The sequence below is a fragment of the Dermacentor variabilis genome, chromosome 3 (assembly GCF_050947875.1).
Source record: "Dermacentor variabilis isolate Ectoservices chromosome 3, ASM5094787v1, whole genome shotgun sequence".
In the NCBI taxonomy this organism is placed as follows: domain Eukaryota; kingdom Metazoa; phylum Arthropoda; class Arachnida; order Ixodida; family Ixodidae; genus Dermacentor; species Dermacentor variabilis.
The window spans coordinates 143,818,080-143,890,168 of record NC_134570.1 but is presented as its reverse complement, the minus strand read 5'-3'; the positions used below and the strand labels follow the sequence as shown (position 1 = coordinate 143,890,168).

The 72,089-nt window shown below is 45.3% G+C and overlaps 1 protein-coding gene and 1 long non-coding RNA gene across 2 annotated transcripts; one reads left to right on the top strand and one right to left on the bottom strand.

Moving 5' to 3' along the window:
• Positions 1-12,111: 12,111 nt before the first annotated feature.
• LOC142574235 (uncharacterized) lies at positions 12,112-19,299 on the bottom strand. Its single transcript, XR_012826464.1, has 3 exons — positions 19,201-19,299; positions 14,561-14,635; positions 12,112-12,937 (listed from the first exon to the last, which is right to left on the bottom strand). It is a non-coding gene; the product is annotated as an uncharacterized LOC142574235 (long non-coding RNA).
• A 15,574-nt stretch (positions 19,300-34,873) lies between these two features.
• Positions 34,874-47,559, top strand: LOC142574234 (glutathione S-transferase 1-like). Its single transcript, XM_075683374.1, has 5 exons — positions 34,874-35,018; positions 35,739-35,797; positions 36,951-37,092; positions 38,993-39,169; positions 47,384-47,559. Exons 1-5 carry the CDS (start codon positions 34,878-34,880, stop codon positions 47,519-47,521), a joined length of 657 nt encoding a protein of 218 aa, XP_075539489.1. The 5' UTR covers positions 34,874-34,877; the 3' UTR covers positions 47,522-47,559.
• Positions 47,560-72,089: the final 24,530 nt, after the last annotated feature.

Below are 72,089 nucleotides of genomic sequence, written 5' to 3'. Positions count from 1 at the left end.
CTCAATGCTATCGTCAGGATCTGTTGCGCTTGTCACACGGGGGTTCGTGGTCCGGACACCTAGGAGTTAAGAAAACTAAGGACCGTCTCTTGCAAGAGTACTATTGGCCAGGGTGTTTTCGGGACGCAGACCATTTCGTGAGGACATGTGACACTTGGCAGCGGGTGGGCAAACCAGGGGACAAATCGAGGGCGCCGTTGAAATTGGTACCTATCATTACGGAGCCTTTTAGACGGCTCGTTATTGATACTGTGGGACCTCTGCCGGTAACAGCCACGGGGTACAGACACATTTTGTCTGTGATCTGCCCAGCGACAAAGTTCCCTGAAGCAGTGCCGCTTAAAGAACTCAGCTCAGTTGAGATAGTTAATGCACTACTGTCCATATTTGCGCGAGTTGGTTTCCCTGCGGAAATCCAATCAGATCAGGGCACAGTGTTTACTAGCGCTTTGACGACAACTTTTCTCGAAAGGTGTGGGGTAAAGCTGCTACACAGCTCAGTGTACCACCCACAGTCGAATTCCGTTGAGAAGCTCCACTCCGTCATGAAGCGCGTGTTGAGAGCCTTGTGTTTTGAACATCAAACTGACTGGGAGCTGTGTCTGCCTGGGGTGATGTTTGCGTTAAGAACCGCGCCGCATGCAGCTACGGGGTTTTCGCCAGCTGAACTGGTGTACGGTCGCTCGCTTCGATCTCCGCTTCGCATGCTTCGAGAATCGTGGGAAGGTAGGGGCGACGACCCAGTCGTGGTGGAGTACGTGCTTAAGCTCCTCGAACGCTTAAGAAGGGCACAGGAGTTGTCAGGTGAAGCAATGGCAAAGGCCCAGCAGAGGGCCAAGGTTTATTATGATCGGACCGCCAGGGCCCGTCGTTTTGAGGTGGGCGATGAGGTCATGATATTGCGCACATCGCTAAACAACAAACTAGACGTGCAGTGGGAGGGCCCAGCGCGAATTGTTCAGAAACTGTCGGACGTTAACTACGTGGTAAGTCTGCCAGGAAAGCGGAAAGCACAGCAAGTTTACCACTGTAATCTGCTCAAACCTTATAGACAAAGGGAAGCAGTGGTGTGCATGATGGTAAACGTTCCTGAAGAGCTTCCGGTCGAGCTTCCGGGACTAGGCTCAGTGACGAACAGGGAAGACACCGGTCAAGTCATTAGTGACCTTATCAGTAATGCACCGCTGTCGCCCGAGCAGAAAACCGAACTACACCAGCTATTACAAGAGTTTCAAGGTCTGTTCTCTGAGAGGCCTGGTAGGACTTCTGTACTTACTCATGATATAGAACTTACCTCCACAGAGCCAGTACGATCCAAGGCGTATCGGGTGTCACCCCGCCAGAGCGATATTATGGAGGCTGAGGTAAAGAAAATGCTACAGCTCGGTGTTATTGAGGCAGGTGAGAGTGATTATACCTCCCCTTTGATTTTAGTTGAGGTACCGGGCAAGGAACCTCGTCCTTGCGTCGACTACCGCAGGCTTAATTCCATCACTAAGGATCAAATTTATCCGATCCCTAACATCGAGGAGCGCCTTGAGAAAGTTAGTAGCGCTCAGTTTATTTCCACCCTAGATCTTGTCAGGGGTTATTGGCAGGTTCCACTTACAGAAGAGGCTAGTAGGTATGCGGCGTTCATTTCACCAATGGGAACATTCCGTCCTAAAGTGTTGAGTTTTGGTTTGAAGAACGCGCCATACTGTTTTTCAAGTCTCATGGATAAAGTGTTGCGGGGACAGCAAGAATTCGCTTTACCGTATCTAGACGACGTAGCGATATTCTCCGCATCCTGGTCTGAGCATATGGCACACTTGCGGGCAGTGCTAACCCGCCTGCGCGAAGCGGGCTTGACAGTCAAGGCTCCTAAGTGCCAGTTAGCACAGGCCGAGGTTGTCTACCTCGGTCACGTGATTGGTCAGGGTCGTCGCCGCCCCTCTGAAATAAAAGTGGCCGCTGTGCGAGACTTTCCGCAACCGCGCACCAAGACCGATATTCGGTCGTTCTTGGGTGTCGCCGGCTACTATCAGAGGTACATCCCTAGGTACTCTGATATCGCGGCTCCCCTGACGGATGCTCTAAGAAAAACAGAGCCTCAAACAGTCGTCTGGGACGAGACAAAGGAAAGAGCTTTTAGCGCCCTAAAGAGTGCCCTAACAAACCAGCCTGTGCTACGATCGCCAGACTATACAAAAGGGTTCATTGTTCAGTGCGATGCTAGTGAGCGAGGCATGGGCGTTGTACTGTGCCAACGGGAAAATGGAGAAGTAGAACACCCCGTCCTGTATGCTAGTCGTAAGCTGACCAGTCGTGAGCAGGCGTATAGCGCCACCGAGAAAGAGTGTGCGTGTCTCGTGTGGGCCGTTCAGAAATTGTCATGCTATCTAGCCGGCTCGAGGTTTATCATTGAGACGGATCACTGCCCTCTCCAATGGCTGCAGACCATCTCTCCCAAAAATGGCCGCCTCCTGCGCTGGAGCCTCGCTTTACAACAATATTCCTTTGAGGTGCGTTACAAAAAGGGGAGTCTCAACGGTAACGCCGATGGCTTAAGTCGAAGCCCCTAACGTAGGAATCAGCCTCAAAATTGTTTGTTACTGATGTTTTTCTTCCTGAGGCAGGATTTTTTTTAACATATTGCTTTTGTTTAGTGTTTCAAAGTGATGATATGCTTTCTAGTGCAATTTTCCAATTTGTGGACGCGTTCTGAGTGATGCTAGACTACTGTAAGGAACTAGGCAGTGGTATAAAAAGGGGAAAGAGCCTGGCAGGGCTTAGTGAGGGTTGTGCCGTGCTTGCTGACTGAGCGGTTGAGTTTCAGCGTAGTTCTAACGCTTGCCGGGAACGAGAACAAAAATGTGAACTCTCCCGAAGTCACTTTGCAGTGTCCCGTGCGAACCTGAACGAGAGAACGAGGCCTTCTGTGCGCTGCGCTCAAGAAACGTCGAGGGACGCCCGACTTCGGTTATGTGCATCATCGAGCGACATCCCTCCGGACAGCGGATGCAGTCCCCTGTCCATCGGGATCTCCTTCCCCCGGCGGGGCGGTCTGTTGCGTTTCGCCTGCGACACGTGGTTTTGCCGGCGCGACTGCGGCGGGGCGGCAGACATTTTGGCCCGATCGTCGTCGCCGCAACGCTCCCCGCCAGGTGTTTCCAGGCGCGACTGCGGCGATGCGACCGCAAAGGATCACCCTCGCATTCCAGTCATTGTGCCTGAACCAGGCGAAGCGAAAGCAGGGATCATCCTCTCATTACAGTCATTGTGCCCGACCGGCAGCGCTACAACAGGGTGCTACGAGATCGTGCTCGACATGGTGCTACGGCATCGCTACGACAGGGTGCTACGAGATCGTGCTCGACATGGTGCTACGGCAGCGCTACGACAGTGTGCGTCACCATTAGCCCATTGTACATTCACGTGCTCGTCTTTTGAGGGGTTCCTTCTTGCCCTCAACTGCGAGAGTATAAAAACAGCTGCCCCCGGACGCCAAAAGGAGGGCTCCGATTTCTTCTGTTGAGTAAAGTGCTCTCCCGTCTCTCTACTTCGGTCAAACCTGACCGCCGACTCTTTGCAATGTTAAAATAAACAAGTTGTTTTGTTGTTACCATTCGACTCATGCTTTGCCGGGACCTTCGGATGCTTCCAGTTGTACCCCAGGCCGCCAGGCCAACGCTACCCTTGGGGCTTGCGACCCAGGTACATCCACGGGCGTCAGCGCCGAGTTCCCAACAGATCGTACCAGCAGTCCGATCCAAACAGTACATGTCCTCTTCTGGGGGCACATTGATGAAGACCTGAAATATAAAATTTCAGGTGTTTTGATGCAATCCCTGCAAATTTCTCGCCAGGAAAAAGGTAATGTGAAAATTACAATAGCGAAGCTACCAGCGCAGCTGAAGGGAATAAATTCTTAAAAACACAGATGCTTGGGCAGTCAAAGCAGGTAAAAAGATATTAAACACGAAGAAAGCGGCTTAAAGAAGAGTGGTAGGACAGGTGACAGTAGTGAAGTTATCAATGCCAGGCTTGAGTTGGCGCAGATGGCTACGCAACTAAGTTGCCTTTTTTTTTACCTTTCCGCATAATGTGGCGTGTGCCTCAACATGCCATCCACAATGTCAAAAAGTGGCCACTTCGTGTGGACCTTCCCGGCCTCTCCTCCGGCGCCACTTTTCCGGGCCCCCTCCGGCGCCGACACAATTTTGAGCCACCGATCTTTAACGTTTTTAAATTTTGCGGCTGCTTGCGGTCCTGCAAAAATGCCACTGTTTATCACCAAGAAAGGTTGCAAAATGAAAAGATGAGCAACTTGTTTGAGTGCTCAGGCGGCGCTGTACGAAACGCGCAGCCTGATACGACATGCGAACCGCTCAGGCAAAATCACCATGCCCGCAGGCAACCGAGATTCCATCTCATTTGTTCCGCAGCACACCGCTAGAGCACTCTAAACAAGTGTGCTCACCCCCGCACATTCCTGCCGACGTGAACATTCAGCGGAAGCTCAGATAGAGAATGAAAACAACTCACCAGTCAGATCGAATTTTTTGCCGATGATCGCCCACCGGTTCATTTTGGCATCCTTGTCTTTATAATCCGGATGAGTGTTATCATATAGAAAGGGGAACAAGCGAACAGTCTCTAGAAATTGCTCCATCATGTTCTGCCGGTTCAAATTCATTTTCACCGTGGATGCACACGAGCACGTGGATGCACATAACGCAGTCGCGGCTGGCTCGGTCGTCGATCGTGGTTCCGCCGCCGCCGCTGGAAGTAACTTCGGCAGTAGCCAAGAGATGGCGTTAGGAGAAAGCCCGGACGTCTCTCATTGGTTCGCGGCACGCGGCAAGCCGCCGGAAATGGCTCCTCGACCCATCCTCTGCGCGGCAGAAAAAAAAGCTTCCGCGGCAGGTTTCGCGGCACGCGGCGCGCCGCCGGCGGCGTGCCGCGCGCGTTTTGACGCTAGTGTGTCCGTACCTTTAAGCTTCGCCTTCAAGAGTTCAACGCGATAGCGTTATCGCACCTCGTTCGCACCGCCCACTCATTCTCTCGGCATGCTCTTGAGTCACATAAAAACGAAACGTGTGCCTGAGCAAGCGGAACGAATCAAAGAAGTCGGTGTCTTGGAGAGAGAAACGATCTACGCGAGCCAAACGTCGTGCTCGGCACGGACAGCCGGGCCACGAAGCACCATGAAGGCAGACGCGATCATGGGGCTGACGCCTCGATGGGATCGTCCTCTATCTCGCTTGGGAGCACCACGCATAGACATGGCTTCTCACCAGCAGCACGGCACACATCGCAGGGGACGCTTTCCCACCAGACGCGCTACGGCGCAGCGATCACGTTGGAGGCGTCCCCCATCGGACGCTGCACATTGGAATCGTGCTGTGAGCGGAAAGAGGAGCCGCGTCGCCTAAAGACGAGGGTTCGAGTGACGCACAGTGGAAGCTGGAAGGGGAGAGAGCGAGAAAACTTATTAAACACAAGGGTATTGGGGCATCCTCGCACCAGTCTCCGCACGGCCCCAATGCGTTCAAACGAGACGAAGGGGAGAAGCGGGCGAGTGGCGCGCCAGCTATCGGGGCAGCGCCGTACATTGCGCGGAGGCGGTCTTCTGTTTTTACCACAAGATGGCACTGCGTGTGCGCCAAGTGCAGAAGAAATGTAGGGGAAACGTACTTCGCTAGTTGTTTAAGTGCGACTTCTGTAATTTACATTCTCATAATTACCGATATACGCCTCAGTATAACTTTCACGGCATGTTTCTGATGTAACACCGCATTCACTAGAGGCGCTTTTGTCGCGCTTTGAACCATCGAACTCATGGCTAAGAGCTAGCATCTCCGTCTCACGCTCCGGAGACCCTTGTTCCATTCGCACCTAGCCTATCTTGCAAGCTGTTTTTATTTATGAATTGCCTTCTGGAATTTTTCACTCGCGGCCAACGCCGCCGACACGCACGCTGACGACATCGGCTTGTCTGCGACACGAGCTTCTAAACGCTGTCGCGTTAAAATTCTTGGCAAGAACAAATACACTTAGAGTAACAACATCTGTACATACTCATCACCACCACTTGAGGCCGTAATAGCGGGTGGCTCACTGGCTAAAATAAAAGGAAGACGTGCGGCCTAACCCTTGTCTCACAACATCAAACTCAAGCCAACTTAAACAGCGGAAGCAAGTAGAGAATTACATTACTAGAATAAGCGGGAAACCCTTTCTCCAACCTCGATGTTGATATTTCAGAGACCGAGTTATGCGTGGCACTCCATATTCTCCACACGACATCATCGCCAGGTCCATATAGAGTGACCAACAAAATTATCCGCAACCTCGACTGGAAATGAGTTGGGGCATTACTCAATACATGAATGAGTGCTCGAGATCAGGCCACATACCTGCAGAGTGGATACACGCAAAGTGTACTTCATTTCGAAAGCGGGCAAGAGAGCGGGCAAGAACCTCCGAGCCATCCCCCTGACCTTATGCTTGGGTAAGCCAATAGAGCGCGCTATGTTCTATTGCCTACAATATTACGCGGAAAAGCACACTCTTCTTCCACCCATGATGCTGGGCTTGAGAGTACACCTCGCTAACTAGGATGCCCTCTCCCACCTGGACCACTATCACATCAAACTAGAAAGGGGCAAGAACACCAAAGGTATATTGGGACTGGACCTTCACGTAGGCTTTGACAACGTGAAGCACACATCCATTCTCGGTAGTTTAGCCGCACTACAACCAGGAGAGCGCACAATATTTATATCTATGCATTTATACCTCTGCATCGGTGGCTGCCTTACTTTCCCAGCCGGTAGAACTCGGCGACCGCGACACCACTCAGGGAGCCGTTCGCTCATCGTTTCTTTTCAACCTCGCAATCAGGCCACTACTCCCCAAGCTGGACGCAATCCCGGCCCAGCGCCACGCACTTAATGCGGACGATATCCCGCTATGGGTAACCACCGGGTCGGACGGGCAAACTGAGGAGACCCTCTAGACGGTCGCGGGCGTTGTCGTCGAACATGTGGGTGACGCAAGCCCTGAGCGCTTACAAACCAAGTCTGAACTGATGGTCCTCAGAACTCCCGACCAATGGGGAATAAAATCTCCACAACACAGTATCCACGTGCTCGTGAACGGCAAGCCAATACCCCAAGTGTAGCCCATTGGGATACTTGGCTTTATCGTGCAGCAAAATCACCCCAGCAATATCACGCTAGACCACCTTGCCACATTGCTAAATCAAACGGCTCGCTTGATGCATGGGGAAAGCACACGCAAGCTAGGCATGAAGGAGAAGGAATTACTCCACATCATTCAAGCCTTTGTCGTGCTGCGCTTCACGTACGCTGTGCCGTATCTAGAACTCCACCAATCTGAACGGGACAGCCTAGACTGCTTGCTACGCAAGGCTTTCACGGCGACCTTGCGACATTCCCCTAATACTTCAACAGAACGCCTCCTCAGTTAAGGGCTACACAACACCTTGTAGGAACTCCTCGAAGTGCAACGCTCCGCTCAAATATACCGGCTTCAAAGAAGCAGGACAGGCCGCTGGATCTTGGACCGCATTAAGCACAGAGCTTCCCTAACGCACTGGACGCTGGCACCATGCCCCTTGAAAGCAGGAGTAAATTTCTCATCAAGTCAGTGCCAAAGAGCATGTTGGCAGGCATCACGATGGAAGAAAAAAGCGATAGCACGGACTCTCCCCAAAACTGACGGGTCTAACTCGGAAGCGGTTTACGTAGATGCCGCCAAATACTCAACCAACAACTACGCAATCAGAATGGTCTCTCTTCCGAACAACCGGGACTACAAATTTCATTTACTCAAAGCATGCTCACTGAGAGCCCCCAATATAATTATTGCCGAGGAGGCCACCGTCAGACTTCCTGCAGCGGCAGGTTTCAGCACAATTATGAGCGACTCCAAGGCCGCCATCAACAATTTCACTCGTGGTATCGTACCTTCTACAAACCTACGACTACTTCACCCCTTCCCTCTTCTCGTTCTCGGTTTTCCCTTCAGTGGGGTAGTAAGGAGAACAATGACGACGAGGAGGTTTTCACTTGACCCATCGAACTTGCAGGGGCCCAGCACACGCGGGCAGCCCGGGGAACAAGGCCGCCCACCAACATACTCAAGGATTCGTCTACCGAGTGGCGGGACATGTCCATGACCCGGAGGATTCAAATAGGAAACCTTTGACCTTATACAATGATATCACCACCTACTATAGAATCTCGGGACGATCAAGATCACCAATTCACCGCAAACTGTCCAAGCGTCAAGAGGGAAAACACGGCGAAGGCGGGAGATGGAAATTCAAGACGCTAAGCAAAACGTGAACAAGGTGAAAGCAGGAGCCAACGTTTCGACAACTGGACTTGTCTTCTTCAAGGAAAGTCCACTTGTCTGAACGTTATCTCCTCCTTTCACCTTGTTCCGGTTTCCCTCCTCGCCAAGTTTCAAGAGATCAGTTGTCGACGACTCCAGACGCATTCCTTTCCTTGACCACAGATCCTATCATACATATACCAGGAGCTAATGGACCCCCACTGCAACTATGTGGAGAGATCGCCACTCTTAATCACATTATATTGCACTACCGGAAGAGCCTTCTCCCCACTCTCTCACGGCCGCTGCCTCATCCCGGCTATGGAATAACATCCTCGCCACTATAAGCCTGGAGAATCAGCTCCGGGCCGTGGATAGAGCCGAGGAGGTGGGTGGCAGTCATGATCTCACAGACTACATCACACCCTGGACAACATTTATCGAATAAAGTTGTACCTAGCTTCCGCGAAATTGATGATCCTCTTGATTGTCTGTACGGCTTTTGAAACTGTTGATATATTTTAGCAGTTTAAGGTTAGGCCTTTGGGTCGTGTAATGACCTAGGCACATTCGAACGTATGATGAAGTCTGCTTCATGGGTGCAGGTGGTATGCATGCTTGTGTTACTTGGACGGCGTAATCATGTTTTCTCCTCCGTTTGATACACAATTTAACCGCCTCTCAGCCATTCTTGCCGTTTTCCGCCGTGCCGGGCTTCAGGTGGATTCATCGAAGGGCCGTTTTGGCCGTCATCACATTACGATCATTGGCCATATTGTGGACGCTGCCAGCACACAACCTGTTCAACAGAAAATTATAGCCATGAGACTTCCCTTTGCCCAAGTCTGCCTAAGGTGTTCGCAGTGTTGTGGGAGCTCGGCTCTTCATTTGTTGGTTTCTGAAGAATATTGCAGTGATTGTGAGACCACTTTCAAATCTTCTGTAACAGGACGCGCTTTTTCCCTGTGGCTCTGCACAAGCCGCGCCTTTCTCCGAGTTAACCACACTCGTCATAGTGCCTCTCGTTTTGGCGCACTTCGACCCATCAGCCGAAGTCAAAGTCCAAACTGAGGCAAGCTTTTACGGAATAGGCGCTCTGTTGGACCAAAGTAAACGTGCAGCGAACTGTGTCATCGCTTATGCCAGCAGGCTGCTGTCCGCATTGGAGCGAACTTACTTATTTACAGAGCGTGAGTGCCTTGCTCTTGCATGAACAGATGCAAAGTTCTGCCCTTATCTATTCGGCTGGCCAATCGCACTAATTTCCGGCCACCACGCCCTCTGTTGGCTCGCCTGTTTGAAAGATAGAACAGGCAGACTCGCTCGATGGGCACTGCGCCTACAGGAATACACCTACACGGTCGTATACACAACAGGGAGCCTATTATGCGGATTGTTTGTCCCGCTACCCTGTGGCCGACTGAGACTCTTCATGCAATAAATCCATTGACTTCGTCTTTTCCGTAAGCCATTTACCCAACATCACCTAGAAATAGCGTTGGGATGACTCCTTTAAAAAAAAACACTCAAGTGCCAGGAATCCTTCCCAGCGACGCCTCTATGCGCATGTTCACCCTGAAAGGCGCTGCCTTATATCGGGATGGCGTCTACACTGACTGTCGTAATCTTTTCATAGTTATACTGTAGCACCTGCGCTGCACAATTCCGCAGTGTGGTGTTAAATTAGCGCATATGCGAGCTCTTCCAACGGCGAACGAAACCGTCTATGTTTCCAGCTGTGTGCCTCCAGCCCATCGACGTCCCACCTGAGCCCCTCTGCCGTGTCGGCTTGGACCTTCACGGACCCTTTTCTATATCTGCTTCGCGAAACAAGTTGGTTGCCGCTCGCTACCTATTATGCAACGCGCTCTACAGGGGCACGAGCGCAGGCGGCTAGTTGTGCTACAGACGTGGCGGACATTCTCTTCCGTGACGTAAGTTTAAAAGTGAAATTTTCCTTTGTGAGCGCCGCCAGATTTCGTGACCATGGATGCGGCTTGGCTGCTTTTTTACCGAAGAATGACAACCAATCACAGCAGAGCACGCGCAGCGCATCTTGTGTGGTTTCTTGCGCCACCACTAGATGGTGCTCGCACCCACGCATGCGCCGCTGCATGGTTAAGAGAAAGTAAACGCTTCTAGCATATAGAATAGGCTTCCATCGCGCTACGTACGTATGCGCGTGCTGTTTCTGGTGTCATGATTTGTTAAGGCGTCCATCGTTCTCCCTAGTAGTCAGTGACTCCATTTAAGGAAAGGCGCGGTGTAGTTCGTGTGCGCCCGCATATGTAGGTGTGAGTTGTGCGTGTAAGCATGTTTTTACTCTAGACACTCACGTGCAGCTTTGTTGTAATATTATTCAAACATGATGGATATTCTGCACTCTTACTACACGGTGTCCCACGTGAATTGCACACCGAACAAAGCCGCACTTTTCTATCTCATATCAACAATGAGATCTTGCTCGGCTGCTCAACGCAGCAAAAGCTCTCCACGTGATATCCCCAGAAGACCTAGCGTACCGAGTGCTTGATCGGACCTTACTGGACACGCTTTCAAAGTACATGTCAGATGACCACCGTGATTGGGAACTTCCACGGCAACACGGGAAATCAGCATATAATTCCTCGCACAACGACACTGCTGGATACTCTCCACTTTACCTTTTGTTCGGACGTGAACCAGCTTTACCGTTCGACACAGTTCTCCCTACCCCTGCAACTTCGACTTGTGAATATGCACGCAGCGCCATTCCGAGGCGCATTCGTGACCAGAGAAAACACAACGAACATTATGCTCCGTATGCCGTCGTGGTACTTTGGTCCCACTTGTGGGATCAAAGTATACTTGTGGGGCATATAGATTGGCACTTACCGTGTCCTTCGACCAGTGACTGGCGTCACTTATGAGACTGTGACTGCCAGCCCCACTACATCTTCTGTTCCGTTGTCCAGTGACGTCGTGCACGTTTTAAGACTCAAGCATTACTACCCTTCCTCTTCTGTGGACCTTTATTGTCGCCACGCTGGCGTTTTTGCCGACGAGGTTCATGCCACTGCTACTTGAAGATGGCAATGTCTACCTTTGGATTTAGTATGACGTACGCATCAGCGGCCTCCCTGATCTGATGACGACGAAGTGTCTTGTTTATTGTTGGCTGTCTTCCGTGCTGTTCAGTGCTTACTGTCCTTGTAATTACATGTTATGAATTGCTTCCCTACTTGCTACCACGTAACAATAATACGTCTGGGCTACATTACGACCCTGTGCATTGGACGAGTTTGAAGCGGACGTACAAAACGAACACGAATTTAGGCCATATTGAAAGAAAAGCGGTGGTATAGGGTAGCTGGGTAGCTTTTGCAACACATTAAAGCAAGTCAGGGAATTTCGAGTGGTGGCAAATGTATTCGTGGAATACAGAGGTTAGTATTTTCTGGCGAGACTAAGAAACTTACAGGCGTAAAATTGTTTTAGGTGACAAAGATGTGAACAACGCTTCATTATTCGTTAGACGTACGTTGCCGTAATATGTTAAATGTGCTAAACTCCGTGTACGTTATATCAGTTTAGGGTTAGAATGACAGCACGGCTGAGGCAAGCAAGATGAAGACAGAAAGAAGCACTGTCATTTGTGCGTCGACGTTCTACGTTGTTTCAGATGAGCTGCACTATTACAAGTGGTCATTGTACTATCGATATAATCATTTCTTTCTTACTTGCCTTGTACATACAAAAACAAAATGAATCACATTGAGCAAGAAAAAACATGTGTAGAGTTTTTTATTTGCAGAGAAGTGCACTGACTTTACCGTTCTTGTTCAGCTGCCATCAACGCCTGTTCGTTTTCTTCACTTGCTTTAGTATCACCAACCTCACGTAGTGAGGTTGCGTCCTCATGTTCAGATTGTCCATCTTGGTTATTTCCATCGCTGCTCATGCATTGAAACAGTGGAGGGCATCTTAGACCACTTAGAGAGGCCGGACTGCGGTCATAGGTACTCCTAAAAAAACGGTGGCGGCGATCTCATAAAATTTGGTTGCTCATTTCCGCGACGCCCACCGTTCTGGGCGCGACTTGGGCTTCCAATTCCAGGTATGACATTTTGGTTCCGGCCCCCATCTCTTTCGGAATGGGGTGGTGGCGGCCAAGAGAAACGGGTTTCACTTTGAGGTATGTTTTGGCTGATGTTCAAAGGAAATAGGGGTGGCAGACTTCGCATTCCTGGCCAGCTTTGACTGCCACCCACATTACCAGGCACAGCTGGCCACTGCGGAGGGGGTTGCCGGCCTCCTTGTTGGCTGTCGCTGTTATTCTGGAAAAGCGGAAAGGACGGAAAGCCCGCCATCGCTTGGACTAGTTGGGTGTTATCGGCGAAGTTGGGCGGAAACGGAAGGGATGGGATCCCTCCGGGCATTCCCGTTTCCCTACCCGTGGCATTGAATGAGGGAAATGGCGGCTGTTGTCTCTCAAACCCTGGCAGCCCACCTGGGGCATTACCAAAGTTGGGCGGCAGCGTTGGCAATTCTCTTCCCAAACCAGGTTGTTGCTGCAGGCTCAAGTAAACACCATTGCGGTTTCTTGGGAGTGCTGCAATTAATAAAGAAAGAATATTAGCGATATCAAACAAAATTTCACTTAATGTTAGTTAAGAGCTAATCTGCGCCACGTCGCATTGCATTACACGAGGCATATTCAGCCTTCTTGTTCTTTTAATAAACGTAAAACCGGTGATGCACAACCAAATCACATGGAACATTGAGAATTTAGGCGCATTCAAGTCGACTTGTGTGTTCACTGCTTTATATAGCAAAATGTTCTTCATCGAGAAATATGGGAGCATATAAAAATGAATGACAAGCTGGATTTTGAAATGCGAGTCGTGTGTTTATGTTATGCTTGTGTTTTGACTACATATTTCCAGTGTGACAGCAGACGTCTTGCTCTTGGCAGCGGCGATGACGAGACACACAATATAAAGAACCGAAAACGTCCGGGGCGTAGCCAAAATGCACGCAATAAGTGATGTGTGCCACTGTTGTAATTTAGTTTCATTTATTGCGACGCTAAAGCAAATTTTACATTTTTTTACGTACACACAAAACATAGACGTACCTGCAACCCCCTTGTGTGGGTTGTAATCTTATAATCAGCTTGCGTTTCGGGGAATAGCAGATAAGGACAACCAGCTGAGAATTTATTTCTTGCCTTGGACGCAGCAATAAATGCCGATCGTGACAATGGTGGCAATGATATTTCCTAATCAGAGTAGGCGCTCCAGGTCTCCTAATTAGCCTCGAGTTCACTCGGCCTCAATACCCTGGCTTAGCTACTTAGGCTCGCCAAAAGAAGGAAGCGTGTCGAGAAGGCTCGCGTGTGCACAAAATCTTGCACCAAAATTTTCACAAGGGTATCGTTTATTACATTAAATTGCACGAGGTATTCTACTGTCAGCGTGGATTCTGCGTGCAGAGAATGCACGTAGTTGAAAATATTTCGTAGTTGTAGCTCGAATGCTGGCTCATTTTCCAGTATCCGTGCACCGAGGCTCGTCTCTTTTTTTCGAGGTAAATTCCCATGCACAGGTGGATTCTTTGACAAGTCTCTTTGAAATGTCACAGTGTTGTGGACACAAAACTGGTTCGTTTGATCATCGTGCTGTATTTAATCATGGCTTTAGGATCTGTGGTTTGTTTACAGAAGCATCTTATGATTCAGTCAAAAATAACGTCTTTTAATTCGGTTTATTAGGTAGCTAGTGCAGAATTATTACCCGTTCAAATATTATCTTCACTTGGAGATCGTGCTTGATCTTTCTTTATACCATTGCTTCGACAACCTTCTCATGAAGATTACTTAAGATGTACTTAAAAGCCAAGACTACCAACATTAGTACTCGGCTAATACAGATTGTATTGAAAAATTTTCGATCGCCAGCATCTCACAGCTTTCTCAGAATGAACGTAATTTTGGGTTAGAGAATACGAGCATTCTTTTGGTCCGAAAGAAAATATATAGTTATGCTACTAGAAATCTGCAGTTTTCAAATAAAAAGCGATTTTAATTCCTGGTATATACGTTGCTGAAATGCTTGTTTGAAATATCGCGGGCACCTTAAAAATATTTTTTCAGAGTTACTTTGCTTGACTGTAAATTATATTGCTTGTATGTCAGCGAATACCATATATCAGTTATAATAACGTAGAACCTTACCTGTCACGATCGCTGCGGAAGAAACCAACACGAAAACAACGACTGCGTTCATTGTGCCGAGGTCTTGCTATTTTCCTGCACATAAAAAAAGTAAAAAATATCAACATGAGATTCACAGCCACAACTTCAATCGTATAGTTTATGCGTTCTCGCCAAACAGAAAAAAAAGTAACGCCTGCGAAACGGCAGCTTTGCGGTAACGGCTTATTGGTTCTTGAAACTATCAAACCAATAGAAAGTCTAACGAATGCCGAGCCCGAAACCTGGGCCTCTAGTGCGTCACGTTTTCCAGTACTTAGTTCCCCTAGCATTTGCCATATTATGCAATAAAACAGTTTTGCCTTCTATACATTGGGCAAACATATTTGAAACCCGTGATAATATTGAAAGCCTCTTTGGTAAATTCAATACGAAAAAGGCAGTAGCTCTCCTCTACTGAGTCTCCGACGACCTAGTGACCAAAGCGGCCCTACAGCATGTTACTCAAGCTCAGTAGGGTGAAAACCAGTTCACAATATTTGATAAACTGCAGGTAAATGAAGGTATCGATATATATTAGAAATATTACGATCCTCTGCTCACAACTGCTGGACGCCAAAATGAGCATCTTTCGAGAGATACAGGTTATTCGTAGGATGCGTAAGAGGTATTCGCAGCAACACGACTCCATTCAAGAGAGATATAGGAGTGTAACCACATGAGTTGTCGGTATGCCCTAGATTTTTGAACATTGTCCTTCGTCAATATGTTGAATTTTACCGCAATAAACATCATTAGCCAAGTGACAACATTTTCAAACAGCTAAGTATCAAAATAATGGCCGATTTTAATAAGTTTCAGGTAGTAACGTCGACAGGGTATTTTTTTTTCTAATAGGATACGATTAGTCCTGACTGAGCTGCTGATCTATATTATAAATCGGCATCATTTGCTGTAGAGAAAAACGCTGCTATATGGTTTTGATTATGATTATGCGTTTCGAAAAACGTACCATCTGGACGCTTCTAGTGAAAGCTTGTCGAAACTAGGTCGAATTTCGGAAATATATATTTCTTAAGTGCTACCCGTTCAGTTACACTGATATGTTGCTACGAAGTTCAACAGATTGTCGAAGGCACAATGCCGAAAATTTCTGGATGTGTGTGCTCAAAATACATCTGCGTATTGTGCGAATAAGTAAATAACTGTCAAAATATTCCTGAATAAAAACTTCCTTTATATCAATGAGTAAAAAGCTACCATAAAGCGACACTTCTTTGCTCATTTCTATTTTACTCTTTGTACTATTCTTGCTGATAGAATACTGGGCCTATATGCTTTGGACAACGCTCTCGAATTGTGTTCTCTCAATACAAGCTTTCCACAAGACAGTTGAACGTTCTATTCAGTATTGTATAGGTCGTGTTTAATAAGCAGGTGTTCGTTATTAAATGGCGTATTGTTTATGGATTGCTGAGTGATTTGGTTAGACCTGCCTCATCGGAGCGTTAATGCGTTGTGTTCTCGGAAAAACAGATAAAAGGAAACAAAGTTGTTTTCCCATACTTGGAATTCGTACCTTATAGTAAGCGCGACTACGCTTAAAGCAACACTACATAGAAAGCTTATTCAAAGCTTGGTAGTAGATTACAGACCTAGAACGCCAAAACACGCATTCGTACCTTGACTAAAGGCTTATAAAAAAAGAAATTAGGGCAGTACCTATCTCAACATGACTGTCGACGTTAAGCGCTTAACACTGAAATTGTATTGACACGCCCCATTGCCAGCGCCGAAACGTGCATGATGCCGGGCATTTCTCGCGAGCTACCTGATAGTGATCTTAATAATTGTCATCCCCTTTAAGAAGGGGTGGTGACAAATCGCCAGCTACTCTATTGGGGTTAATCAGGCATGCTATTCATACTTTTCATTGTGGCATGTTTGTATACATTTCCAGAAGCTTTCTCTTCGTCAAAGTTTATCTTGTACCTCTACCTATGTCTCTAACGGATTCAGTCGTATCAACCTCTTAGCTGCTTTTCTTTCACTAATAGTGGAATAGTGCGCCGGCCCGCATTGGTGGAGAACAGAGATCAACCGACCACATACAATTAAATCACGCAGCCCTTTTATCTCGACAGGAGAGAGTTTCCCCTTCACCTCCAGAAGTTAAATAGAGCACAGGCATTGACCCTCAGATTATTGCAAACAGGCTCGTTTCTCAGCCCGGCTTTATTCCACAAGCTTTATCCAGACACTCATGCCAGTAGATCTTGCAGGCACTGCAATGACTTTGCTAGCCTAGACCATATGCTCTGGCGTTGCCCCTCGTTGCGAGGCAAGGAACAAATCAATGAGGACAAGTGGCTCTCGCTATCAAGAGCCCCGATGCTGGAGCGCAACTATGGGCTCTCCAGAGGGCCAACGCTGCGGCGGTCGGGTATGGCCTGACTGCCCCAACGTGGGAGCAGCCCGCAGCGCGCTGAGTTGCATACCTCACGACTTTCATTAAAGTTTTGCATCCATCCATCCATAGAGGACTGTAATGCTCACCAGCTGATATTTCCATTCACTTTAGATCCAAGTGCTTCATGAATGTGTATGTAACCTACAGGTCTCAGTGTGTGAACGAGTTCGCATACCTTTAGGACGTAATGAGTGGTCACCGGATTTTGGATGAAGCCTTGTTGCGAAGCCATGACTCACCTTGCTGCGAGTATTTGCTCCCGTACCTCTTTGTCCGTAAGCAACCAGCTCAATTCTAGATATCAAGGCACTCACTGCGTTTTTGTTATCGTGCAGATTTTTCCTTCTAATTTCTTTTTCACTATTATATATATATATATCCTCTGCCTTTCTTGTTCATTATTTGTATCCAGTTCGCTATCTTTGTCTCTCACTTCCCTTTTGATGACTTCTCGTTTTCTATTTACACTTTCAATTCCCTTGTACTTGGTTGTGAACTTTCGTTATCTTTTTCTCCATTCTGTGTCCACGCTTTTCAAATGCATTTACTTGTGCGCTTTAGACGCCGATGCATTCTGATCCATGTTCCTGAGTCCTTCTTCAAAGCTAATTTTGCTATGCGCTTCTCTGACTTCTTAAGAAGCACAATCGATCTCATTCTGTACTGCTTCATTTGGGGTTTTACCGTGGTCTTCCAATTCCAAACGGTCTACCGATATTTGGGTTACTTCCTGACCAGACAAGATATCAGAGTTTACGCGTCTAGTCACATCTGGGAATGTTAGATGAGGCACAATTACATTTTTCCACATTCCAGACACCACCTCATAATTACTGTGGCCCTAAAGGGCTCTGTTTCATTATTGCTGCATTGGACTTCCCCTTTATTTTCATATTGGGTTGGTGGATGCCTAAGTAAGCCTACCCCCTTCGTTTATGTATACGCCGAGGTATTTATATTGCTTAACTATGAGTAGCATTGCTGTTGAATTGACACCAAGTAAGAACTCGTCCCTCCATTAAAGATTACCTCTCGATTTCTCTGTGCTAAATTTAAGGCCTACATTAGTGTCGGCGTTGCCACACATATTTACAAGTTTGTTTACATGTCTTGCATAGTTGATAGTAGCAAAGTGCAGTCCGCGTGCATTCATCAGGGAAACTTATGTTGCACTTTTTGTCAATTGCGCATGTAGCATAAGTCAAACCCTATTTCACTGTTTTCCATTCGTCTTTCTATGCCCTTACTACAAAGCGTGAACAACAATAGAAAAGTGGACATGCTTGCTTCAGTCGTTGTTGAATTTCCACTACTTCATTACATTCTCCACCTTTCTATAAAATTGGTAGCCACTTGTGTTGATATAGCTACAGCAGTAGCTCTTCGAAATCATGATATATGCATTCATGTGAGAATATCGAATTCACTGACGATTACGATACTCCGTAATGCGAAATTTCAGTGCAGCTGTATAAGTGTTTTCATTTCGCGATGTATTGGCTGGCGCGGACAATCTGCGTCGTGCGACACGTTGCCAACGGGGCGACGTGTGACGCGACTGCCTCGCTAATCGGGAGATCGCAAACGGGAGCGTGTGGGTGACACGTGGATGCGATTCACAGCAGCCATCGCAGACAGACCTCGACTCATAAAGCGCCCTGTTTTCTATATGGTATCGATGGCGTCATCGGTGAACAGACGACACGCGCTACCCCGGCGCCATCTGCTTGTGATCGTCGCCGCAGAGCCCGTCTTCCATTGGACTACGCTTTTCTTCTCAAGCTTTCGCCGTACCCTCTTCCTCCGATTTCCTCCTCGCGCTCTCCCCCTCCTCATCCGCGCTCTACGCTCAGTATTTCATCATTCGCCGTGCTTCGCTGTGCACGTGCCCAAGTGTTGGAGAGAATCTGGCACATCTTTTATGAGTATTTTACGCCAAAAGAGACATTTTGCTAACTTACCCAATGACTAAATAACTATTCAATATGTACTTGAGCACACACGACAGCCTCAAAAGAAACTGCTCCTTTAGGAATGGAGTCCAAGAAGCCAAGCATGGCGCCTGCGCCGAACGAGCGCATAATGGCTTAATGGCGAGCGCATAATGAACGAGCGCGTGTATGGCTTGAGGTCCACGGAATGAGATTTTCGAACCTTCTTGGCATATGAAAAGCAATGCGAAGACACTTACTCCTCTCAGGTAGCTCCACTCTCTGAACTCGCAGAAATTTTCAGGCCGTCGTAGCTCATCGCTGGGTCCATACACTAGTGCTCCTGGGTGTGCGCTTATATGCGCTTTTACCTTTGTCTCTCTGTTAGGTCCAATGTCAGAGCTGTCATAACCCGGAAGGACGAAGGAGGGCTGAGCACTCAAAAATAGAAAACATTTTGGCTCTTGTCAACACAAAGTCAACAACGTGGCAGAGAACAACACCCCACAGTGGAGCGGTTCATTTTCATTTTCCGGTCTTTGTTAGCCGCCAGTAAGATGGTAAACAAAGTATACTTTTTGTTCTAGTGGGAAAAAGAGTTGCTCGAATATTATATCACAATTTGTCGTATATCTAGTATTCTCTTGACCCTTTTTTAATATTCGATTTACTCCTTGCGTTCACGGCACAAACAATAAAACATATAAATGCACTCTTATGCTTCGTCGCAACGGCATACGAGCAATATCACTGAGTAAAGCGCCAAAGTAACGTTCGTAGTAACCTTATCTTGAACTGTAACAGACGCAATTCGGGTCATGGCCGTGCGGAAACTCAGAAGAGCTTATTTCGCATGAGATTATATAGACTGCAAGTAAGTCACGTAATTGTGACGTGACGTCATTAATACACAAAAAGTAAAATAGCCTCAATTTGCCGCGTTATCGCAGAGTGAAAAAGCGGCTCATAGAAACGTAGGACCACCACGCATTGCGTAACTTCTAGATTGCTATCGGTGGTGGTATCCAGTCGGAGGATAATACTGAGGAAACATTAATTTTTTTTCACAAAAGTGTCACACTATAGTAAGAACAGGGCGTTTCCGAAAATTCGTGAGGAAATTAGCAATGGAAGTCTGACATCATGCGGAGGTTCTGCAAAATCGCCGATAATTTTCCTAAGTACGATTTATTCCTTTCTGCCGTGTATCCAACAATGTTTTCAGTCACTGTTCCCAACCAGCCTAATGAAAGCAGCAAACGTGGGCTAAGCTATTCCATTCTGTAAATCAGGTAGTAACACTCGCCACTGTAGTACCGCCTCATTGTCATCACGTCTATACGTTGCAAAATCATGGAATATCATATTCGCACATACAATAAATTTCACTGTCACTAACTTCTTTCGCCACCCATCAAAGCACAGGCTCCGCAAAGGACTGTCCTTTAAAATACAGTTAACGGTCGTACTTCACAACTTGCGCTGAAATGTTGATGTTAATACGCAGACCAACGTAACTTTCCTTAGAATTCCTGTAGCATCTGACAAAACTTGTCATGAGTGCGTACTACTTCTTGCCTAAAATTAGCACCCTGCAGTTTCATCATGGACTGAGTATTTCTTACTAATCAAATTCTCTGCCTGCCTTTTATGTAAACTTTGTTTCTCTCTCTCAATCTCTGTCTCTCCTAAGGCCACTCCAAAAAGTTGTGAAGAACTATTGCATGGTCCACCCACCGTAAGGTTAAGACATGCCAGTAATACCGAGTATACATTTGTATAAAAAGAGAACTAAATGTTTATTTGTGAAATAGGGGGAGAGAGAGGGCGATAAAACTTGTCTTCGGCTTCAGGTAAGCGGCTTCCTCATTCCAAAAAACCGTAGGCTCTCGCTGCAGGGTTGCAGCGAGAGCTGCAGTCCCCCAGCTTTAGCTGGTCATTGGCACCTGGGTGAGACAATCTGGCCTCCCACAGTTCTTCCTTTTCCTCTTGTGTCTCTTCTTCTTCAGCTATTTGATCTCCTGTGTTCGGTTGTTGTGGGGAACCCTCGGGTATCGAGCACTCCAGCACCATGTGTCTCAGGGTGCTGTCGCATTGGCGTTGCAGATGTCATATGCAATAGGATGTCGTTAACATAGGAGTTTTTTTTGCTTAGACTTTTAAAGTGACGATGTATTTTTTGTTGAATTTCAGGTGAGGCAGTGGGAACATTCGTAGTTTGGCTGTATGGTCTTTTATAACGGTAGTGTATTTCTTCAGGATGTCTTTCGGCCTCATCGAATTTCTGGTCTCCTGACGCTCACGCGGGCCGCGGCGTCGACCGCTTGTTTCCCGCCGGGGCAGGCTGTCCTGAGGGCCAGACGACTTTGGTCTCTGCAAGCTTTCCTCTTCTTCGCTTTGAGGCCTCGGTAGGGACGCTCAGGGCTTACTTCTAGATATTTAATTTTTTTTTCGTAATTGCGAGGCGCCACTTGCGACTCCGATATATAAACGTACATTTTTGTGCTATTAAATAAACGAAGTCAGCTCTTAGCCTACGTGTAGTAGCTTCTCCTTCTTAATCAATCTTTTTAGTCTGTTCTACCAACATTTAGCCAACGAACTAGCTCGACATGATTCACGATGTCATTCACAAGCGGCGGGAGGGCGGCAGGGAGGAAAGAATTGTTGTGGATGCACCACTGTTTCCTCCAATTTATATTAACTGTGAAGACAGCCGAAAAAAAAATGTCCAAAGTGAGGACCATTCAAGCCACCTCTGACATTGTTTACAAATGTTTCATCTGTGAAAAGCACGCTAGCGTGAAATTTAATAAAAATTAAAAGCAAATACAAGAACAATAGTCCCTCCACTCACGCCAAACTTGTTTTTCTGGTGGCAGAAAAAGTTCGGGGTCAAAGTTTTCCGTGACGCACCAGTTCCTTCTTTTACAATCCGTTTCGTTAGAAGACACAAGCAACAATGATGACATGGCACTGCAGCAATATTTTGACAGGCGTTTGAAAACACAGCTTTCCGAGTGCGAATCGCCATTTTTGGTTTACTGTGCAGCCTGCTCTCACGAGGAGCATCGCTGCGGTATCGGCAGTCCGTGCTCAGACAGGCCGCCGCCACTCAGACAGACCTCATACGACAGTTGTAAAATGGAATTGTCGCTGAGTTTTCGCTTAATCGAAATGTATTTTCTCCTACATTCGAATTACAATCCAAAGCTACCATCTCTGCAGCTTGGCATCTTCGAAAAGAGGGTACTGCATTGCACAATTTATCGCAGCAAAAGATGATAACGAATTACAGCATAGGTTGTCTAAATGGCATGCCTTTTATCATCATCATCATCATCATCACCATCACCCTGGTTACGCCCACTGCAGGGCAAAGGCTTCTCCCATACTTCAACTACCCCGGTCACGTACTAATTGTGGCCATCTCGTCCCTGCAAACTTCTTAATCTCATCTGCCCACCTAACTTTCTACTGCCCCCTGCTACGCTTCCCTTCTCTTGGAATCCAGTCCGTAACCCTTAATGACCATCAGTTATCTTCCCTCCTCGCTACATGTCCTGCCCATGCGCATTTCTTTTTCATCATTTCAACTAAGATGTCCTTAACTCGCGTTTGGTCCCTCACCCCAATCTGCTCTTTTTTTATCCCTTAACGTTACAACCATCATTCTTCTTTCCATAGCTCGTTGCGTCGTCCTCAATTTAAGTGGAACCCTTTTCGTAAGCCTCCAACATTCTGCCCCGTAGGTGAGTACTAGTAAGACTAGTACTAGTATTATAAACCTTTCTCTTGAGGGATAATGGCAAACTGCTATTCATGATCTGAGAATGCCTGCCAAAGGAACCCCAGTCCATTCTTATTCTTCTGCTTATTTCCGTCTCACGATCCGGATCCGCGGTCACTACCTGCCCTAAGTAGAGGTATTCTTTTACCAATTCCAGTGCCTCGCTACCTATTGTAAAGTGCTGTTCTCTTCCGAGACTGTTAAACATTGCTTTAGTTTTCTGCAGATTAATTTTAGACCCCCTCTTCTGCTTTGCCTCTCCAAATCAATGAGCATAAATTACATTTGGTCCCCTGAGTTACTAAGCAAGGCAATATCATCAGCGAATGGCAAGTAACTAAAGTATTCTCCATCAACCCTTATTCGCAATGCTTCCCGTTTCAGGTGCTTTTTATAAACAGCATCAAGTTAAAAAAAATCTGGCCAGAAAACACGCAGATAACGCTATGTGCCTATGCAGGCGAGCTTTCGTTTTCGTATAAGTAGCTCGTCAATGGCGACGCTGCCGCCAAAAGCAAAACGCTTAGCAAAATTTTCATAAGGCAATGGTTTTTTTGCTTTCTTCTTGGAGCAAGTAAAATAAAGCTACAGACAACCAGGTGTGATATATTACACAATGACCTTTTTATACACAGATACACTGTCATACAGATACACTGTTAACACCATCTCCTTTTTGACATAATTTTTCCATACCGAAGGGTATATGACGCTGGTAATCTCAATGTGCTCATAAAGAATTGGATGCGATAAGTATCCTAAGAGTACTTCACCGCTATAGGAGGGTACCGGCACTGGGGCAAATTGGTAAGCGCTTCTTATAAAACCTCAAAGCAGGCACTATACGAGGATTAATAATTTTTGTAACGCCTAGTCAGGCGAGAGCTTTTAACATTTATCTGTGCATCCCTTTACTCATGCAGCCCTCTCTCCTGCTGACTATATCTTATTATTGACTGGTTCAACAGGTTATATTTATGAACACCATGAAACCACGCATGTAAGTTCTTTCGGCGCTTGTAGTCGCACTAACAACTTAACTGTAAAAGAAATAAAATATCTCTAATGTGAATATGCCGGTGTGCATTAAGTTATCCACATTAATTTTGCTTCATCTTGTGCCACATATCACTTCTCTTTCTTTTTGGTAGTTCGCCACCTGTTTACAGTATAAACCATGTCATATTCTTTTCTTTTGTTGGCAAGTGCGTCATTATCGTCCCGATGAAAGAAGGCATTGTCTCCAGAAAGGAATCCTCTTCAAAAATAACTAGTACTACAGCCATCGTCTGCAATTGATGTCCACAAGTGCTGCGCCTACCCAATATATTGTGTCAACTACATGGCGCCCATGTCATAGTGAGACTATGTTTTATTTATTTTGTCTTGCTTTTACATCCACATTCCAGGGCCCTCGATGTGTTCTCTTTTTCCCACAATGTGCAGAGTGGAAACAGCCATATCGTTTGCCACAAAGCCCGCAATGTTTGCTCCAACTCTGCGGTGACGCAGGTCTGGTGTACGGCTTTGAAACGTAATTTTGGTTAAAAAGCATCTCATGAGCCACTGAGAGAAATAGCGGGCGTATATAGCAGCGAAACGGCACCTCCATTCCCATTGGCTGCGACACCGCGTCAGGTGTGCGTCTCCAAGGAGCACAGCGTGCGGAGCACTAGCCGCACTGAGCCCCCATCGCAGATCGCTTTCATGATTGGGACCCGTACTTCTCTCTTCAACGCTAACTCAGCGTAGAGAGCACAGAGCACAAGGAGGCTGTCAGCAGTCGGCGAGCTGTGTTGCCATCGCAGATCGCTTTCAAGGTATAGCCCTTGCGCTCGCGACAGGCGCAGCCGCTGTCGGAGTGTGGCTGCTTACGGTTCATAAGGGTTCGACACCGACGGATACGCCGCTAAAGAGCGACAACGGCTTATAATGGTGGGAACGTTGTCAGCGCACCTGGCGCCGCCATCTGCAGTAGTTTGCTTATGCCGTCAATTCACCTTATTCCGCCGTCGGCAACAGTTCGTCTCACTGTAGCGCTGTGGTTTGTACCGGTTGGATCAAATTTCGTAACATTTATAATGACACCAAGCTGCGTGGAGATGCTCAAGTGGCTCGATGCTTAGGCATACTCACTCTCAGAGGTGTTTCTTGCAAAATTTTGTGTTTGTTTATTAATAGAGGTTTTAAAATGATGTGCCCATTCTCCGCGGGTAGCAGCAATTGATTGTCGTCAATAGAGGTGGATTTCGTTGAAACGCAATACTAGGATGGTCTAGGAGTTGACTCTGTAAACAGTGACTTCAACTTACCTTTATTCACAGTGGACCAATGTTACGCTTACATGCTCGAATAAATAGCACAACGGGAAGCACTTCGGCGTACTCAGCCAACAGTACTAGTGATATCATTAACGCCTTACTCTAGTCACTGAATGCCGAAGCCAGACATAAGGGACGAAGCAAGATAAAAGAACGTGTCCTTGCTGACAGTATTTGTTCTTCCTCAACCTCAACCTCAACAAGATCGCCCATGACGCAGCGTGCGCGATTAGCGACCGCACCGTCCCCGGGAAACCTCATCTCGCCGAGCTAGAGGACAATAGGAACGCGCTGATCACGTACACCGAAATTACAAAACACCTCTACCTGGGGCACCGCATCTTTCCGCCACCACACCCCAAACTTAAGAGGCCGCAGGAGCCAGCACTAAGCTTACTACAGATGCACATATACCCAAACCGCACCAAATTACACGTTTTCTATTCCGACGCGTACCCCAGCGAGAAGTGCCCCTCGTACGGAGACACGGCGACACTCGCACACATGCTCTGTGAGTGTAGAAGCGCTCTTCCTGACTCTACGTGGTACAAGTGGGATTAGTCCCTCGGAAGCTCATTACTCGCCGACCAGCAGGCCCGCCAAGTGGCCGCTAAGTATCCCTGTCGGTCCCTTCGTGAGAGATGCCCGCTACGCGCTAAGCCCGCGCCTGCACGACCATAATAAAGTTTTCCAGTACAGTTGTAAAATTCCGCGCTCGTTCGACATCAGACCATATTACGTGAAAACCTGCACTCTCTGGGCATACCTATTAACATCCATTTTAGAAAATGTCCTTGAGCTGGATTGCATTTGAATATCTCAAGCTTAATAATCGACATCATTTGCGAGCCTCTACGCAACAGCAACGAACTTACATACAAAGGCGTTGCCTTGTGATCCAGTCTATGCGTGCATGTTACAGCCCTTCTGACACACCACAAACAAAGTAGTATGTTACAAATGATGGCATACGAGGTTTTCTGGTGAAAGAGCCTAGTGTGTTACAGCATTCCAATAGTAAGAAGAAAAAGGCATGCTTTATTTCTGTCGTTACTTCCTGACGCAAATTTCTGCCTAGAATTCTTTATTACTGCTTTAGCGACTGGGTCAAGACGAATGAGCGCGCAATATTTTGAGCGCTCGTTCGGACATGAGCGCGTATCGGTAAGGTAGGGCTCCGTTCTTTATTTATGGGAAAGCATCAAAAGGCCCAATGAGCAAATAAAGCCGGTATTTGTAGCCTCGAAACGGTATCTAAATTCCCACTGGCTTCTACGCCAAGTCACGTACGCGCCTCGAGGGAGCAGAACAGGCGAAAACATACACCTGAAGGCGCGCTAGCGTTCCACATGTGCCCTACGCGGAGAGGCGATCACTGCGACGCCACTTCACCCTCGTGTCGGAAGGCTGTGTTTCAGCGAGTTCTTTGTCCGCTCGAGCTCTTGCCTGCGTTGTAACATCGCCTAAGTAACCGGAACAAAAACATTATTCTTTAAAAACAGAATATATTCGAAAGTAAAACGTTGGCGGTAGTGAGTTTCAATCCTACGACCCCGCGCTCAGAAGCCGAGTGTCTTACCCACTGGGCTAAACCAGCGACTGTGATAGTATATGGTACGCGGGAGTGCGAAGCCTAAACGCATGAAGAGAGTGCGCCGTGCGGTGGCGAAGAGGACCATCATCATCATCATCGACACCGATTTGGGAGCGTCGGCAGTGGCGCCTCAAAAAGCGCGGCGCGAGGGAGTGTGGCCCGTGGCCCCGTGGCGTGAGCAGTGCGCGACGTTCGGCGTTCGACGGCAAAGAGCTTCTTCGCTGGGCGTCTCGCCCATAGGAGCTATCGCCGCCCGCGTCACTACGCCGCACCCGAGTCAACGCTGTCGCCCGCTGAGAGGTTACCTCGCCCCGCTCTTCTGCTGGGCAACTGGTCCAGGAAGGCTCGTGGTCCTGAACCAGGGCGATCGAGCGTTCGAGTGAGCGGCCACAGGGCTACCCCGCCAGCTGTGGACGCGACCCGGTGACTGCGGCCGTGGGCTCCCGAGCGCATACCGCGCCGGAGGGAAACCGGGCACGCGGAGGCTCCCGTCTATCGACTGTTGAGCAAAGTCACCTGAGCCCCGCGAGGCGGTCCGACCCGGCTGTCCGACCCGGCTGTCCGACCCGGCCGTCCGACGCGACTGTCCGACCCGACCGGCCGACACTGCTGACCAACCCCGCTGGCCGACATCGGTTTCACGAGGTCTCAGACACGGCAACACAAGCTTCCGCCGGAACTCTATGCCAATCATAACCCACCGATCCATAGATATAGTGCATGTCATCTATGAGGCATTTTGGGGAACTGTCACATGTGTGTGTCGTTATCTGTGTTGTGTGCGTGAACACAAGCCTGATGTGTGTTTGTGCTTCCGCCTGCTGCTTCTCGCGTTTTCTGGAGTGATCCGTCCCCAATAACATCACAGCGACTCCAAGATAGCCGGCCTGTGCACACTGCTTTATTACTTCATGGTACTTGGAACTGAATTTCCATGGAAAAGCTCGTCGTGATGAAAGTGATGATCATCTCTGATGGCTCATCCCGGCTGACTTGGGTGCGTCCCGTTAGGTTCTGTGTCAGTCGGGCAAGGTAGCATGGCGCCGCAAATGGAAGTGCACCGGCCTTGTGCTATCTAGGAGGCGCTATCCAAATGACTTACTGCACTCGCTCGCCCACGGAGAGTTCATAGCTTCAAGAACCGTTCAGCGGCGTTGAAATAGACATTATTGCTTTCGCACTGACAACTCATAAGAAGTGCTTAGGTGCCCTCCCATATTTCGCTTTATCGATGGGATAGTTATCAATGCATGCGCCTATACGCCTTGGAAAATCCCTCTGGAAAATTATATGCGGCGTCATTTGGCGCTTTGTATTGATAAGCAGTAAAATATGTTGCATATGACATTATGTTTGGGTTGCATATTCTTCTGCCAAATAAATGTTCAAGACATCTAGAGGTGGGCACCGTCTTGAATCGTCGAAATTTCAACTCACTGGTCAAGTTCGTCCCGTATTTGAGCATGTATCGCAACAAATTAGGTTCCTTATTAATAGTGTGTGCTCCCTCGCATTACAAAATTGCAGCAGTATTCGCATCGCTCGAGTAATGCGAAGAAATGGGACTATCTTGCTACTCAATCCGCGACACTATTAAGAATACGTTTGCATCATTTTGGAAATGATGCAACAAATTAATAACAGTCCCAGTAAGGATACAAACAATATACACGTGATAATGTGTAGTATTATTAAAAAAACTCTAATTCTCTGCACATATATCAATATCATTAGGTATTATCGCTTCCTGACCGTTTCTTCGTTCTTTCGCTTTCGTTTTGTTATGAGCCTTATCTTGAACAGTCAACACCATCTCCGCTGACTGAAAGAAATTCCCAAATACTCCAAATACCTACATTTCTCAAAGATTTATTTCTCAAGTAAGTCATTTTAAAATAATTTTGCATGTATTGCCCGTTTTTATTTCTTTCTCGCAAAACAGATATTCTTGTGCCAAACAATTCATGAAGATTCCATCCACTGCGGTGTCGGTATAATCGAAGCTGTGGTGACGCGGCAAGACAAAACAGCCCAATTCGATGGAAGATACGCAGTGTACTTTGGTGACGAAAGCATCCCGCCACGGTCAGCTCAAGCGGTGGAATAAAGTCGCGCAGAGCAACCAGCGACCATAGCATCTGAACTTTCAGAGGCCATAGGGTTTCGGCTGATGGAGCCTGCGTCTCATGGTGCTATTGCCGTTGGCAGAGAAAATGTTATAGAGGCACTTAAGTTAAGACTTCTTACGTGCATTGAGTGAGAAGGCAGTCTCTCTCTTCCATGCTATACTTTTCACTAGGTCATGTGCTCGATTTGGACCAAGTAAATTTTTAGGATGGGCCACCCAAATTTTGGGGGTGAGTCAAGTTAATTTTGGGAGTGGACTAGGTCAGTTTTTAACGTGGTTTAAGTCCACTTTCGAAGTTGGCGAAGTCAATTTTGGGGTGGGCCAGGTTGGTTTTGGACAAGGGTCACCTGAATTTTCGAATTTTTTGGATGCGCGCTAGAGCGTCGGACGGACTCCGTGGCTGTTGACCGTGGGATTTCGCGGTGCGAGCAGCAGCAGGTCCACCGTCACCAACATGACGTCATGAATTCATCACGTGGGTATTGGTACCATCGGATGCTAACACAGGATGGACACCGAATTTTTGGTTGCATGGGGCATATAATGCTTTTGCATCAATAAGCATGCGGATGATAGAGGAGATACTCCTACAACCATGAGAATTAAACGAAATCTCTTTCATCAGGGAACTGTGTGCTTTAAGGCTTGTATTGGTAGCAGTGACAATATTTTGGAGTAATTTGTTAGTATTATTGTGTTAGCTTTCTCGCTCTGTAGTTACATTGATTCGATGTCAAACGCATTACCGTCGACAGTCATGTTGGATGGATTCTGGCGAATTTTTTATAATCTACCAGTTCCGCAGAGCACATACACGGCCATGGACACATGTGTAACACTAAGACAGATGGCTAAACACATCAGATGAATTGTTACAAGTGTTGTTTTGTTTCGAGCCATATGTCACGGCGACGACACCGACAACGCTACCAGCAGCAACTGTGGTCAGCAATGTCGGAGAGTGTTTCCCAAAAGCCGTAAGCGTTAAAATCAGCCAGCTTCCCGCATGCACGTTTGAGAAAACACCATCAACCTCTATGAAGGTCGTATGTTCTTGGTATAGAGCATAGATCTATGTTGGCGTAGCGTTAAAAATAAAAGAAATTCCTCCAAGGAGGAGGAGGAGGAGAAGCATATTCTAAAAAAAAGAAAGGAAAGGACAAGCCGGTGTCTTTCTGCTTGTGCGGGAGGCGCCCTTAGTCCAGGGCTCCTGCGGCTCTTGCTGTCTCACGGGCCCGCCGCACCAGTTGCTGCTGGTTACGAGGGTCCGAACTAGTCAGCACGGAGTTCCACTGCTCGGGTGTAGGGTTGCGTATTTGCGTGGCTACCTTCACGTTAGGGCACGCCAATGTGTGCTGTGATATAGGGATGCGTAATCATTACAAAGGGGACATTTGTGTGAATATAGTGTTGGGTGTATTGCATGTAGTATGCTTAAACGGGGGTATGTATTGGTTTGTAGTTGTCGCCTTGTTACGGCGTCTTGACGTGAGATGGTCTTGCGTGTAGGTGGGTACTGTCGTCTGTTCAATCTGTGGTGTTGTAGTATGGCGTTGTATTGTAAAGGTATGGGCTCCATGGATGCGGCCGTATCCCTCTCTTGTGGCGCCCGGGAACCATGAGCTCGGGCTACAGCGTGAGCACGCTGATTTCTACGGAGGCACTCGTGTCCTGGAGTACACACTATTTCAACGTCCGGGAATTGGGAGGCTTTTTTGAAGAGTCGGTGGGCGATTGAAGACACTCTGCCTCTCGCGTAGCTACGGCAAGCTGCCAGGGAGTCATTAATAATTGTGCCGCACTCGTTGGTCAAACTAGAGGTTATCGCCAAGGCGATGGCTGTCTCCTCCGCTACGAGGGCGCAGGCAGTGCGGACCGTCATCAAGGCCACCTCTTGAACGTTGCAGTCGACAACGCTGGCCGTCATGCCTGCTTTTTGGGAGTACTGCGCGGCACCTGTGTATAGTGTGGTGGGGAGAGTGCCATATTTTGTCTGTAGAGTTCTTTGTTCTATTTAACAACAATGCAGACGAGTTACAACAAATGATTAGAGACCTTAACAGAGAGAGTCTAAGAGTGGGGTAGAATATTAATACGCAGAAGATGAAGATAATGATGAATAGCCGGGCAAAGGAACAAGAGATCAGGATCGCCAGTCGGCAACTAAAGACTGCGAATGGCAACACTGGATTTTGTCAACCAAGGGAACAGGCTCGCTTCAGGAAGAGATACTTTACAATGGATCACATCCATGTCATCAATCAGGTTATCACAACATCTGCAGAGTGCTACTGCAATGTGTACGTGCACCTAGGTCAATTAATCACAGGGATCCCTGATCATGAGAAGGAAATTCACAGAAGAATAAAAATAGGTTGGATCGCATACGGCAGAAATTGCAAGCTCCTGACTGGAAGCTTACCATTATTACTGAAAAGTAAGGTGTGCAATCAGCGCATTTTGCCAGGGCTGACATATGGGGCAGAGTCTTGAGAGCCAGTTAAGGACCGCGCAAAGAGCGATCGAACGGAGATTGCTAGGCATAACGTTAAGAGAGAGAAAGAGAGCGGTTTGGATCAGAAAGCGAACGGGTACAGGCGATATTCTAATTGACATCAAGAGGGAAAAAATGTACCTGGGCAGGTCATGGAATGCGCCGGTTAGATAACCGTTGGACCATTAGGGTTACAGAATGGGTACCAAGAGAAGGAAAACGCAATCGAGGACGACAAAACACTAGGTGGAGCAATGAAATTAGGAAATTCGCGGGTGCTTGTTGGAATGGGTTGGCGCAGGACAGGGGTAATTGGAGATCGCAGAGAGAGGCCTTCGTCCTGCAGAGGACATAAAACAGACTGATGATGATGATGATGATAATGATGATGATGATGATGATGATGATGATGATGATGGAGTTGTTGGGCCCCCCCGAAAAAAAATCCTGGGTACGTGCCTGAAAGCAAGCCCAGCATGTACAAGGCGCACAAACTGTCAAACGCTGCCCCGGCGCCACTGTTTATTATTGGTGGAAGCGAGCGCGATCTGGTGGTGCTGCAGGAATCTTAGCAGCGCCCGCGAGCAGCAGGAACATAGCAGCAGTAGCAGCACACAGAAATTTGGGAGAAAAGGCAACGCAACCTTCGTGAATACTCAAACATGCTCTCAATTGCTTATATGATTGCCTGAATTCCTCCTATTTTTTTTTTTCAGATAACTTTTTAGCCTCTCGGGGATCGGCAGTTTCTGTGTCCGTACTTGAGCAGAAATTATCATCAATAGCAATGGCTCACACATTTCTAAGCAAGCTAAAATGCAATGGCTCATGCCCTCGTATTGCAGAGGCTACAACAGCTCGGCAATGTTAATAGGGTGTACACTCATTGGAATCACGCATACAACGTAGAGAACATGGTACGATTCAGTAAAAAGCAAGCTCAAAACAATCATAGATCATCAACAGCAATGGATTATAACCTCTAAGCAAGCGAAAACATTGGAGGATGCTTAAGCTTCGATTGCCTTCAAAAGTGGAACGCGATAGCGTTATGGCACCTTGTTCGCACCGCCTGCTCATTCGCTCGGCATGCTCTTGAGTCACACAAAGACATAGTTTTCATATACAACACTTCTAAGTCCACAGCACTTTTTTTCTAATTATTTGTTCCAGGAGCACCACGCAGACGCATGACTCCTCGCCAGCAGCACGGCACACATCGCAGGAGACGCTTTCCCACCAGACGCGCTACGGCGCAGCGATCACGTCAGAGGCGTCCCCATCAAACGCTGCACCTAGGAAGCGTGCTGTGAGCGGAAAGAGGGGCCGCGTCGCCTAAACACGAGGGTTCGTGTGACGCACGCTCGAAGTTGGAAGGGAAGAGAGCGAGAAAACTTATTAAATGCAAGGGTATTGGGGCAACGTCGCACCGCTCCCCGCACGGTCCCAATGCGCTGAAACGAGACGAAGGGGAGAAGCGGGCGAGTGGCGCGCCGCCTGTCAGGGCAGCACCATGCATTGCGAGGAGGGAGTCTTCTGTGTTTTCCGCAAGATGGCTCTGCGTGGGCGCCAAGCGCAGAAGAAATGTAGTGGAAACGTACTTCGCTACTCGTTTAACTGCGACTTCTGTAATATGCGTGCTCATAATTACCGAAATACACCGCAGTATAACTTTCTACGGGATGTTTCTTAGGCAACACCGCATTCACTAGAGGCGCTTTTGTCCCGTTTGAACCATCGAACTCATGGCGCAGTTGTAGCGTCTCTGTTTCACACTCCTGAGACCCTGGTTCTATTCTCAACCAGCCGATCTTGCAAGTTGTTTTTATTTATGAATTGCCTTCCGGGAGTTTTCGCTTACGGCCAACCCCGCTGACGCCGGCTTTTCTGCGACACAATCTCCTTAACGCTGTCGCGTCAAAATACAATCGCTCCTACCCCTGTGAGGGAGAGGCTACTAGCGCTCATCAAAGTGAAGCAAACAGTTTATACATTCATCGAAATCACCCATACAACACTCGGCACAGCCTACAGTTCAATAAAGAACAAGCTAAAATAAGCACCACAAGCATCATTTAAGCACTGCATACCCCTCTTTGCAGCTGTAGTGGTGGTTTTCTAACAGCTTTGCTGGACATCAACTTGGGCAAGGCCGGAATGGCGAGTCAATTTTCTTTGGAAATGCGTATAAATATCTTTTGCCACGTATACCTCATAAAGCAAACTTTTTACAGAAGAAGCTCCGTCCCTGCATGTAGTCTTTGAATAGGCTCGCGATATTTTAAGCGATTTTCTGAAGACAGATTCAATGCATGTTTTTTTTTCATTTGAATCGGGACTGCTGAACCACAGGGTCATCATATTCTGGTCCAGCGTAGCGTGTGATAGATTAAAAAAGATATATCGTGCTTGCCGCCTGTTCTATGAGTAATCTTTTCTTGAAATAATTACTGAATAATGTTCATGTCATGCCTAGATATTATAATAGTAAGCCAGCCATAGGCACCCACAAGACACATCAGGGGTCAAAATAATATAGCTTCTTGTATATGAAGATCATGTTTCATGAGATATGTGTCTGTCATAATTTTATCTCTTAATTGTTGGCAGCTACCATCCTTAATTTAAAGCCCCACTTGTTTACACTTCGTAATTGGCTCATGAATACTATGCATTCCATGGGGAGGAGCAATGAGCCAACCAACCCGACCGCTCATGATCTTAGCCCCTCATGTTTGAAACGTTCAGTGACCACGGACTCGGCTCCTTGTGGAAATCAAAAAAAAATTCAGCATTGCTTGTTGCTGTCACGTAAAAAGTGTGTGTGAGCCGTCCACATGTTTGTGCCGTCCGTATAGTTGTCGGGCATATAAGTAAGTGTGGCAGAGTTCTATATGTTTATTGTTTGGCGCCTGATGGGGCGTTGTGTATTGCACATAAACATTTAGGTCGCTATGTTTTTTGACAATTTGGTTTCAGCCGTGCTAAGTAAGGAAATTGCGTCCCGACTTTTTTTTTTGTACTACTGTTTCGATGCTTGCTGAGTTTGTCAAAGAATAATTACAACGTAAAAGCAAAAAGTGAGGAAGAAAAAGTTTGTCCCTATGACATCCCAGAGCACGGTTGGGGTGTCCACCGTTGTGTGGAACTGTTACCGTTACCTTCTTGTTCCACTACCAGTTTCATCTCCTCCTGGAGTCTTTTTTGTGGAACCAAAGTCCGTGAAAATTTAACAGACAGTCCGATTTCTACAGGAAACTGCACATCCGTTGCTTTCAGAGCTGCTCATGATAGTAGGAGCCAACGTACTCATATCCGGTAACTGTTTCAGAGAATCGCCACACGTGCCGAAAAGTAGCATTCTGAAAGCAACAAAAGCACTTCAATTTAGCCGCTTAATTACTATCGCTCTGGTCGTCAGTGCCATCGGACACAACAGTCAACAGCTTATTACGTCAAGGCAATTTCTATTTAAGATTGAAGGGCTGTAGATGAAATTTCGTTTTGCTCCAGTTAGCTCATCAGTTGTGGTGCCTTGTAACTAAACCTTTCCTTCACTTAGCTTCTCCAGTAACGCTGTATCTTTCGTTCCGCAGCGTGCCGCACAGCCATGGCCATTGAGCTCTACACTTTCGCATGGAGCATTTCACCGACTCAAGTACAAATGCTGGCACGGCATATTGGACTCGACATCAAGCTTCATGTTCTCAATATCGACAAAAGCGAGAGTCAATCCGAGGAGTACAGAAAGGTGAAGGAGCACATTACTATTTCTTGTTTTTGTTATGTGATTTATGTACTCGTTTATATTGCAGAGTCGATGGGGAAAGGTTGAGCGAATTATATGGCATGTTTTTTTTGTTGCTTATAGGCACTACGGATGGAAACATTTCGCGTAGTTCTTGCATGTCAACGCATATTTTTCTTTATTTACCCGAAATTTATTTGTTGTCACAATAGGACTTTTATTAACGTCATAGTCTGAAAAATTTTAACGGGGGAAAGTTATAATGGATGCGCTACATGCCGTGAGTGAGGTTATACGTCGCCAACTGCAAAACTGAAGTACTAAAATTGTTTTTTTTCCTTAAGTACAACCGACAAATAGTAGTATCCTTCGCAATGCGATGAGCTAGTTTGTCATAGAAATGGCCAGTAATGCCATGTATGTCGACGTTTTAGTAGCTGTTTTATCATGGCCAGCAAAGCCGCCGCTGTTTTCACACAGAAACATGCTTTTCTACAACACCAACCCGCCTAATCGTAATTGCTTTGGGAGGGGCACTACATGTGATCTTCAGGTTGAAAACAGAGAACTTTCCCTGCAGTATTATAAAATGATTGCAGTCGGCCCTTTAATAGTGTCGTGAGAGTATCGTAACTTAAACTAAGCTTTATGCTTGACTTTGAGCAAGTATGAAGAGCAATGATTTGTATACGGTGGTTGCATGAACCAGCTATTTCTTTGTAGTTGAATCCTCTCGGACTGGTGCCGACAATTGTGGAAGAAGACTTTGTTCTCACGGAAAGGTTCGAACGCTTCAAACATTCTTACTATTTCGCTCATTGACACAACTTAACATTCTAGACTCTGTGTCGGACATATGCCTGGTTGAGAATAAAACTGGGAAATATGAACTTTTTAAACATTATGCCTGTAACTGTCAGGGTATGAAATATTCTGAGAAACCTGCACTGCATTGCCGATTAACAATTTCTTTACTTCGTTCGGATACTGAAGAAAACCATCATGCCCATTTTTATTATATTAAATGTTCAGGATATACAGGGTGTTTCAGCGAACACTATCAAAATTTTTTAAAGGTTGCCTGTGGCAGCTAGCTCAATTCTAGGTTATGAGCCGGTCTGCTCGAATCGGCGGGCTATACTTGCTAAAAAAATTGAAATTCCATATTGTCTAATTAAGAAGAACTGTCTAATGAACTTTTAGCTAATTTCCTTACGACCCATATTGCAATTTACAAATTCTAGTAGTGCACTTCAGAAGGCGAATACATTTGGAACGAATGCTCAGGACGACAGCAGTTTCGAGATATAGATTGCGGAATTTTGCGGAGAAATGCATTGGCGTTCCGTTTACTTGAGTGCTTCAGTGCATGAAACGACGTTTTTTTAACAAATTAACTGGAACGCCAGTGCATTTCTCCGCAAGATTCGGGAATTTATATCTTGAAACTGGTGTCATCTTGAAAATTCGTTCCATGCGCATCCACCTTGCGAACTCTACTGCTATAATTTGTAAATTGCAATGTCGTCCATAATGTAATTAGTTAAAATCTTAATTAATCAATTTTTAATAATTAGTAGATTTTGCATCTAAATTTCTTGTTCAGGCATTGTCCGCCGCTTCGAGTAGGCTAGCTGATTAGCTAGAATTCTGATATTTTTGAAGATGTTCGCTAAAACAGCCTTTATACGGACAATCGGCTTAACAACTGACGTAGCTCTAAGAAGGTTCTCGCATTTTCGATCTGCACAGTAGTTAGGCACCGTATTTCCAATATTTCTTGTTCGCCATATCACACGTAAAAGGTATTCGAAATGTATTCACGCATTTCTTTTGTGTTTTGTTGCTGGGCATATCAGTTTACACAATAGGATTATGTTACCAGCTTTCTAACAAATATTTTCGTGATCTTCTCGTTGCTCGGCTAATCCGAAGCTCGGCCATCTGCCACTACCTGCTTAACAAGTACGCCCCTTACTCGGAACTTTATCCGAAGGATCTGAGGAGACGAGCACGTGTGGATGAAATCGTGGAGAAGATTGGCAGCTACGTGTACCCAAGGATCGCTTCCTTTTACGTAAGCACATGGAATGACTAACGTATCAATTGCAAGATCACGCTCGTGCTTCAGTTTGGCAATGCGACTACGGTGGGCGAAAAGGCCTGCACAAGTTTGATGCTTCTGCGATAACACACGGGGCATTTTATTGGCATTTCTATTGGCGGCGGGGAGTTACGGAGTCGCCATCTATCGGAAGCGCCTCCCTGGCATAGTATGAGGGATCACGTGGCGCGCTCCTCATAGGTTTTGCTGTCAGCGCTCACTGAAAACACCATGCGCGAGCTCTCCCGGACATTTCTGTAAGCACTTTAAAAACGAGAGAAGTTTTTTTACTCTCTAAATAATAATCTTGGGCAAACTGAAAGCACACAATCGTTTATAGACGCTGTCTCTTTACCGAATACGTACAGTGAACGCCACTGCCCGCGGTCGCCGCGATGAAGTCTCCCGAACCAGCTTCTTGCGGGAGAGGTAGGTAAACGCTGAGAGCAAACTATGTGAAATATGTTCCTATAGTGTTTGTATAACTAAATGGAGCGTAATAGAACGAAGCCTCAATGCAGCGATCGCGCAGTTTCGCAGTGACCGACTGCGCGTCTGCATGCTTGTCCGCGCACTGTTTCGCTTTACCACGCGCGCGTTTTCGCACCGTGCCATGAGCTTTAGGCCGCAGAATAGGAGCATTTGACAGTATACAAGCAACCATTGTTGCGTGGGCGCTATCAGAGCTGTTCAAAAATAATTTCATTGTAGAGACTTCGACGCCTACACGGACTGTGATGTCCCGTCGCGACGATTCAACATTTTTTTTTCTTCTAAGTTCTTTGAACTTTCAATATTATTTCTCGAGTTGCGTCGCACTGTATGTTCGTCGGTGTTCTCAGCGTGCAATTTCCCGCTGCTCCTTTTTTGTAATCCGGTGCATTAATTCATAACATAAACATGACCATATGCCATGCTTTTTTTAAATGTGCTTCTTACCGCTGCCTTTCCACTCCACTGAACTTGCCAGCATCTATACCATCGACAAGTTCATAGACCAAACCGTCATGAAATTAGTCCGGCAGCGGACACGGGCGAGCGTCTCAGTGCGCGTTTGCAGAACATCGCAGACCGGGCGCCGTAGCAGAAATCTTCCTCGTGTCTGTGCTTGCTGCATACCGGAGTTGTAGCCGATGACTGTTTGCCGGTTTTGTGTTTCGCGAGCCAAGCTTCACGCAGCTCCTTGTCCTGCGGCTACGTGTGAATAAGGCTGACACCCGCCTCAGTTACGTGCGTCCGGCCCTGCGGCCTACCATGTTGCGCGCCTTCAAAGGCAGCCACTACCTATTGTAGTGCTTTCAAGCGTTCTAAAGGAGTCACTAGAAGGGGGAAAATTTCGCCACTAAATGAGGACCGCAGCGTACGAGGGAATTTAACCTCGTTTTGAGCTCGCTTCGGCGCTCCCGAAGCAGCCGACGCGGCCGCTATGACCACGTGATCCCTCCTAGCACGTCACGCCGACGGTGGCGCCAGCTTTTCCAGTGGTGGAGCTCGAGGCCAATAGCTAGGAAAGGTGGACAGCTGCACGCAGTGCTAACAGCCCAGTAATAGTGGTGGGTAAAATATGGGACAGGGTATTGCTTCTATTAGCTGTACAATTATCGTCATCGTCATTGTCGTAGCTTATTATCCTTTCAAAGCCCTTGAGCGGAATGATATCGCGGGAGAGAACGCTAGTCCAGGCATGAAAACATTAAAACCATTTCGAATGAAAGATGCAATAAAAAACGCTTTTATGACTGTTATTCCGGAGAGGTTCAATAGCTTATATTTCATTACAACTGGCTCTCTAGATTTTCGTAAGATAACTTATATTTTCTTATCCTTTTTGCTGAATTTCATGATGGTGCTTTATTTGCTCTCCGGTCCTAAGGTGCAGAACGCCTGCTTTAAAAATCTTAAAAAGCCAACAGCTGAACTACTCCAGCAGTTAGAGGAGGAAGTCATCGGGACACTCGAACGTCTCGTCGGTGAAAGCAAGTTTGCAGTGGGAGCTTCTCTAACGCTGGCTGACCTGTGCCTGGCCGCTCACATTGCCAGCGTCGTGCCCGTAAGTAACAAAACCTCACATACGCGATCATCTGGAATTTCTGTGTTGCTTGCGAGAGATTTCTGAGGAGGCAGTAATGAACATTCAAGTGCTATTCTAGCTTACTTTGTGTTTGTTTAGTATTTGTGCGTCGCTTATAGAAAAAAATATTTTTGCTTTCATTTTCGCACGTAGTTTTATTTCTTCAGAGCTTCTCGTAACTTCCTCAACACTATTTGAAGTCGCCAGTTTCGAATAAAAAGAACGCAGGAAACTGGCACTTTCAATTGTTGTTATAAATTTCTGTACTGTATATATTACGTGGCCTGCTTCCTTGTCTTTTATTGTTTTTGGCAGGTGCAGTTTTCAAGCAAGATGCATTACGGTGGGCAGATCTCCCAGAACCCTTCGTTTTCTCACGCGCTGCCATATATTGCGTGCTTCTCGCAAAGCATACATATATATTATATTCGTAGCAAATATTGCTCTTTCAAAGCAGTGAATTGCAGAATATACGCGCTAACTTGCACAATAAAATTTTGTTCGAATCATTCGACACTCGCACTGATCGGAACACGTTAATAATCGCGGAAGAGGTCGCGGAACGCCCATAACACACGGAAAAAAAGAGTACAATCATCGTCATTAGCAGCAGAACCAGCCTATCTTTATGTCCATTGCACGATGGAGGCCTCTGCTTGCGATCAGCAATTACCCTTGTCTTGCGCTAGCTGCTTTCAACTTGCGCCTAAAGATTTTCTAAGTTGATAACCATACCTAGTTTTCTACCATCCTCGACTGCACTTTCATTCCCTTGGCACTGATTCTGCAAATCTAGTTTTCCACCATTTACCTACACTATGCCTTATATAGCTTGCCCAACTCTATTTTTATTGCATTGTCAATTATGTGGACACTCCAGACGCATTTTTACCGTCGTCGTCGTCGTGTAGTTTCGTATGAAGTTCAAGGGCGATAACATCGTAGTCGCGCGTCGCATGCTAAATGCGTGAGGGTAAGCGTGCGAGGGTGAGCCAATGACGATGGTTCAATCTCATGCTCGCGGAAGGAGCGCGCCGTCTTCCGTCTTGCGCTGAGCGCCGGGGGAAGGGGAAGGGGGTGTTCTACTTCGGCGACAGCTTCGTACGGCGCGCTCGCGTAGGCCCTATTTTGAAAGCGACCTGCAATGCGGACAGAATACGTCGAGTGCTGGTAGCTTCGTGTCGTCGAGTGCTGTGTTCTCGCCGCTTTGTTCGCGTTGAAGCGAGAGGCAGCACGAAGGTGAATTCGCTGGCTTTTGCTTCCGCGTTTTCTCACTGGATGGGTTTGACATCGAGAGGGCGTGGTCATCGAGTGTGATCTGTTCATGGTAGCTTGTGCGCGCGTGGCCCCATGCATGTTAATTTACTTAGCAAGCGCATGTTTGCAAGTTCATACGGCCGGCAAATCTGCTACCATCACTGCGTATAACCGTCTGCTAATTTGCTATTTCAATCCATGCTTCGACACTCGGGCGAAACTGCTACTTATCTTCTTTTAATTTCATATTGAATATCGGCTATCGCCGTTTCCTCTCCGATCCACACCACTCTCTTTCTGTCTCTTAACGTTAGGCCTAACGTTTTTCGTTCCATCGCTCTATGTGTAGACATTAACTTGTTCTAGAAATTCTTTGTTATCATCCAAGTTTCTGGCCCATATGTTAGCCCCAGTAGGATGCATTATTGTACCTTTTGCTTTTAAACGACAGCGGTAACCTCGTAGTCAGGCTTAGGAACCGGTAGCACCACTAGCACCGGTAGGATGCACTAATTGTACACTTTTCTTTTCAACAACAGTGGTAACCTCCCTGTCAGGCGATATGGACTCAAATCCATTTTTATTCTTCTGCAAATTTCCTTCTCATGATCATGGTCCCCTATGAGTATTTAACCTAGATTCACTTACTCCTGTACAGAGTCTAGAAGCTGACTAGGGATCCTGAATTCGTGTTCCCTTGCCAGGCTATTGCATATTATCTTGGTGATCTGCATATTAATCGTCAACCCCGGTCTTAAACAAATGCTAATGATTAGGGCGACCATGCCGCTCATATTTTATTTTGGGAGGGGGGGGTTAAATTTATGAACTGTCAAAAAAATTCAGATTTTTCAAGTTGATATATTTCGCAATAAAATTTCAGCACCTTATTTACTAGAATGCAATTGCTCTTCACATAGCGATGCTGTCGGTTCCGCCAGCTTTGATGATGTGCGATAGCTTACGAAGACTTACTGGCCAGCTGCATAGTCCTAACAACTAGGCGAAGATAAATTTGCATCTAAATAGGCGTTCACCATCTGCCTTGGTTACAAGCGGCACTGCCTAATACATCCAGGCTAGCTTATGTATACCTGAACAAGAACGTTAACAATAAGGAAACCCAATGGAGTGACAGTCGTTGCTGCACCTCTGATAGGAGAGAATCGCTTGTGTCCTGTGGAGGTGGTCTCCATAGATCTCATCGGCAGAAAGTTTGTCGTTTTTCCTACATTCGTTCACATTTTTCTCCAAGAGCAGCTAATTCCGCGAGACTGGATTGGCCTTGTCCGGCATGCTACCCATTTAATCCGGTGTGCTGACGACGGCTTTTGTTCTAATGGACGTTATTTTGTCGTCCGTAGGTTCCCCGGTCATCCTCAGCTCCATCATTCTCATAGGGCTAACAAAAATGAAACTGTGCCAATAATGGTTAGTACCAGGATTGGAACCCACGTCAATTGGAATTGGATGCTGTATTCATAGAGCTATCATGCGATCTTTAGTCCTTGGTATTTATTACAGGCAAAAATTATTATCGGCGGAAAAAATAAAGGAGCTGATGAGGCTTGTCCACTGCATGGCGATGCAGAGATAGAGACAGAGCACCATAAGGATCATAATTATCGTTGAAACATGCTGCTCTGGCAAAGGTCATTGTTTCTAAAAAAATACTCGAGCTTAGTTAAGGCCAAACGCCTCACGTATGCAGAATAGCAATTACTAAAAAAATTGATATGCTCATACAGATCGTCGGGTTGGACGATGAATTGAATGAAATGAGTTTCTGGTGAAACTATAAGTTGAACTTTCGAATCCAACGTGCTGAGTCACACAACCGCTGCACATTACAATGAGGAAAAACATCGGGTGCTACATCATCAAATCTTTCTGGTGCTAGACATCGTACGAGAGAAAGATATCGATCAAATCACTTTTTATGTTTTCTCTGAAGCACACCCCAAAAATTAAATGCCTTCAGAGAAGCTTATGAATCAATGTTCAGTCCAAAAGAGACAAGTAATCGCCCGCGCTAAAATGTCTTTTACGCGTAGCCAGGTTGTCACGGGCAAGGCTTAATAATGTAATTTACGAAAGAACAGAACAATTAGGGCAGCGTTTTTTTAATTAACACAGAGTGTGAGACTGGCAATTATACTTTAGCGGACGGGGATCATATTAGGTGCGTGACATAGACATTATCATTTACAATAAGGTGGTTTGTTGGTGCGCAATTTTTCATCGTAATGCTTATGAAAACATCTTTTAAGGCACCAAGAGGCATATATAGTAATTATAAGCCGCAAACATGGGTACCAAGAGAAGGGAAACGCAGTCGAGGATGGCAGAAGACTAGGTGGAGCGATGAAATAAGGAAATTTGCGGGCGCTAGTTGGAATCGGTTGGCGATTGACAGGAGTAATTCGAAGTCGCAGGTCGAGACCTTGGTTTTGCAGTGGGCATAAAACATGCTCATGATGATGATGATAATGACAAACATGACACGTATCTGCACTAGGGTGGTTGCTTGAGCTAGTTGGTAATTCATGATGAAAAATAACGTACAGCGTGAAGGACAAGGACTGCGAAGACGACATACACAGCGCTGCAAGAAAGGGCATGCGCAGAAAATGAAAGGCAGTCAACTGGGGTGTTCTAACTGCAAGTCATTGAACACAGCGATGTGTATGTTGTCTTCGCAGTCCTTGTCCTTCGCGCTGTACGTTATTTTTTAACGCATCTACAGCACACGATACCTGCAGAATCGGGCGATTAGTGGAAAACATCGTTGAAGACGTTGACGATGTCTATGCCAAAAACGACGTCGCAACTACATTGCCACATTTTCCCTTCATTTCTTTATATAATAGACCCAATTATTCACAGCCGCCAACTACTCCATATCGCCGTCGCATACAGAAAAAAATACAAATTGGTTCAAATCTCGTATGTGACACTGGGAAATTTCGTTTGTGATATCAGTTGTAGCAAAATATTTGGCTTTAGCGTTGACTATTTCTCTGCCAGACATTTAAAACCAGTCATCGAGCCTAAAAATTGACACTTCAACAAAGCGAATTTCTCATGACAGGGAATCAATTATTGATTTCCAGAAATGGTGCATTTCGGAAATGGTGAAAAAAAAACACGTGTTTAAATATAACCCGAAACACGATATTCTCGAAAATTATTGCGCTGTATACAAGGTAGCCTGACTATTATAAAAACGAATAACACTATTGCCACTCATAGCAAGGTTTACTGATAAGATATTTTCTTATATTAATATGTTGGGCCAACCCGAAAAAAGTGAATTAACATAAGGCCTTGGTAGAAAGCTGCGAATATTGCGTTCCATAAGCAGCACATTTAAGCTATATAAAACATGCTTGATTCAGCATAGTTTGCGTGAAAATGCACAAATCTGGTCATTTATCTTCAAGTTAACAATGCGCGTTTTTAAATCATGCAGGAATGATTATCCGTACAGGAGAATAAATAGAAAGTCAAAGCTTATCTAAGGAATTCCTTTTCTAATATAACTGTATTTATAATTATTCCGTACATATTATTTACTTGATGTCACTTCTTCTCAATTTTTTATTTTAACTTAGAGCACTTGCATTCGATCGCACCTCCCCCGCGCGAAGCCGCCAATCCTATCAACCCTGCCTATCATTCATTACTCCTCAATGGGATAGCGCAATTATTTGAGGAAACGACGCAAGCAAAACCTAAACAATTTTCGTCACTGTGGTAGAATTCCTCCGTTGCGCTAAGTTCAGACTCAAAGATATCACTGAAGTCTGCTGTTATTATTATTTTGACAATATAAAATAAATCACTATTTTAACCTTACACAAAAAAGTGAAATGTTTAATCTAAAAAGCAGCTATCATTCTTAAACTTTCTTGTTTTTATTTGTTTGTTTTTTATGGGTTATGTTTCCTTGAGCAATGAAAGCTTACTTCGGCGAAATGAATCTGCTTATATGTTTAAAACGATGTGATGTTAGAATACTGTTATCTGCTTCTGAGGAAATGCCAAGATATCAAATTGCTAATCAGCACTGGGGACTCAATCAGCACTCCTTCATTTACCTAAAGTTTGCAATCAGACTGTATATACGATGAAGTAAGTTAAGCCACGCCAAGTGCAACTAATACTGGCAGTGATGAAAAAAACTAAGTAGCCTTAAGTTACGGAGTTTTTCTAAATAGATAAAAAAACAATACACCTTATTAGAGCCCACGAGTAGCACAGATTGATTCGTTTCTTTTCCTTCTTGCTATAAAATGCAACGAAACAGAGCAGCAAAGAGTTGTGATGCCACAAGTACACAGAAATATATAAATTCACATCGAACACAGTCACAAAAAATCATATTTACACAGTAGACCCGACAACAATAGAGTTGACATAGGTTCAGATTAATAATCAGCCACAAGGGCGAATACAAATATTAGACTTGCGAAGCATGTTATCGTAGTAAGGGATCCTTGCAGCCTTGAATGTGTTTACTGAGTCACCAGTAAACATGTTTACGATCACGGAAACAGTCAAACAGTGAAAAAATACCTGGCAAAATGTTATAAGCGCTGGCTGCTTCTTAGCAGCCTCTGCACACGCCTGCCCTTCCTGTTTTCTTTGTCACCATGAAAGAGCTTGTCGCCATGTTCACATGGTGAAATGTTAATTTCAATATGCTTCCTCCTTTACCTGCTCTTAATAATTTATTTACCATTTGAAAACGGACCCATTTAGAATGCTCAGATAATGATAATGTTTGTTGTACTATATTTTAATAGACAACTAAAATGTTGCTCTTAAATTTTATAAATTTCAGGCAGATGCCCAGCTGAATAAATGTTTCGCAAAATCAAGATGGCGACGTGCGCATCTCGTTTATCTCGGTTTGCTCCGCGCCACGTTTTGAGAAATTTGTTATAGAATTAAAGCCTAATGAATGTGGGAATCCTTATTGATATTAGGCTGATAAAAAATAGCTAAGTCATCAAAACATTTCGAACTGTTCGCACTTCATTTTTCGGCACTACCTAAAAATTTTAATGCTGGCATTCACTAGCGACATCAGCTAGAGAGAATGACTCTGCCTATTAGGAACTGCCTATAGCTGATAGGAGCCCCCAATATTAGACAACACATGCGAGTCTGCTGGGCTCGCGGTTGAAGATCACCACGCCATGCAGAACTCTATGAAAGGGTGCTTATAATATTGCCGACATTTCTATACGACATCTAATTGGCAGGAGAATTAGCTTGACAGCAGGGGAAGAAACAAAAACAAGCAAAACACGCTGCCGAAAAGCTCACCTTCATTCAGGCTAGTTTCGCGGGTTTCAATTGTACAAAATAAAGTACCGCGCTCTGATCTAATCATCAAGCTCTCTGCCCTTAACAGCATCCATACAATCATTCGAGGACGCAGAAGAATTGAGAAACCAGCGCCCTTCTCTGGGGAGAACGAAAGAGAACGCATTTATTTCTGATGAGGTGGGGAATCTTTCTGGACAAAGGTAGTGAGCAGCTTCAAGATGTTAAAGAACAAACTTTCAACTGTAAATTATTAACAACAGGAGTAAGGTTTTGCTCCTTAACTACAATATTGGCGTGTGACCGTCCTCTACGGAAATCTTCACTAATATGTGTGTTAAGTGTCGGCTATACAACACTACTTGGGAATAACTTACTCGGGCGTTGGCTTTGTCAATGCTTTATTCGTTCGTGACAATAAATGAATGGACGGATGACAAGAAATGAATGGATGAATAAGTGAACATAGCTCGGCCACTCTCCCAGTCACATCAGGGGTGCCCCAAGGTAGTGTCTTGGGGCCTCTACTGTTTTTAATTTATATAAATGACATTGTTAAAACCCTAACTCCTGGTATGCAAATTAGACTGTTTGCCGATGATTGTATTTTGTACAGTGACATAACTTGTCAGAATGATCAGACTGTCCTCGAAAAGAATTTAAATAACATATTAAAGTGGTGTAATGAATGGGGTATGTTTATTAACGCTGATAAATCCGTATTTCTTCGTGTTACTCGTAAAAAAAGCCCACTAACTTTTTCGTATACGCTAGGTTCTTCAGCTCTGCGTGAAACTCACAATTACAAATACTTAGGTGTTACTTTGACTTCCACATTGTCGTGGAACATGCACATTAATGATATTTGTTCTTCTGCTTTCCGCAAACTCTGTTTCCTAAGACACAAACTGAAAAATGCCCCTCCTAATGTGAAATTACTGTGTTATTTTACATTTATTAGACCAAAGTTAGAGTATGCATGTATATCATGGGATCCTTACACTAAATCAAATATCGTGCGTCTTGAAAAAATACAAAGAAAGGCAGTCAGGTTTATATTTAATAAATTTGCAAGACTGGACTCTCCCTCCAAAATTATGACAGACAACTCCATACCTACTCTTGAATCGCGCCGAAAGCTGCTAAGACTTGAATTCCTTTCCCTTCTTCTCAACAACAGGCTTGAAATTAAACCATCGACTTATATAACGCCTGCACTAACACGGCAAAGAAGACAGCATCATTCGGATTCACTCACACCCTATTATGCTCGAACTGACACGTTTAAATTTTCTTTTTTCCCCAGAACAGTATCAGACCGGAACGACAGCTTACAGACACAGTGTGACTAAAATTTGTATAAATTTGTATTTGTTTGTTCTTAATTTGTTCTCTTTTGTTTGTATACGTTCTATTGCCCCTCTGCTTGGACCGAAAGGTCTGCAGTATGTAATAAATAAATAAATAAATAAATAAATAAATAACACTGTTCACGAAGGCAGCTTGGTACTCAAGGAAAATACACGGCATAGTTTTGTACGCTCACGCAATCAACAAATCTTTAGTGCGCGCATACTCACTCTCCGCGTACGTATTTTCTAGTGTTACTTTTACAGGAGCGAGAAGTTTCCAAGGCTGACTACCTACTACAAGACTGTCAGAGCGGCGCTGCCGTACTTCGACGAGATCTGCCAGCCGGGAATCGACTTTCGCAACAAAATGTGGGAAATGGCAAAGTGAATGCTTCGTTTCGTAACAGTTGACTGAACCTACTAAGATACAAGAGAAAAATATATGTTTGTATCGCAGCTGCATGTGTTTAATTTCACTTAGATTGTTCGCCTTATTGGAAATTTAAGGACTATGTGTGCATATGTAAAGTCTATGTGCAATTTTGCAGTCAAGATCACTCTGAAAATCCACAGAAATTGCTGCCGTAGAAAGATAAATTGCGTTCCATTTTTCTGGTGCAATTTCATACTCGTATAAGTATTTCCGAATATTGTCACAGTTGTCACGTTTTTTTAATTATTATTTACAGACGTTGGAAAACGCGAAGTGCTGTTGGCCTGCGTTCAACCGCGATTATGCGTTTCTACCATGTCGAAGTTTGTAGACAGTCAAGGCGCAAATATAGTCCACTGTTCGAAACGTCAGTGGCCGTCGAATCAGATACGTCACCCCGGAGATGCCAGGATCGACGAAACTTTGCCCCTTGTATAGTACGGCGCGTTGAAGGCGGTCCGCGGCAGTTCGGCGATTAGCTGTGGTATGCGGTCAGCAGCCGACGAACCCAGATACCTCAAGCGGGCGACGCCAGGACTGGTGAAAATTTGCAACCTCTGTAGTCCTTTTTTTTAATAGGCGGCGCCATATCGTTCAAGTAGTCGCGCCATCCAAGGGCAGTCGGCATGACGGCATGGGCGAGTGCTCCGTGTTTTATGCCAGGTATGCAGTCGGTGGCAGATTCTGTTGGTGCGTTTGGCGCTAGCGTGGTCTACTTAGCATGACGTGGCATCTTCTAAGTGGGAAATAGTTCCGCGAGACGTGCTGAAGGGACTTAAGTCTACATGGCCAGATTTTTGCTGGTGTTGAGGTGGATGGAGAATACAGCGTTAGGTGCGCGTGCGTGTGTAAGCTTGCCGTAAGAGACTGAGATCCAGTTCTGTATATCGCAAAATTCGTTTCGCGAACGTAAGCTTACTACAGCATGCTCACTGCAATTTTCACCAGTGGTTTGGCAGCAATGAGTAGTTACAAAAAATAGACGATCCTAACACACTTGACACCGTTCTGCTGCGGAATTAGTTGTGTCGTATATTTCGAGAAGAGTTCAAATTGTTGTCTGTAGACAAATTGCACGACTGTCTCCTTTGTTGAACGAGGTTCTCCACCAACGTCCCCCAAGAACAAAGTAGATTTGGTTACTAACAAGTACATAACGTACAGTGTGAATTGAACTTGTCGAGTGGTCAACTGACCGGCTGCGGACCACGCGATGCTGGTTATAGATCTCCTCTACTAGGTAGCACATGATCCAAGCATGCGGAATGACCATGCGACGTCTTATTCCAGCGTTAGCCAGTGTGAGCTTTTACAGCGAAGCTGTATATGGCAAGGGTTCCATGTAATTTCGTGTGCATAAATAAATATTACCATCATCAGCAATGGCTCATACACCCCTCAGCAAGTGAGAATGCACTGGTTCATCCCCCTTGTAATGCAGAGTCTACAACCACTCAGCAAAGTGAAGCCAACAATGGATACCTTCATCGGAATAACGCATACAGGCTTCGGAACAGCATACGTTTCAATAAAGAAGAAGCTCCAAACAAGCATCTATAATCATCAGCGACGGCTCATGTCCTCCTGTCAAGCAAAAATGCAATGCAGACCCCCGTAATGCATACACCCGTACGGCAGAGACAACAAGTGCTCAGCAGGCAAGGCTGCAAGCAGTCCGCCAATTCAAGATAATATCGTGGGTCCAAATAGAACCCGTATGACATACTAAACTGATAAGAGATACTTACTACACTTCCATCCGTGCCGGCCATGTCTACGCTCGCTTTGCCCTTTCTTTACCGGCGTTACAAGCGCTTGCGTAAGTACTTTCGTTTCATTCCACTCTCCCATGCTGGCCGTCCCGTGAAATTTCACGCATGTCTAGTATCCTTCGGCTCTTCGAGGGGGCGGAGCCGGCGTGCAGGCGAAGGCACATAAACATCTCGATAAATAACTTTGTACCTTTGTACAAAACTCTGTGTCACCTCTGGGTCATGTGCTAAACAGCTTCGCCGGTCGTCCACCTTCACCGAGTGGAATGGCTCATCATTTTTTTTAAATAGAGGAAGAAACAGTTTTTTATTCGGTCTTGTTCGTCCCATTGTCTACGGTGCACTCACCCATTTTGCAAAAATTGTTCCTAGCACATAGCCGTCAGATTCTTTTAGGCAGTCCTCCTTGAATATTACTACTTTACAGGGTGAAAAAGCAATTCCGCAGCACACAACTTGTATCCATCATGCTGGTTTACCAACCTTAGTGATCACTGTGTTAAGTAACACCATCGGCGTCATACGAGAGGGTAACGCACATATAACGCAGTGATTTCAAGTCTACTAGACTTCAAATACGGGAGAAGGATGCTGGTGGTGGACTAAAATATTCTATAATGATTGGCGCTGGGATGTTTCAGGATTGCATTAGTTGGCCGTACAGAAGCACTTTAATGTTTTAGTTCTCACGCTAAGCAAATCCATAACGAGAATAATTTTCATGCTGGCGATTCGGAGACCGACGCTGCTCTTCGCTACATAAAAACAGATACACCCAAAATAGCTCACGACACGCAAACACACGGTGGCTGAGGATGCATGTTACATTCTTGCGCAGCCATCAGGAATGTCCACATGACCTGGTTACCGCTGCACCGAAACCCTACATAGTGTTTTTTTCGACGACCTCATATGAATTAGGATCATGTAAATTTCACGGATGGTGAGCCAAAACATCTTTATATTGTTGCACAACACGCGACGGAAACGCATTCAAGCCGCGATGCACTGTCTCGCAGAAGCCAGAGATCAGGAACGGCTCGTCGAGCGCACTTTCCTCTTCACCCGATAAAGAGTGGTATACTCCGGCGCATTCAACGCGGGCCGCAGGAGCTCGGCGATCAGCTGTTGCCGCAGTCTATGCACATAAGCGTGCATCGCGTGAGCGCTTCTTTTTTTTTGGTGAAGGCGAAAGCTCTGTGCAAATCTCTTCACAGTACCCGAACTGTAGGCCAACATGCCAGCTAAACACACAGCGTGATACACTGTGAACTAGCAGCTCTGGCGTGAGAGCGGAAATGTTCTGTTCACGCTGGGTCCGCGCCAATGCATTGCGAACGCCGCCATGCACGCTGGATGTGCGCTAACGCTAAACTCGTGACGAGCGCCCGCGTTAAGCCGGAGTATATGTTGCAAACGGCCGATAGGAGAGAACACACTAGGAGGACATAAAGCTTCAGCTTCATGAACTGAATTACAAGCGCTCAATTTGTTTTTCGTAAACAGATAGTGCACTCAAAATATGTCGATGTGAACAGCTCCAATCATCTCCAGCATACATTGATCGCGGTATCTATTCAAGACACAACACTTTTCTAAAATATATCAGAGGGTCTCTTTGGTTATACCAAAGACCACTTGAATGCAAGAGCGCAAGGGTTGATGATTAAAACGGACAAATGACTTACACATCCCCCTTATTCATTATGCCTGCTTCGCTTTGTCAACCCTCTTAGTTCGCCTAATCATCCTCTTAATTCGCTTAGTGAACTTCGCTTAGTCGTCCCTGTTAATTGCAGAGGTCAAGGGTTCAACTCCCACCCAAAGTCGGGGGTTGGAGCGCCTTAATTAGGCGCACCTTAACTAACTGTGCCTTAATTGACTTCGCCTTCATTAACACCAAGGGTCGTTAGTTCGATTCCCGCCAAAGGTGGTGGGTTCGAGTATCTTAACTTTACCCTACTTACATGTGCCTTAAGTGACTTAGCCCTAATCACCACCAAACATGGTTTGTTAGAATGTTAAGGTTCAACTCCCACTGAAGGCCGAAGGTTCCACTCCGACCAAAGGTCGTCGGTTCTAGTGCCTTAACTTTACCTGAATTAAATTTGTCTGAATTAACGTCGCTTTTATTAATACAAATGGTGGTATTTTCGGCTTCCACCAAAATTCATGGGTTCGAGTGCGTTAATTAACGCTCTCGATTGACTTCGCCTTCATGAGCGCCAAATGCCGTGGGTTATTTAACATCGTGGGTCTGCATTTCGTATTGTCGACGCGTTTTTGCTAAAGGTCGACTAAGTAATGAGACATATAGGGTTTTCACCTTAATAAATAACCATGGTCAAAATCCGAAAATAGTGAGCACATAAAAGGCCACATCAGAGTGCAATTGGATTACCTGCTTGCTTGGTCCATGGATACATCTGGAGCCTGCCTGTTTGTCTGATGTAGCAATACCCGCATGAAAGAGGATGCTATATGCGATGCGACAGCAGCATTTGAGAAGCTTGAGCGCGGGCCTTCTTTCGTACTCACGGCGACCAACGTATTCTGTATCAAATAAAATAAATTTTGCGCGTCGACGTCAGAAAATGACCATGGTATTATGACGCGGGCGGTAATCGGGTCTCCTGAATACCCTTGACCCGCTGCTGTGCTTTAACGAGCCCAATAGACAGAACAAGAGCTTTTTAATGCATAAGCATACTTTAACAGGTACTCCCAGCCGCTTCACGCGAAACTTGTAATGCCTTGTATCTGCACAAAAACGTGTATTCTGCAAAAACATTAAACCATTGTGCCAGGGTAAATGTATATTATTGGTAACTTTAAAGCGAGAAGCATGAATTTAAGCCAAAAAAGGAAATAAGCCGGGAGTCCCCATAGAGGTACATAAGGGTTATTCGAATATCCATGGAAAAGCTTATTATTATTAAACCGAAATTTGGGGTTGGGCCAACATAAATTTACAAGTAGCTAACTTGAAATGTGCAAGTGCACCAACTTGGAAATTGTGGGTGGGCCAACTTGAAGTAGGGTGGACCAAATTAAATTCTGGGGATGGCCAACCTGAACTCTTGAGGTGGGCTAAGCCAAATTTGCGGGCGGGCCAAATGAAATTTGGGGGTGGGTCAACTTAAAATTTCAACGTAGGCCAAATTAAATTTGCTGTCGGCGAACATAAATTTAGTGGTAGGCCAACTTCGGAGGTGTACCAAGGGAAATTTTTAGCGAAGGCCATATTTAAATTTGGGCATGGCCTAACTTAACATTTGGGGGTGTGCCAAATTAAAGTTGGAGGTGGGCAAACGTGACGTTTGGGAGTGGGCCAAGATAATTTTAAGGTGGTCCAACTGACATTTGGGGGTATCCTTATGCGTACTTAGAAAATTTTAGTGGAGTTTCTGCATTTTTTTGTTGTATCAGAATTATTTGGCAACTACCCCAGCCCTATCATGTGAAAAGTGCGATGTCTTGTTTCTTCACGAAAATTCGCATTTCGCAATGACATTTAGCAATTAAGATTAGGTAAATGTAGATGTCTGGTATCCTTATCAGCAATAAGGAACAGTCTAAACCGGTTTAAACCCAAAATTAAAAGGAGAATGCCCACACAAATACATAGGGCTGCTTAGAAATGCATGGAAAAGCTAATGGTAGGAGGGCTGGGTAAACTCGCAATTCAAGGGTCACCAAACTTAAATTTGAAAATGGGCCAACTTGAAACGTTCGGCGGGCCAACCTAAACTTCGAGTGGGCCAACTTGAAATCTGGGAGTGGGCTAACTTGCAATTTGGAATTGGACAAACTTAAAATCTGGGAGTCGATGAACTTGAAATTTATTGGTGGGCCAATTCGAAAGGTGGGTGGGCCGGCTCAAATTTACCGCTGGGCCAGCTGATATTCTTATGTAGGCCACATTGAAATTTGGGAGCGGGCGAAATTAAATATGGGGGTGGGCCAATTGAAATTTGGGAGTGGAGCAAGCTAAATTTGTGGGTGAGCCAAGTTGACATCTTTGGTGGGCCGTAAGAAATTTGGGGTACGCAACTTGAAAATTTCTATGTGGGTGAACTTAAATTTGGTGATGGGCCAACTGTATTTTCGGTGTGGGCTAACCTAACTTTGATGGTGGGCCAACCTAAACTTTGGAGGTGGGTCAAAATAAATTTGGCAGTGACATTTGGGGGCAGGCCAACTGAAATTTGTGGCTATGCTTATGCATGCTGAAACAATTACATAGGAGTCTCTGCATTCTTTTTTACATTTTGCTTCCATCGGAGTAAGACTGGGATTGAAACTGCGCCCTCGAATTCAGCAGCACAATCTCATAACCATTGGGCTACCATGGCACACAATGTCTAGGCCATAGGCGTGACAGACGAGGACGTCTTTTTGCGATAGAGACTATATGGACACTCTAAGCGCCTTTCCATTGTCGGCGTGGGCATCGACGTTGCTGTCGGCGTGACTTTCCGTATAAAGTCCAAAGGCGATGACGAAATCACCTTGTGCCCTAAGCTGTATGTGCAAGTGAAGGCGGGGGGAACCGATGATTCCGGCTCAACGATCGAGAGCCGGGGAGAAGCGAGAGAGGGGCGTACGTGGCATTATACTCCGGCTGCAACTGCGAATCTGGCGGCTGCGTGCGCTCGCGTGGCCGTATTTCGAAAGCAAGCTGCGTAGGGGGCAAAGTCTAGGTGCGTCGGCCGCTTATTGCTTTTTTGCGTGCAACGTGTTTTCGGCGCTCACTTGTCATTGAAGCGATAGCCAGCCCGAATGTCGCTTCGATTGCTGCCGTGGCCGCGTTTCCTCACGCCAGCGTTTTGGCAGCGAGTTTCCGCGGTCATCGAGTGAAATGTGTTCACCTTTGCCGGCGCGCGCGGACATCATGCCTCTTTTGTTAGTAAGCGAACGTCTAGAAGTTTATACGACCGATAAAACTACAATGCTTACTTCGTATAGTGGTCCACTAATTTTCTATCGCAGTCGAAGCTTGGCGTTTCGGGCGAAACTACGTATTTTTGTTCCAGTGGAGTCAAAACTTTTATTATCATCGTCCACCGACCTTACGAGCAGACGGAAGGGTGTCTGTTGGCTCTATTTAGGCGATACTCAGTACAGTTCAGTTTATTGAACGTTTTTTTTAAAATAATTTGCTTGGACTCTGACACTCTGATGGCGGACGTGTGCATGCACAGCCGTTACTCTACTGGATCTCAAGAGTGCCTATAGAGCCGGCATTTGTTGATTTTCACAGGCACTTCTGAAGCATGTCGAAAGGGAATAAAAACATATCACCTCAACAATTACTGAAAGAATGACCTTTCAAGTCCACATACTTGGTAAGGGCAGAGTGAAAGAACATAGTTGTCATAGTCACCGTGACACCAATTTTACATGGTCGCTTAAGAAAAACACTCAGATTACAGGCTTGACACAAACTCTCGTTGCCCCACTAGCACTGAGAATGTCAGTTAAGGGTTTACAACAGGAAATAAAAAAGTATTTTAATGAATTGCTGTCGCGTGATTAACAAGATAGCACAGATAAATGGTATGGTACAGGGTCCAAATAAACGATGAATACAAATTGAACCACTCTATTATCCTGTAGACGTAAAGGCAGCACGTGCAATTTGCAGATCGCTAAAACGAGCGCAGGCAGAGCCACTCCCTGAGAAATAAAAAGAACAGGTATCCCTAAATTGATGCAGTTTAACTCGAAAGCGAACCGTTGATGGTGATAGCAAATTATTAGATTTCTATAGAAAGTCCGCTTCCGAATTTTGCCGACCGTGGAAATCGCGATAAACATCCGCGTATTAAATTAAAAAAGCATGGTTTCAGGGCCAACAGAGAAAGATGAGCACATATCTTTCAACGATCCGAAACACTCGCTGTCACAAACGCTGGCGTTATGCAGAGCGCAGGTGAATGATACATGAATGATACATGAATGAACATTTCGTTTTACTACTGACTTCACAGCATCTTAGAAAGTTCAGATTACGCATTCTGCAGCTCTAGGCGCGTGGGTAGGAGCTACCAGTTATGTAGACTGCGCCTCTGTTCGCACCCGCCGCAGACTACCTGGCTGCGTAGGCTGTCAGCCACATGAGCAACCATGCTCGGTAACAGGTTGGGTAGAAGAGAATACGCATGCTCACCTGCCTATCCGCTCCTAGCTTGCGCTTGATCGTGTGAAATACAAGTTTTGGCACGCTCTCAAGACGGCACACATCACCCCACCGTCCTACTGGCCTCTCTATTGCGCACTTTAGCTAGAACCATAAGCATAGAGCGCGTGCGACGCGCTGCTGAATTTTACACATAACATTGTGCCGATGGCAAAGGCCTTGTGTCCTGAACCTTAGGTTGAAGCCTGTTAAGGTTCTCGAAATGCGCGAAGAGCGGCTGTAATGAAACCGCCGAAGATTTGATGGAACCGTTGGAATTGAGGTTTCCGTTCCTCATCGCGCTGCGTTCACCAGCACGCCTTCATGATGATGGACGTTTTGCTAGCTGAGGTAATGTTTTCTAACTGTCGAGATTATACCACAAGGTGAAAATGGCTGCTAAATATGTGCGTTGTTTAGTTTGTAAACCTTGACTAAGACATCCATGCTTTTCCACTGTTCTTTTTCACCCTGAAATATCATTTAACCTGGGCGATAGGGTACTGATCAACAAATTCCCTCTGCTATATATGAAGGAATCCGGCGCGGTGGGCCGCCTCTGAATGCTTGCAGGCAATCAGCATGATTGCTAGAAAAACCATGTCTTTCACATGAAAATGGTTCCCTTGGGTTTGCTCGCCGAAAATTTGGCCTTCTGTATTGAAGTAGTTCACGATGACAAGCTTCCCTCGTAGAACTAGCTCTTTCATATCGATGTTCCTCACCGACGACATTTTTCCATCGACATCCGTTCCACACAAATTTATGTTGCTTTCATGGGCTATTAGGCCCCCACAAACTCTCTATAGTGTGTCCATTTTTATCACCTTGACTGTTTTGCGAATAAAATTCAAGTTGCGTATATATTGGATTCGTTTTGGCTATCATTTTTTGCGAATACCAGGCATTGTATATTTATTTCGTCCACTCCGACTGTTTTCTTATTGAAATTCATCTCGTTCACAATCCTTTTGTTTTCATTGAATATTTTCCCTCTGAATACCGGGCCTTCCATACACCTTCTGTTCACCTTGGCTATTTCCTCCCTGAAAACCACATCTTCCATATCTATTCTGCTCGCTTTGATTATTTCGACCCCGATATACACGTTGTCCATATCTACCTTGCTCTCCTTGGCCATTTTCTCTCTGAATACCGGCTCTTCTGTATCTATGTGGTTCTCCTTGATTGTTCGCTGCCTGGGGTCCACCTGGTTCATATAAATTTTGTTCAAACTGGCTATCTTGTCGAAAACTAAGCATTCCATATAGACGTTGTTCACCTTGGCTATTTCCTGATGAAAAGCTGCGTGTCCTGTATGCATGTAGTAGGCGTTGGTTGTTATGACATGAAAAACCGGTGCTTCTGCATCCCGCTTTTTCATTTTGGCTTTCTAGTAAGTAACAGTGGGAAGTATATAAGTAAATATAGTAACATGCGCCGTTCTTCCAAATCGGTTTGCGTGTCGCTGCTACCATCGTCATGTCCAGAGGAAAGATTGGATGATTTCAGATCCGCTGATCCACCTTCATCACTCCGACTACTGCTTCGTGGACCAGGCGCCCTTTCACTTGCAGGCAAAGGATATTCACTTGGCGCACTCTTAGGGTGGTTGCGGTCTCTCGCAGTCTCTGTAACGTAAAAAGAAAATAATGTAATTATTCGCGCCCACAACCTTCGCGAAATGCGAAGGTTGTGGGTTCGCTTCCCACCCTCGGCAAGTTGTTTTTTCATCCACTTTATTTTCCATTAATTTATCGTTTCTTCATACATTTTATTAAGCACAACTAATTTCCCCTATGTTGTCCTTAGTATCAGTGCTTGTAGGCTTCTCATGATATGACTAATAAAAATCGGGCCCCTCGGTTAACTCCCTTTCTTCTCGTTTATTACATAACGAGGGTCTCGAATCCGGCAAAATTGATGCATTCAGGTAGAATATGTGGGTTTATTGACCAGTTGCCTTCACCCAAAAAGATCACATTCTCGTGACGCCTGCGGCAACAAGGACGTGGCACGTCCACTGCCAAGGTCTGTGAGGGGTGGCGCTGGCTAACACTCCCAGTGTTTACTAGTACACATGAATACCCAAGAAAGTGGATGGGGAAACAGCGCCGCGGTAGCTCAATTGATAGAGCATCGCACGCGATATGCGAAGGTTGTGTGCTCGGTTCTCACCTGCGGCAAGTTGTTTTTTCATCCACTTTAATTTCCATTAATTTATCGTTCCTTCATTCCATTTATTAAGCACAAGTAATTTCCCCTATGTTTTCCTTGGTGTCAGTGTTTGTTGGCTTCTCATGATATGACTAAAAAAAATCGGGCCCCTCGGTTAACCCCCTTTCTTCTCGTTTATTACATAACGAGGGTCTGGAATCCGGCAACATTCATGCCTTCAGGTAGCATATGTGGGTTTATTGACCAGTTGCATTCACCCAAAAATATCACGTTCTCGTGACGCCTGCGGCAAGAAGGACGTTCCACGTCCGCCGCCAAGGTCAGTGAGTGGTGGCGCTGGCTAACACTCCCAGTGTTTACTAGTACATATGAATACCCAAGAAAGTGGATGGGGAAACAGCGCCGCGGTAGCTGAATTGGTAGAGCATCGCACGCGAAATGCGAAGGTTGTGGGTTCGGTTCCCACCTGCGGCAAGTTGTTTCTTCATCCACTTTAATTTCCATTAATTTATCGTTTCTTCATTCTATTTATTAAGCACAACCAATTTCCCCTATGTTTTCCTTGGTGTCAGTGTTTGTTGGCTTCTCATGATATGGCTAATAAAAATCGGGCCCCTCGGTTAACCCCCTTTCTTCTCGTTTAATGTAATTATTAGTATTTCATGAACATTATCACAAGGTTGCCAATATGCTGACCATGCCTCTTTCTAAGGCAATAATTGAGGCTGAAGATAGTTAATTATTCTAAACACTGAACAAACGAAGAAACGCGACTTGATGTGTATTGTATGAACATTCATTTCGGTAACACAATGAAACTAAGCATTCGATTTTTCCTGCTATCCAAATGACAACTCGAAGCCGCACTGACGCCGTTGCCCGAGGGATGTAATGTTCACAGTAACATACTTCTGGGACTTTAATTGCACATGGCGGAATATTTCTAGCACTTTCTCTGTGTTCTTAAATAAACTGGGAATAAAAACAGGACGGTGCGAAAGAATCTAGGCACTTGAGCCAATTTGTTTTTATAGTGTCCTTGAAGAAGATGGGTATTCTACACAATAAATTTATTTCGCCTATTGGTAAATTGCCTAAATATTTTTTCTACCCAAGGTACTACCGAGATAGGGGTCTCTGGAATATGCGTTATTGGAATGTACAAGGAACACAAACGCTACTTTACCGTCAAGGGCGAGGCGAGCGCTAACTTTATACTGCCTATAAGTTTATGATTGCATTTTTATAACTTGTGGTTTGGAGACTGTACTTGCACCAAATAAAAAACAAAGACAGAATACATAACGTCACAGATCCATAATGCATGTAGAACTGTATTGTGCCTTTTTGGCTACAATATGGACTACGATACCGCGATCTGCTTCTATATTGGTAGCGATAGTTCAGTGAAGTATTTCTGCACGTTTTTTTCATCCCAGTTTAAACGCCCTAGAGTTATCTGTTTATTCTTTTTTTGGCAAAGGCAACAACTTCCATTTTATATAATTTGTGATGGAATTATCTGAATGTGTCTGCTCCCTATTTATTGTAGGAACCTTTTGCTTTTTCCACGCAGTAACATTTACTCTGCAAAAAAATTACCAGGAAAGCATTTGGATCTTCAGCTCGCGAATTTTATGTCATTTCGTTTCCCATCAAAAAAGAAAATAATTATACCTTTATGCGCTCGGTTATCAAAAACCTGAGAACTTTTTTTGGTGAGCGATGCTTTTGCAAGCTGTCGGCTTGCTAAAGCAGCTGTGCCATACGACTGATTTCTTCGAAAAACATAGCCTTCATACAACTATAAGCGCGAATTATTGTAAAGTCTCTCGTCTATATACAGTCTGTGGAGGTAGAAATGGTAACGCACTAAAAGAAAGAGAGCAGGCTTGCAAAGACGAAGGTATGCGCTCTACGACACTCACAGCACTGACAAGCAGGGATAAGCCATGATGAATAGACGTCACGTAAAATAACCGGGAAACTTGAACAATTTGCAGGAAAGCACGTTGTGTATATATATATATATATATATATATATATATATATATATATATATATATATATATATATATATATATATATATATATATATATATATATATATATATATATATATACTGTTACGTGTGGAAAGACACAGACGAAAGATGCTATTTACACGCTATTTACACTGGAGCGAGGGAGCCAGGCTGACACTTGCTCGTGCCAAGGGCACCGACCAACTTTTTCGTCCATCTCGCGGCAGCTCGTCTCTTGAGCATCGCGCGATGATATCGTAGTATTACCCCCCGGCGGCAAAACCACCGTCACGGTGCTGTTAAATATCCAAGGTGCATGGAGAATTGTAGGGCTTGAGTCGGGCAACGTGGACAATGTCAGTAGTTGTCAAAGCGGAGGACGTAGTGGGCGTAGCTAGAACGATTTCATAGGTGACATCGGTCACTGCGTATCACGCGATATAGGCCTGTGTAACAGGAAAGCAGTTTTTCACAAAGGCCGACTTTCCGCGATGGTAACCAAAGCAACACGAGGGTGCCGGGCACAAAATGGACATCACGGTGACGGAGGTCGTAGCGTTGTTTCTGCTTGTCTTGAGACACTTGTAGACGAGAGAGCGCAAGTTGGCGAGCATGGTCTGCATGGGCGATTGCATCACGGGCATAATCGCTACTTGAAGCTGTGGCGGAGGGAAGCACAGTGTCCAGTGGTAGCGTCGGTTCGCGGCCATACAAGAGATAAAACGGGGAAAAGCCAGCAGTTTCGAGACGGTAAGAGTTGTATGCAAAGGTAATGTAAGGTAGAGCCAGGTCCCAGTCACGGTGGTCATCTGAAACCTATTTGGATAGCCTGTCTGTAAGGGTGCAGTTCAAACGCTCAGTGAGGCCGTTCTTTTGGGGGTGGTAGGAGGTGGTAAATTTATGCTGTATTGACCAGGCACGCATGATGTCGTCAATGACTTTGGCCAAAAAGGTGCGGCCGTGGTCTTTCAGCAATTGACGCGGAACACCATGCATCAAAAGGATATCACGGAGGAGGAAGTCCGCAACCTCAGTTGGGCAACTGGTCGGAAGAGCACGGGTTACGGCGTAGCGGGTAGCGTAGTCCATCACGACTGCAACCCACTTGTTTCCTGATGTAGATTCCGGAAATGGGCCGAGAAGGTCCTATATATATATATATATATATATATATATATGCCTCCAAATTTTAGTAGTCCAAATGTATTGCAAGGTTCAAATTAATTTAGTCCAAATAATTCCAAAATGAGGATGTATTTTTAAGAGGAGTCGTATGTTTTATGGTGTTATATAACTGGTGTTTACTGCTTCCATATGCAACTTACCCCACTGTGGCTGTCATTTAGTAGCCACTGTTCCATTATCCAGTGTCTAGGCAACCAAGCCAGGATTCCTGAAGCAAAAATTTTCCCCTAGCTTTCCTCGTAATGTTTCGTGCAAATAATTATAAACACATTAAATGTTAATTTCATTTATATTGTATTTCATATCATTGCTTTAATGGATTCCTTTGGTTGCATATATACAGTTTCTTCATAACACTACATGTGTCAACTATAGATATACCTAGTATTATCACCGTGTCATTATCTATTTACGCGGAATTGTCTATTCCTGTCCATCCTCTGCTTCTTCATACAGTTGAATTTCTGTCCTTGCATTGGGCTATAGTCACACGGCAATAAGTTATTTTATCCAATCTTCTTCCTGAATTTTGTACCTCGCATTCCACGCATCGTGGCGGCAATCTTATGTAGGTTATGTCAGTCACGTGAAAGGAAGGAGAAGAGTGCAGTGTAAAAAACATAGACAGCATGTACCCATCGTGCGATTGTGCCAACAGAATTATTTTTGTATTCGGTTGTACGGCCTAGTTAGAATGGTCACTTATACGCATATCGGAATATCTTAAGACAGCGTGTAGGAAATAAATAAGAGCCGTCGACTGAAGACATATATTGAACTAGCCTGTAGATTCAGCAGGTCCTGCGAACAGCATAACAAAGGTGCCGATCTTCAAGACGTACCCGTCTTTCATGATCGCGTGTACGCTAGAAAGCGCAGCACACAAAATACTAAGAAAAATCAACGCTTGAGAATGTGAGATTAATTCGCTACAGCTCAGACGTCTTTTAGTAGCTGCTTTCGCCACACACAACCAAAGATGAAAGTTTTTACGTACGGAATTTGCAAAAATCAAATCACTCTCCTCGAGAACTTATTTTCAATCTTTTTTAGATTGCTAACGTTATATTGGAAAATAGTTTCCACTGGACGTTGCAATTTATGGGCCCATGCCGTGACAACAACAATGTATCAGTGCCCTCGTGGCGAAGCAGTCACGAAGACATAGTCACCTTCACATACCGATGTGCCGATAGGCACAGAAATATTCGAGGACGGAGCTGAGGGAGAGTGAAGGGGGCGTAACGAGATAACACGAATAATTACCAATTTACATCGCACAAGTTGCGCAGATGCTGTGTTACGCGGTAGTCGCTTTAACCTGATCGTACGCATCATGACACAGAGGGCACTGTCAGCTTGTCGTCCTGCTCTATTAAAAAAAAAATTTAGCCTGAGCACCTGCGCCTTAGCACAAATACTACCGGCAAGCATTTCATGTATTGAACAACCAGGGTACGTGAAGCTTTCTTTTGTGCACACAGAATCATTACATGTTTGCGGTACTATTGGCACGGGAATTAGAGAAGCGCATATTGACATGTGTACTTGTCTTCATCGGGCGACACGTTTCACCACCTAACAAATGTTATCGCACAGCCCAGGACGCGCTTGCATGTGTCGGAAGTTTCTCGAATGTTATCGATGGTTCCATCCACTGTCTGTGACCGAACCTTCTGTAATATGATTGCATGTGTGCGCGACGCGAATAATGTAGAACTTTGTGGAAGGCACGCGGGTCCCAGCGATTAGTCTGGGAAATTCGACGATTGATGTATTAAAGCCGACGCGCTTGACCCGTTGATCATATTTTCGACAATCAAAGATCAATCTCTACCGTCACTTCTACGTGGAAATATTCAGTAAGTCAGGGTTCAGAATGTATTCCAATTTATGGGTATTTCAAACAAAAAATTGTCATAAGGGTTATTATGCGATATTCAAGATAGTTTACACAAATCTGACCTTTCCCCAAACAACAATCGGTGCTTTTGTGGATATCTAGCGATTATACTTACGATGATACCAAGGTAACTAGTTGCGCAATGGAAGCGTTTTGTTGCGATTATAATTTAGGTATATTGATGTGGCAAACGTCCACAGCGTATTTGAACAAATACTAATATGAGAACTTTATGTGTCAAACTTTCTCTCACGTGGGTGAAGCAACAACAAAAGAAGGGGTGATGGGGAAAAAGAAGAAGAAGAAGTGTATCTGTTCGGTCGCTGTTTTTATGTGGTGCTCTGAGTTTTCTGGTTTTTTGGATAGTTACGGTTACGTTTGACGACGATTGATTAACAAGACATCGGGTGAAGATTCAACGAGCCAGGCGCCTTACAGGTACGACATTTCTTTTTTGAAGACCTGACTATTACCCTGCCGCTACGGTGGTCGGAAGCCGAGAACATCGTCACGAGCCTTATGCTCGTCCAAACGTAACAAGCCATATGAATGACGCTACGGGCCGTAATGAAAAGCCTGGAGCCTTGCAAGCGTCACAAAGCTTCAAAAAGCCGGCACGTTTGGTTCTCCCCAACTCAGAATCAACATCAGCGAATTCAGGAATGATTGCTGATGGTGAAGCCGAAACCAAAAAACCTCGCCTAGAAGACGGCAAGTACGATGATAGAACATCGACTTATGAGCTAAGTGATGAAGAAGAGATGGGTGAAGATGCACCATTTACTGTGGTCACGTATAAGAAAAAGCGAGCCGAAGGCATTCCGGTTGTCTTTCGCCCCACAAGTGAAGGTACTACTTTTTGGCAAGTAAATCCAAACCGAGTGTCTGCCGAAATAGTTTCTGCTGCCAAAGAAAAAGTACAGTCTTTCAGGACGACCAGAGATGGAAGTTTCAGTGTCAGCGTTGCTTCCTTAGCATCGGCGAAACGCCTCTTGATGCTCTCAAGTGTAGGCGGCCTGGAAGTCAAGCCATTCATCCCAGAGTCGTACACGCGAAACGTTGGGAAAGTAAAACACGTGCCTCTGCAGTACACAGACGATCAACTCCTAGACTTCTTGAAAGACGCAGGAGTTATATCGGCACGCAGACAGATAAGGTATTCCCGCCAAGAAGATGGAGCAGTGAAGTCATATCCACTTCACACGGTAATCCTGACTTTCAGAGACGACCGCCCTATTCCTGGAAGAATTTACTTGGGTTTCACCAGTCACCCTGTCGAGGAATACCTAGGACCCGCACTTCGCTGCTATAATTGTCAGAGATTTGGGCACATGGCGAAAACCTGCCGTAGCACACGTCGATGCAAAATTTGCTCAGAAGACCATGACCACAAGGAGTGCAAGTCACTTCTAAAACCTAAATGTGCAAACTGTGCGGGGAACCATGCCGCCTCCTTCTCAGGCTGTCCACAGAAAAAAGCAGCGGCACAAATGCGTCGACATGAACTAATTCATGGAAGACAACCGCGACGCAATAAACCCGCACCAAACCTCGAGATCGTTCATCCAGTGCCAGATCACCCACCTCAGCGGGCACCGGAACCACCACAGCCAAGAGCACCAACAAGATATTCCTCCTCTAGAGAACAACCAACAGTTCAATCAAGAGACCAATCAAGAGGATCAGAGTCAAGCGCCCAGTCTTATGCATCAGTGCTACGGAAACCCAGAGGACAACAGGCAGAAAGTAATACACAAGAAAGCTCCTGTACTCGCACACATTTCTCTCAGCGACCTTACGCATCTACTGCAGAAGTAACACCAGCTAATAGCGAACATACCACAGCATCGGTGACACAACTGATTTTGCCAATGCTTTTCGCAGTTCTTAAGGCAATCCTATCTGCTTTGCCAGAAGCAAACAACCTACCAGAAGTAAAAGCCTTGTTGCCTCTCGAAGCACTGTTGTGTCAACCATCCGGGCCGAAACTGCGGCAGGCACTACATGAATAACCGCTACAAAAATGTCTCCATATTTCAGTGGAATGCCAACAGTCTTCGAAGAAAGTGCGCTGACTTTCGTAAACTGCTTGTACAATACAACTTCCCAATACTTTGCATTCAAGAGGCGGGAATCACTGACGACTTTCGCCTCTCGAATTATGTGATATATAAGACTTCTCGTCAAGGTGCTGTTAGCAGAGTGCTCCTGTGCGTCAGAAAGGACCTACCATCTTATCAAATTCAGTCCTGTGATTCAGACTTCCCGGAATTCATCGCATGTAAAGTATCCTTTGGCAAGCTCTGTATAACAGTGATTAATCTATATCTACAACCTTCAAACCGGATTTCAGTTGAAGCGCTAGTGGATATCTTCAAAATAGCTCATTCTAATGTATTTATATGTGGCGACTTCAACGCACAAAACATCATCTGGGGCAGTGATCATTGTGATGCACGGGGTAATGTTATTGAGTGCGCCATAGATAAATGCAACTTGACTGTTTTAAACGATGGGTCGCCAACATTCCTTCGTGGATATAATTACTCAAGCTGCATAGATGTTACCTTGTGTTCACATGATCTAGTGAATGGTGTGGGATGGACAACAGATATGGAAACGCGCGGAAGTGATCATTTTCCCATCCTTGTTAACCACCCTAGCATGCACTATGATATCAGGCGTTACAGCAGACTAACCAACTGGCAAGCTTTTCGGTACCGCCTAACGGATCAAATTAACCAACATGCAACAGTGGAAAAATTTACAGAATTTTTGCAGGATAATATGAACATATGCACAAAGAAGGTCCCAATACCAAAAGATTATGCTGCAGTTGACGGAGAATATGAACACCTAAGAGCCATCCGACGCCGATCCGAAAGAGCTTACCGACGGAGCGGCAGTTTAGAAGCATACAGAAATACTCAGAAAATACACATTGTAATGCGCAGACGAATGGCAAGCTTAGGCAAACGGCGCTGGCGTGATTTCTGCGGCACGCTGTCTCCTCACACGGCTGTCCCACGAATTTTTCTTGTAATTCGTTCTTTAAGCGGACCTGTAACACAAAGCTTCCCATTTCGTGCTCTCGCTGTAGCTCGGGACACGTGTGAAATAATAGTTGCAGATGAATTTTGTGAGCTTATTTCCAGATCTGCTTTTACATCACAATGTGCGGAATTTGATATTTCAGTAGAGTTGGCTAAGCGAAAAATTACTGCTTGCTACTGGGCCCAACATCCTCAATTAGATCACACTTTCACATTAAGGGAGCTCCAATGTGCAATTGCATCATGTCGCCAAAAGTCCGCTGCTGGGCCGGACGGCATTACGTACAATATGCTAAGAAACCTCGGACCGACAGGTACAAATGCACTCTTAGACATCTATAATAACTTATGGATAGAGGAAACTGTACCTGACTCTTGGAAAGTCGCTCGAATCATACCAATTTTAAAACCTGGTAAGACGCCCTTGTGCCTTGAATTCTTCCGCGCCGTTAGTTTGACAAGTTGTTTATGCAAAGTAATGGAGAAAATGATTGACGCGCGACTTCAATGGTGGTGTAATGAAACGAAGGTGTTGTCCAACTACTTAGTAGGTTTTAGAAAACATAGATGCACAATGGATGCAATATTAGATATAGTTACCTGTGTGGAGCATGAGCGTGCACGTGGAAACATGACTATAGCAGTATTCCTAGACATCAAGAGGGCATTTGACACCGTTAGTCACGTTCATGTTCTGCTAAGCATGGTGGAACTTGGTCTGTCTGGCAGGTCCTTGCGATGGATTTCTGAATTTTTATCAGGTCGCAAAAATATTTGTTCAGACGGGTGAAGGAAAGAGTGCTGAACATAGTGTCAAACAGGGAGTGCCACAGGGAAGCGTACTCAGCCCCTTCCTTTTTACCTGCGTCATGGCTGATTTAATGCGAAGACTGCCATCACAGTTAAAGTTTTCTCTGTATGCAGATGATGTGTGTATTTGGACATCTGGATCTAATGCTCAACTACTCCAGATGGCATTGCAAGACGGCATAAATATCATCAACCAATTTTTGAGAGAAAGAGGAATGGTACTATCACACGCAAAGACTGCTGTATTGCCCTTCACTCGGAGGCAGTTAAAAAATTTCACTCTTAATCTGGAAGGACACCCTCTAATGATTGTCACACAGCATCGATTTCTTGGCATAATACTTGATAGGCAGCTATCCTGGGCACCCCACTTAAAAAAAACTCGAAAACGAGGTCAATGCCACAGTGACTGTACTTCGCAGACTTGCAGGCACATCATGGGGCGGATCAGTATCGTCCATGCTGACTGTTTACAATGCATTAATACGACAAAAAATTGCATATTCCGCGCCCATCTTACACGGACTTTCCCACACGTCAGAAGAGAGACTTCAAAGACTTTTAGCTAGAGGACTACGCCTATGTCTAGGAGTTCCACGAGCGACTTCGAGTTCTCTTGTAATAGCTGAGGCTCGCCAATCACCATTTCCAGTTATGCGAACTACAGAAACATGCCGGCATTATTTCCGTCTTCAAACCCAGCATAAAAACCACCCATTGGCTCTAGACATAATGAAACGAGGTAGAAGTTATGTTCATATCGAAATTCAAAAAAATCTTCACATATTGCCAGGAAATGAATTTTGGAACTCAGAAATTGAATATCCTCCATGGCTGCTTACAGTTCCGAAAATCGAATTGTCAGTAGAAGGAATATTCAGCAAAAGAGACATGTTCATTCAAGCTGCTCAACAACTAGCACTATACCAGATATATATGCGGTATTCAGGATACACACACGTCTATACAGACGGCTCCAGTACAGCAACCTCTTCAACTTCATCATTCATTATACCGCACCTCAACAAACAAGAATCATTTAAGTTATCTCGTGCGACGTCGTCCACAACGGCTGAACTGTTCGCAATCCTATGTGCGGTAAAATTTATATTGTCAGTAACAGAAGCGCAAAATTGGGTAATTTTCAGCGATTCACAGGCGGCTCTAACATCACTCTGCAGCACAAAGGGGAAAACATTCAGCGACAGTATCATATATGAAACTCTTAAAAACCTCACAAAGGCAAGCGAAGCGAAACATGCAATAGCATTCCAGTGGATACCAGGGCATTGCAACATTCCTGGCAACACAGCAGCCGATGAAGCAGCACGACAAGCGCACCTGAAAGATGATACGGCTCCGCTCCCAATATCAAAAAATGAATTACGCTGCATTATAAGGACAACGTCTGTCAACATGTCTAGAAACACTTGGTTTGACCAGAATTCTAAGAGCTCTGACTTATATCATATTGATCCATTTATTGAATTCAAATTTTCATTGTCATTAGATAGAACTATGGAAACGCTTATTTATCGATTAAGGCTAGGCACTGCCTACACAAAGCATTTCTTACACAGAATTGGCCGAGCGGAAACCCCCGAATGTGATTGTGGATTTGTAGATGAAGATATATATCACCTCCTTCTAGATTGCCCACATCACGACACACCAAGATGCCGACTTAAATCAGCGCTAAGTAAATTAGACCGCAGACCTTTCAGTTTAAGGAAACTTTTGGGCCCTTGGCCAACAACGGCCTTGCAGAAGAGCGCTTTAAAAGCACTAAAGACTTTTTTTGAAGACAGCGGCATCGTTGGACGTTATTAGTGCTTTCATTGTTCTGTTCATTTGAATGTCACTCTATCCATCCATCTGTTTGCTAATTATGTTATGTTGACTGCTTTGTTGTGACTGTATGTGCTAATATATTTACACGATGTATATACCACCCGCTGACTTGACAATGTGTTATTAGGCGACGGTATCGTTTGTACTTTTGAGACTTTCGACTACATAAGTGTGGAGACATTTGCCATGTATATTGTATTGTATGTACCCGCTGACCCGCTGATTAGAAAATGTGCTATTAGGTGACAGTATCGTATGTACTTTTGAGACTTTCGACTACATAAGTGTGGAGACATGTAGAACCCTCAATGATGTATGACGGAACCACCCAAGAGACTTTCGACTACATAAGTGTGGAGACATGTAGAACCCTCAATGATGTATGACGGAACCACCCAAGAGATAAGGAGTAGCCGGCGCCTTAAATTGCGCGCCAACATCTCCTTATATCATATCAATAAAAAAAAAGGGGGTGATGGGAAACAAGGAAGTAATTGAATATTTTGAATTATTTCTACTCATTTAAAAAGCAAAAAAAATATTCATGTTTTGTGAAGCCCAGCGCGGACATTATGTGTTCCGTCTACATGACTAACATCTTCATATTTACCGGAAGATCCAAGGCGTTTAGCTAAAAATAGTTGTTTATGCATGACTACTCAAAGCAGTATACTATTCTTTCATGCGCACGTTTCCACTTCCTACGTAATTTAACGTTGCAGTGGTGAATCCAAAAAACACATATGCAGTCCAATGCGGATATAACGATGTGCGTGAGGCCTAGAAATATTTCCTTATGCAGATCACTTTCTTGTGACGGTCACGCCAAGCGCCGCTCACTATAAATCCGGTGCCTAATTATTTCTTGCTTATACACGTTATTTCACTGTAGAGGTGTTCGACTGTGTGTGGATTGAGTGCGACAGATACGCTTCTTGAGGCATTCAGCGTTAAAGGACAAGAAAACGATAAGCTATCGAGCCAACGACTTACCCATAATACATGGGGTTTTCATGAAAAACTTAACCTATTAGGCGTAATAATGTGGCACATTATTTCCTAATTAAAATTTAAGGACTGCGTAATCCTCGGATGTATTTTACAATGCAAGGAGTCTTTACATTTACGAGATATAGGTGCAACATATAGCAATATGGAGCCGCATGCAATGTTAGGTACTAACCTAAGCGCTGTTTACCAGTTCGCTTACGAATAGGCCTGTCGTGCCGTGAAGACGGACGACTACCTCTCAACATGTTTACTCGGTACCTGCTGCTCTCGTGTGGGCGTTTAAGTGCACCTCTCCAAGGGTGCATGTTCTACCTATATTCAAAAGTGCGAAAACAATGAGAAATTCACTTATTTACGAAGTTGGCAAACAAGTGCCTTACTGACACTTGTTGACACGTGACAAGACATAAGCACGCGTATGCCAAAAAGCAACAAAAGGAGGCAGGAAACATACTCCTGGTATGCGTATTTTGTTTGTTAGAAAGCCACTTTGTTGTTGTAGAACTAAAAAAAATAATGGGTGCTTTATCATACTAGGTTCTTTTCATCCACAGCATCACCCATATAAAAAGAAGGCGATGGTATCATGAATAGTTTAAGATAAAGCAGAAAAAAGTGCGCATTTTAAGAGATCGCAGCAGCGTTGTTGTTAGTAGCCTATGATGAAATTTTTTGCTAAAGACTACTGGCATTCATAAAACCTGATAGGAAAATGAAACCGACAAGTAACTACGTCTTACGCTTTTTGACCTTCTTTAGAAAATAAACGTTTTCCCTATTTGTCAAAGTTTGTTGATGTCGTTGTTAACCATGGGCTCGCAACGATGGAACACCGCTGGTACAATTCGCCAGAGCTGCCCACATGAACGGCTTCTGTTCTCTTCTTTTGAGATATCCAAAAACGTCAACTTCTCCAAAAACTCCATATAGGCAGCTTTTTGAGGGCAGCGCAGAATAATTCCGGCAGTATTTCGGAGAGCCACGCACTTTTTTTGGGGACAGATCCAACAGTGCCATTTCACCGCTGCGCTGCCGAGCCTGGTATATCTCGTCAGCAATTCAACACTCGTTTTCTACTTGAACCATGGGGACAGGTTCACCACAATGGTTATTTTTCGAAAGCCTATCTCGCGGTCACTGTCGGCGTTCAGGCGATTGCCATTCAAGTAACGTAGCGACGCACCATATTGCCACCACCAAAAGGAGGTTACATTAGTCGTGTGCTGCAGCCGAATTGTTCTATCGCGCTTCCCTCTTAGCAAGCTGTGCCATCTAGCGAAGAACGTGCGAATTAAAATCCGTGTGAAGCCGCCCTCGTGTTGGTGGTCCCGAGATTACGGTGCTAGCGCGCCTATGCGTATGAGCGGTATATTGCAACCGGTTTCCTATCTCGCGCTACCTAGCGAACACGCTGCTTCATCTCTTGGGACACCGACCTTCGTTGCCCGCGCCTATTGGTGGCGCAGCGCTAAAGCTGGGATGCTAACACTTGAGAAACCTGTACTACGTGTGTTTGATAAAGCTTAGGCCCAGCAATCGCATAAATGTATATTTTAAAATCTAATACCGGCATCTGGATTTAGACTGCTCTCTTATCTCTGGTATCAGGAACCCCAGATGAGAATCCATGATATAGGAGAACATTCGATTAAAAAGGCCGTAGTGAACCCAAGCCTACAGGCCATCAAAGCGAGTTCGTTATTTGTAATTGAGTAGAAGCCGCGTTTTTCGAATGCATTCTGTGTCAGCGCACTTCCAAGGCAGATCTACCGCAATGACCATTCGTTGACTGCTGTTGGACTTTAGGTAGCCTCTTATCCTTCAAATTCCTGAGGACGCTGAAGCCAACAGTGGTCAATGTTTGGTGCAAGCAGGACATGAATGGAGGGTTGCCGTAAAATCACCTTGTCCTTCCCATGACGCAAGCTGGTAAAATGAAGGGAGATGGTCGAAGTATTGGGCTCTTCGCGTATTTCTCATTAACGCGTTACTTGAAGATACAATGTGGGACCAGTTTAGTTCTTGCTTTCATCTTGTGACAGTATTGCTTCCTTTCATGTCTGCGCAGTAGCAAGCACATGTGCGCGTTCATTTGCAGTCATTCCTATCTGCGCTGTCACCCATTCTATACGTTAAAGTACAGTCGGTGTTTTGCAACTTCTTCAAAGTGCCTGACTTAGAATACTGTGTTACGCACAATGTTTTGTTATGTACCTTTCGGAGTACCTTTGAGGAGTCTGTGTAAATGCATACATAGATTAGCTTGTCAGGTTGTGTATTCTATAGCACCTCGAGATGCATCCAGGAATGATAGCATAAAGTTCTACTTTGGTCTGATTGTCATCTCAGCGTAGAGTATGGGTTCTTGTTCTATTTCCCTGTTCGCATGAATGGCACCAAGTGGTGGCGATGGTTTTCACTGAGCATTGTTAGGAATGGCCGTACGGGGTGACAACGTGCCAGCTATTTCAGCCCGCTGCACGTGTTCCAATCCAACCGGACGGGGCGCACTTCAGAGAACTGCGAATAACCGGCAGCCACGTGGCGCGGAGTCA

Bases quoted from the DNA above. Each gene is read 5' to 3' on its own strand.
- LOC142574234 (XM_075683374.1), top strand. From the start codon at position 34,878: ATGGCCATTGAGCTCTACACTTTCGCATGGAGCATTTCACCGACTCAA. The intron at 35,019-35,738 runs GTGAAGGAGCAC...ATTTCTTTGTAG, and splicing joins AATCCGAGGAGTACAGAAAG to TTGAATCCTCTCGGACTGGT. The intron at 37,093-38,992 runs GTAAGCACATGG...TCCGGTCCTAAG, and splicing joins CAAGGATCGCTTCCTTTTAC to GTGCAGAACGCCTGCTTTAA.